Genomic DNA, 71,848 nt, shown 5'->3' on the forward strand with positions numbered 1-71,848 from the left:
TGGTCTGAAATGGCACCCTGTGCTGTGCACTAGTAGAGACATTATTACTTTGACTTCTCAGACCACAGGCATGTGCTCTTCATGTCCAGCCTGGTGAGGCTAACTTCCACTGATACAGAGCCATGGAATTGGGAAATGGTCACTTTAGGAACTGTTCAATGTAAAAATCAACCCTTTCTGTAAAATGGGCTCTTTAATTTTGAAGTGATTTTCCTGTGGTCTGTTTAGGACACGGTGGTGGCCCTCCAGGCCCTGGCTCTCTACTCCACCAGGGTGTTCAGTAGAGGAGGAGCCAGCACAGTGACAGTACAGTCTCCCAGTGGGCATCAGTACCTCTTCTATGTGAACCAAAACAACAAGCTTCTGTACCAGGAGAGGGCGCTGCAGGACACAGAAGGGAAGTACAGCATTGAAGTGAAGGGCAGCGCTTGTGCCTCAGTGCAGGTCAGTGAATACACATCTCTCCTCCCAGTCCTGTGGTGTAAGATGTGCTTTAATATACATTATTGGGAAGGTCAAACATATAATAAGCTTCTTCTGGCTTGATTTCTAGTTCATTAAATATTTATTGTTGCTTATAAAAGGTTTGTTTTTGGACAGGATGGTTTCCCTGACTTCCTCTTCTCTGTCCCAGGTGGCGCTCCACTACAACATCCCTACTCCTACCAAAAGCACAACGCTCAGTATCCAGGTGACTCCAGAGGTAGACTGCAACACCAAGTCTTTGCGACCCAGAGTCACGCTGAAACTCCAGTGTCAGTAAGAATGACGGACCTGTTTTGTATTCACAGCATTCTTTTAAATGTTGACACTTCAGTGTTATTTTGGAGCGTGTCTTACAGAATGGATTTGACCCAAATGAATTAGTTTCATTATACCGGTGTATGTTATTCACCTTCCAGTTGATACCTAGGCTTGGATAAGTAACAATAAGATGTATCTGGCAGCCTGGTCTTTATGGCTAAAATAATCCAAGTTGCGTGAAGTTGTTGTGCACTCTCCTCAAACAATAGCATGGTATTTTGTCACTGTAATAGCTACTGTAAATTGGACAGTGCAGTCAGATTAACAAGAATGTAAAGCTTTCTGCCCACATAAGACATGTCTGTCCTGGAAAGTTACTAACGTCATTCTAGTCACATTAGCAACAACCGTCCCAGTATAGGGACACCGATCCTGTAGAGGTTATGGCTAAAATAACCCAAGGATCCATTCATTTGATTATTACAAGCGCTTGTCAAAATCCAACTTTATCAATCATCTCTTTTGCTTTCACAGATATCATGGAAAGGAGCTGACCACCAATATGATTATAGTGGATTTGAAAATGCTCTCTGGGTTTTCCCCAGATCCAGACTCTTTGGGGAGGGTGAGTTTTTGTGACCTTTATCCATGGAGGTCTTGCCTCATCTGTGACCCTTTCTAACACTGACTGTTTTTGTCCATGCAATATGAATGACTTGTCTTCACAGCTGAGGGGTTCAAGTCAAGTGGATCGGGTTGATACCAAAGATGACCATGTGTTAACGTACTTGACAGAGGTGAGGTGAAAACCACCCATCAGTTTGAAATGGTCCACATAGCACTCTGCAATATAATGGGTGTCATTTAAAAATAATATACACAGCTCAAAAAAATAAAGGGAACACTTAAACAACACAATGTAACTCCAAGTCAATCACACTTCTGTGAAATCAAGCTGTCCACTTAGGAAGCAACACTGATTGACAATACATTTCACATGCTGTTGTGCAAATGGAATAGACAACAGGTGGAAATTATAGGCAATTAGCAAGACACCCCCAATAAAGGACTGGTTTTGCAGGTGGTGACCACAGACCACTTCTCAGTTCCTATGCTTCCTGGCTGATGTTTTGGTCACTTTTGAATGCTGGCGGTGCTTTCACTCTAGTGGTAGCATGAGACGGAGTCTACAACCCACACAAGTGGCTCAGGTAGTGCAGCTCATCCAGGTTGGCACATCAATGTGAGCTGTGGCAAGAAGGTTTGCTGTGTCTGTCAGCGTAGTGTCCAGAGCATGGAGGTGCTACCAGGAGACAGGCCAGTACATCATGAGACGTGGAGGAGGCTGTAGGAGGGCAACAGCCCAGCAGCAGGACTGCTACCTTCGCCTTTGTGCAAGGAGGAGCACTGCCAGACCTCTGCAAAATGACCTCCAGCAGGCCACAAATGTGCATGTCTGCTCAAACGGTCAGAAACAGACTCCATGAGGGCCCGACGTCCACAGGTGGGGGTTCTGCTTACAGCCCAACACCGTGCAGGACGTTTGGCATTTGCCAGAGAACACCAAGATTGGCAAATTCGCCACTGGCACCCTGTGCTCTTCACAGATGAAAGCAGGTTCACACTGAGCACATGTGACAGTCTGGAGACGCCGTGGAGAACGTTCTGCTGCCTGCAACATCCTCCAGCATGACCGGTTTGGCGGTGGGTCAGTCATGGTGTGGGGTGGCATTTCTTTGGGGGGCCGCACAGCCCTCCATGTGCTCGCCAGAGGTAGCCTGACTGCCATTAGGTACCGAGATGAGATCCTCAGACCCCTTGTGAGACCATATGCTGGTGCGGTTGGCCCTGGGTTCCTCCTAATGCAAGACAATGCTAGACCTCATGTGGCTGGAGTGTGTCAGCAGTTCCTGCAAGAGGAAGGCATTGATGCTATGGACTGGCCCGCCCGTTCCCCAGACCTGAATCCAATTGAGCACATATGGGACATGTCTCGCTCCATCCACCAACGCCACGTTGCACCACAGACTGTCCAGGAGCTGGCGGATGCTTTAGTCTGGGAGGAGATCCCTCAGGAGACCATCCGCCACCTCATCAGGAGCATGCCCAGGCGTTGTAGGGAGGTCATACAGGCACGTGGAGCCTCATTTTGACTTGTTTTAAGGACATTACATCAAAGTTGGATCAGCCTGTAGAGTAGTTTTCCACTTTTAATTTTGAGTGTGACTCCAAATCCAGACCTCCATGGGTTGATACATTTGATTACCATTGATAATTTTTGTGTGATTTTGTTGTCAGCACATTCAACTATGTAAAGTATTTAATAAGATTATTTCATTCATTCAGATCTAGGATGTTATTTTAATGTTCCCTTTATTTATTTGAGCAGTGTAATATATATTGATCTACTTGTGGTGACATGTCAGCAAAGCTGAAATGTAACTTCTGCTTAGATCATTTAATGACCAATATGTTTGTTTTTCTCCCAACAGTTAACATCACTATTTCCTTTCACCATCACCCTGGACATCATACAGGAGCTCCCAGTACAGAATCTAAAGCCAGCGGTGGTCAAGATCTACGACTACTACCAGCCAAGCAAGTTGATTTACTAACCCGCCCAAAACCTCCTTTTCCATGGTTTAACTAACATTTTTGGTCAACTTGTGTTCATTTACTGAGACTAACATGTACTATGGTTACAGGTGACCAGGCTGAGACAGAATATGTCTTCCCTTGCAAGTAGGAGTTCCAAGCTGGTGAGCTATTTTAAATCTAGAATTATTGGTGATGAATAATTGTTTTCTAGCTGATCTTAAACTATACATGTAGTATAAATGATTTGGGAGCCTATATTATTTAATCTAATTGCTGGTCTGTTACATTTAATTTATTTGCTCTTCTGCAGATGTAAGATGACATTGAGGTCACACCTGCAACCCTTCAGACCTCTTTCAAGTGCTGAAGTAAATGAAACTGGAAATAAAGTTGTTCATTATAACCCTTTTCTGGAGTGTTTGTTTTAAAGATTGTCACACTGATAAGCAGTGAGTGCTGAGGTGAATATTGTAAGGCAGTGGTTCTACTACTGGAGGGAACCTGGCCTTGCCACAGGGGGTACTGGGAACTCATGGACAGAGTAGAATGTCATTGGGGACAGTTAACAAACTATACCTCCAGAGCTGCTGTTAAGCAGGGATGCCAGCTCTACAAAGGTGGAAATGTTATCGCTCAATTTTGTACACAGCTTTGGTTTCTCACTTTCTGTTCTGCAGTCTGTCATGGACCCCCTGTAGGTTCTTTTATTCCTCATCAGGGAATGGGCTCAGAACATTTTACCACTAAATTATATAAACAAGTCTTCCAAAGGGATGAGTCCTGTCTGTAATCTCCATTAGATGATCTCCTAATGGTGTGGACACCACAGGAAAGATGTGGTGGTACATACCTCACAAATCAATTAGATGAACAGAACCATCGACATGACAGACGCACACAACGGGTACTATAGAGCCCTGTTGACGACACGACTCACTAAACTATATGAAAGTAATGTATGCAAACATACTGGGATTATGAACAAGAGTGTGCTGTGAAAACACTACCTTTTGAAAAGCAGTGAGACTCATACAGTGAGACCAGTACAATGCCAGATGTTCAGAGAAGATGTAACAAGCCCTCTTGATTGGATAGTGCTCAGGAATTCTTAAACTATAGTGACCCAAAATATCAACGCAACATGTAAAGTGTTGGTTTCATGAGCTAAAATAAAAGCTCCCAGAAATGTTCCATAAACAAAGCTTCTCTCATTTTGTGCACATTTGTTTACACCCCTGTTGGTGAGCATTTCTCCTTTGCCAAGATTAGCTACCTCACAGGTGGGGCATATCAAGAAGCTGATTAAAGAGAATGATCATTACAGGTACACCATGTGCTTGGGGCAATAAGGCCACTCTAAAATGTGCAGTTTTGTCACGCAACACAATGTCTCAAGTTTTCAGGGAGCGTGCAATTGTCATGCTGACTGCAGGAATGTCCACACGAGCTGTTGCCAGAATTGAATGTTCATTTCTCTACCATAAGCTGTGTCTAACGTCATTTTAGAGAATTTGCCAGTACGGCCAACCGGCCTCGACCACAGACCACGTGTAACCACGCCAGCCCAGGAACTCCACATCCGGTGGCTTCACCTGTGGGATTGTCTGAGACCAGCCACCCGAACAGCTGATGAAACTGGAGTATTTCTGTCTGTAGTAAAGGCTTTTTGTGGGGGAAAAAGTATTTCTGATTGGCTGGGCCTATGCCTACCCATGGCTGCGTCCCTGCCCAGTCATGTGAAATCCATAGATAAGGGCCTAATTTATTTCAACTGACTGGTTTCCTTATTTGAAGTGTGAAATCGTTTATATTTTTGATCAGTATATTAAAGATCAATGGATACATATCACACCCACTTCAGTGGTCACTTATGGGTAGAATGATAAAGTGCATTCTATCCAAAAGCGCAAACTCTGATTAGAACTGCGACAATCAGTTGACCACTGGATCCAACAAACCACCCTGTAGTCTCCTGGGGGTACTCAATCACGTGGCGATGAGTCCCAGGGGTGTCGTACACTCCCATTGTTAATCCCAAATGGACCTCTGGCCCCTACACATCCTAGGCATTCTGGTTGATCTGAAAGGATTACATCAGTGGTGTTGTCAGGTCGCTATTTGGTTTGGGAACAAAACATTTAAATGCAGATTATTGTATAGGACAATATACAAACGTGTTTGAGAACATTTGAAAAATACTATTTTATTTAGTACATTTATTGGTTTCTTTTCATTTTGATAAGATATGTAAAAATGTATCGATTATGGTTATTTTGGGGTGGGGTCGTAAGAAATTCTGGCAAAATAAATGGGGTCCACAGAAATTGTCTGAAAAAATTGTGTCCCCGCTAAGAAAGTTTGAATGCCATATTTCTTGGACCAGTCATTTCAAATCAGTCAAGGGAAGTGACAAGTGCACACTTTGGGAGGAAGGAGAGAGAATTGGGACAAGGTCTCTATAGGGATGCCATCCCCTTCTGTCGTATCATGTAGAGAATGTTTTGGACTTCCTTTTTCTGGGCAGCAGAGGAGGGGAGATGGGGGTAGCCAGAGGTTCCTCTTTGACCAGTGTGGCTGAGGAGGAGGGGGCTGATAACCCCAAACCAAAAGAACCAGGCTCCAGCTTCATCCTGGAGGGGAGCGAGGTGACCCAGCTTTAGGCCTCTTGGCTGGGGAGGCTTGGTGGGCGGAGGGGCAGCTGTGCTGGTTCAGACACACAGAGCAGAGAGGATTGACAGGTAGACACACCTGTTGACCAAACCCCACCAGTAACCAGTTGATCTCACTCCATAGATCCCTGTGAGAGAGGAAGATCATTACCATCCCCGTCTTCATCAAAATCATCATGTCAGACAGAAATCACAAGGCCAAATGTTTTCCTTTCCTGCTGCAGGGGATCTGATTGGTCAGTGACTGGTTAACGAGTGACCTGATAGGTCAGAGGGACAGGAAGTGGTGTTGTCACCTTGGTAACCAGTCTTCCAGGGCCTTGTGTGTCTCCTCTGGGTTCTTGATCCCACCTCTCATCCATCCCAGCCTGTTGGAGATACGGTGGACGTGTGTGTCCACGCCTACGAGAGGCGGCATGGATCTTTCATTTAACCTAGACTTTGATCTGAAGCCAATCTTGTGATTCTTGTGATTTTGTTTGTTTGTGGGCCTATGTAGCCAAATTGTATCTATGATCGTATGTTATCCATTCATGCACAACCAATGACATCAAGCCGGCACCCGGCCGTGATTACAGACACCTATGTGTCCTTCCAAACTATATAAACGAGTGACCCGCGGTGTTTGTCATCATACCCTGATGAAGACAGCTTGTCTGTCCAAATGATGGTTATTAAATTATTACATCTGAGCTCCTAGAGTGTGAGGCTCTCCTTTTTCAAGTGTCCTAGAAACGCTCTGGAGCATCACCGACGTCTGCTTCAGGATCTTCACCTTGGTCTGGAGGAGGGGGGTAGGGGAGAAGGCATGTCAAGGAACTTCACCTTGGTCTGGAGGAGGGGGGTAGGGGAGAAGGCATGTCAAGGAACTTCACCTTGGTCTGGAGGAGGGGGGATGGGGAGAAGGCATGTCAAGGAACTTCACCTTGGTCTGGAGGAGGGGGGATGGGGAGAAGGCATGTCAAGGAACTTCACCTTGGTCTGGAGGAGGGGGGTAGGGGAGAAGGCATGTCAAGGAACTTCACCTTGGTCTGGAGGAGGGGGGTAGGGGAGAAGGCATGTCAAGGAACTTCACCTTGGTCTGGAGGAGGGGGGTAGGGGAGGAGGCATGTCAAGGAACTTCACCTTGGTCTGGAGGAGGGGGGTAGGGGAGAAGGCATGTCAAGGAACTTCACCTTGGTCTGGAGGAGGGGGGTAGGGGAGAAGGCATGTCAAGGAACTTCACCTTGGTCTGGAGGAGGGGGGATGGGGAGAAGGCATGTCAAGGAACTTCACCTTGGTCTGGAGGAGGGGGGTAGGGGAGAAGGCATGTCAAGGAACTTCACCTTGGTCTGGAGGAGGGGGGTAGGGGAGAAGGCATGTCAAGGAACTTCACCTTGGTCTGGAGGAGGGGGGTAGGGGAGAAGGCATGTCAAGGAACTTCACCTTGGTCTGGAGGAGGGGGGTAGGGGAGAAGGCATGTCAAGGAACTTCACCTTGGTCTGGAGGAGGGGGGATGGGGAGAAGGCATGTCAAGGAACTTCACCTTGGTCTGGAGGAGGGGGGTAGGGGAGAAGGCATGTCAAGGAACTTCACCTTGGTCTGGAGGAGGGGGGTAGGGGAGAAGGCATGTCAAGGAACTTCACCTTGGTCTGGAGGAGGGGGGTAGGGGAGAAGGCATGTCAAGGAACTTCACCTTGGTCTGGAGGAGGGGGGATGGGGAGAAGGCATGTCAAGGAACTTCACCTTGGTCTGGAGGAGGGGGGTAGGGGAGAAGGCATGTCAAGGAACTTCACCTTGGTCTGGAGGAGGGGGGTAGGGGAGAAGGCATGTCAAGGAACTTCACCTTGGTCTGGAGGAGGGGGGTAGGGGAGAAGGCATGTCAAGGAACCTTGGTCTTCAAAGGAAGACATGGTGCAGTAAGAGTGTCTGTGCCTTCAGAAAGTTTTCACACCCGTTGACTTTTTCCACATGTTGTGTTACAGCCTGAATTTAAAATGGATTAAATTGAGTAGTTATTTTTATCACTGGCTAGAATTGTTATTTATTTATAAAAAGCTGAAATGTCTTGTCAATAAGTCCTCTGTAGCTCAGCTGGTAGAGCACAGCGCTTGTAACGCCAAGGTAGTGGGTTCGATCCCCGGGACCACCCATACACAAAAATGTATGCACGCACGACTGTAAGTCGCTTTGGATAAAAGCGTCTGCTAAATGGCATATTATATTATTATTATATTTTATTATAAGTATTCAACCTCTTTGTTATAGCAAGCCTAAATTAGTTCAGGAGTAAAAATGTGCTTAACAAGGTCTTCCATCTTTTTAGGTAGAAAACGTGAAGACTGGCTATGGTCATCAGCGAGGAGCTGAGAGATAAATGATATGGATTTCATGTCTCATTGACAATTCTAGCAAGCACTGGTTATGCAACAAACCTACTGAACCACTTAATAATAATAATATGCCATTTAGCAGACGCTTTTATCCAAAGCGACTTACAGTCATGCGTGCATACATTTTTTGTGTATGGGTGGTCCCGGGGATCGAACCCACTACCTTGGCGTTACAAGCGCCGTGCTCTACCAGCTGAGCTACAGAGGACCACACTCCTCACAAGCTACAAGTGCTGATGCACTACAACCTCTGGAGCAACACTCAATCCACTCCTGAGATGGAGACTTATCCCGTCCACCCATTCATTTAATTCTGACAGGTATCACGAGATTATTTATTTGAAGAGACATTTTGAAGTACACACATTGTAGTTGACTTATAGAAAATCAGTACTTGATTTAACAGAAGGCTTTTCTGGTGAAGGTTAAATAGCTGGAGTAAAATGTAACAGTCCTATAGTATTTCTTACAGTATACTGCATGTAGAGCTATAGAATGTCTTTGAAAAAGCTGTGCATAAGGTTAAGGCATATTGTCTTGCAAAATGTCAAGTATTTTTAAGGCTCATGATTATATATACCCGTCCGGCTCAGTTGGTAGAGCATTGCACTTGCAACGCCAGGGATGTGGATTCGATTCCCATGGGGGACCAGTACAAATGAAAATGTATGCACTCGCTACTGTAAGTCGCTCTGGATAAGAGCGTCTGCTAAATGACTAAAATGTAAATGTAATAAGTTGCACTACCTCATCTCTGTACCCCACAATTATCTGTAAGGTCCTCAGTCGAGCAGTGAATTTCAAACACAGATTCAACCACAAAAACTAGGGAGGTTTTCCAATGCCTCACAAAGAAGGGCAGATGAGTACAGTGGGGGAAAAAAGTATTTATCAGCCACCAATTGTGCAAGTTCTTCCACTTAAATTGATGAGAGAGGCCTGTAATTTTCATCATAGGTACACGTCAACTATGACAGACAAATTGAGAAAAAGAAATCCAGAAAATCACATTGTAGGATTTTTTATGAATTTATTTGCAAATTATGGTGGAAAATAAGTATTTGGTCACCTACAAACAAGCAAGATTTCTGGCTCTCACAGACCTGTAACTTCTTCTTTAAGAGGCTCCTCTGTCCTCCACTCGTTACCTGTATTAATGGCACCTGTTTGAACTTGTTATCAGTATAAAAGACACCTGTCCACAACCTCAAACAGTCACACTCCAAACTCCACTATGGCCAAGACCAAAGAGCTGTCAAAGGACACCAGAAACAAAATTGTAGACCTGCACCAGGCTGGGAAGACTGAATCTGCAATAGGTAAGCAGCTTGGTTTGAAGAAATCAACTGTGGAAGCAATTATTAGGAAATGGAAGACATACAAGACCACTGATAATCTCCCTCGATCTGGGGCTCCACGCAAGATCTCACCCCGTGGGGTCAAAATGATCTCAAGAACGGTGAGCAAAAATCCCAGAACCACACGGGGGGACCTAGTGAATGACCTGCAGCGAGCTGGGACCAAAGTAACAAAGCCTACCATCAGTAACACACTACGCCGCCAGGGACTCAAATCCTGCAGTGCCAGACGTGTCCCCCTGCTTAAGCCAGTACATGTCCAGGCCTGTCTGAAGTTTGCTAGAGTGCATTTGGATGATCCAGAAGAGGATTGGGAGAATGTCAGATGGTCAGATGAAACCAAAATAGAACTTTTTGGTAAAAACTCAACTTGTCGTGTTTGGAGGACAAAGAATGCTGAGTTGCATCCAAAGAACACCATACCTACTGTGAAGCATGGGGGTGGAAACATCATGCTTTGGGGCTGTTTTTCTGCAAAGGGACCAGGACGACTGATCCGTGTAAAGGAAAGAATGAATGGGGCCATGTATCGTGAGATTTTGAGTGAAAACCTCCTTCCATCAGCAAGGGCATTGAAGATGAAACGTGGCTGGGTCTTTCAGCATGACAATGATCCCAAACACACCGCCCGGCAAACGAAGGAGTGGCTTCGTAAGAAGCATTTCAAGGTCCTGGAGTGGCCTAGCCAGTCTCCAGATCTCAACCCCATAGAACATCTTTGGAGGGAGTTGAAAGTCCGTGTTGCCCAGCGACAGCCCCAAAACATCACTGCTCTAGAGGAGATCTGCATGGAGGAATGGGCCAAAATACCAGCAACAGTGTGTGAAAACCTTGTGAAGACTTACAGAAAACGTTTGACCTGTGTCATTGCCAACAAAGGGTATATAACAAAGTATTGACAAACTTTTGTTATTGACCAAATACTTATTTTCCACCATAATTTGCAAATAAATTCATTAAAAATCCTACAATGTGATTTTCTTGATATTTTTCTTTCTAATTTTGTCTGTCATAGTTGACGTGTACCTTTGATGAAAATTACAGGCCTCTCTCATCTTTTTAAGTGGGAGAACTTGCACAATTGGTGGCTGACTAAATACATATTTTCCCCACTGTAGGTAGATGGGTAAAAATAAAAAACAGACACTGAATATCCCTTTCAACATGGTGAAGTTATTCATTGCACTTTGGATGGTGTGTTAATACACCCAGTCACTACAAAGATACAGGCGTCCTTCCCAACTCAGTTGCCGGAGAGGAAGGAAACTGCTCAGGGATTTTACCATGAGGCCAATGGTGACTTTAAAATAGCTACAGTGTTTAATGGCGTGATGGGAGGGGATTAAATTATCTGGCCCACGTTACCCCGGTGGGAGGAGTTTGCCGTGGCTGAAAAGTGGCCGGGATGCCTCTGGGGCATGAGCCAGGTACGCCTTTAAAAGCAGATGAAATTGACTCAAAACAAAGTGATCTTGGTCAAGCATGCAGAGTAATGATTTAGGATTCTGAGTTTTCATATGCATAGGCCTAAGTGTTTGGTCTTGATAAAATCCCCATATGTGCTTCAGCTGCCTTCCAAGTGTTTGAAAATTCAAACATTTTATGGGAAAACATGTTGTAGGCCTATGTTCATGAAATATGCACCATGCTGCCTTGTTGACAATATGATCCGGCATTTGAAATGTGCGTTCAGTCTAATCGAACTCCCTGAATATCCAGCAGGTGCGAGCGTTTAGTAATTAGAAAAAAGTCCGGAACTAAGGATATTTATAGGGACGTGACCGACAGTCTGTACTTCCTTTCTACTGAGTCCACAAACAATCCGCGGTGGTGAGTATGCCTAGGCCACGGGTGTTATGTGAATTTGTTGCGCAATTTTATACCTATAACAACAGGTCGGCGATTAACTTTTAAAAAGTTAGTGCCTAACATTTCTACTTGCATCTGGTCTTTTACAGGCTATACCAAATGCAATCCAAAAGGGTTTAGCAACAGAATTGCTTATGTATGTGCACGCTAGACAAACATCTGCAATCTGTGTTTGGCGCCCAGTTTCTAGACCGATATATAAGTAAAACAATAACCTAAATGCAATTGAGCCTTTTTTACCGACCTGTGTCTACAGCCTGGTCTCATGGACTAGATGTAACATAGTAAAAGTAAGTCCGGGACACTGTAGTGTAGTATGTTATGTTTGGTACTGTTACATAAGACCGACCGTTACTTAAGCCAAAACCAAAATAGTTAATGTTTGGGGTGGGCGTATAACGCTGACGACTTTAACATTTTGGGTAATAAGCAACTTCAACTACTTTCTACTTTGGACATACTTAGTTTCTTGTCTAACCTTAACCCCTAATGCTTAGCTAACATTATGTAGGCTATCTAGCTAACGTTGGCCACAACAAATTGGAATTTGTAAGATGTTCATTAGGCAAGTTTGTAACATATCGTACGAAATGGATGACTGACATCCACAAATGTAATACATACCATACGAAATGTAACATTTACTTAATGGAGTGTCTTGGGTTTACATACAGAATAATATGAAATGCTCTGACACCAGGTTGGTGCCCGTTTGGGGATGCTTCTGCCTGTATATCAGTGGATGGACAGTTCTGATAAGGATGTTTTGCATCCCCCAGGAAATAATTTCAGATGTTATTGTTAAGTACCACCTCCCCCGGTAGATGTTTATTTTATTAGCTAACCAATTTCCTAACCTTAACCTAATTCTCTTTACCTTATAGTTAAAGTCAATTGACAATCTGTATCCCAGCTAGACAACCTCTAGGCAGTGCAGTAGGGAGGTCTTCCCAGGAGGAATACAGAGTCATAACTGACTTGGTTTATTTTTCTCCTTTAGTCATGGTTCTTCCTGGGCTTCAGGTTTGGAGATGGATACTCTTTGCCTGCATTCACTGGATTTGTGTCTGTCAAGAAACTGCAGGACCGTAAGTAAATCTGCAGTCACTGAAGTTAGAAATTAGTTATCACACTTAAGTCTCTCGTCTTGGTTTAACGCTCTCTCTGTCGGAGCAGATTTAGAGCAATTTTTCGTTGACCTTTTCTGCAGATCTTTATCTCCACAGTATTTTTCACCTAGGTTTGTGTTTAGAGGTATCATCTCATTAGGTAGTGATTTTCCTGTGTTCTCTGTAGGGTTTATATGGTAGCCATTCCTGCAGTGATCCAGGCAGGCTCAGAGGCCAAGCTTTGTGCCAACCTTCTGCAGCCCAACGAGACCCTGGTCATGACCATATCTCTGATGGCCGACGGGCAGAACAAAATACTTCTCCACAAGAGTTCTGACCAAGAGTTTCATCGCTGCTTCCAGTTTCAGGTCAGCCCAGCACTGGTGGACATCCACAACCATTCCAATAAGAGTGGACTGGACTTCTCAGCTTTGAATCTCTTAGTGTCATGGTGCAATGCCAGCTTATTTTATGGGAAATATCAATGTGGTGGCCTACCAGAACCTTTCTGGGATTCAGGCTCAAATTTGTACCAGGTTTTGATTGAATGCTACTATATACTATCTAGACAATTGATATATGACACTTCTCCAAAGCAACTTCCAATAAGGGGAGTGCATAATGTGATCCCTGCAGGAGTTAAACGCTCTACCTTGAAGTTGCTAGTGGCACGCTCTTACCAACTGGGCCACACGGCACCACATCTTAATGTCCTATGTTGTTGGTCCATTAGTTCACCAGTGTTGCGCTCTTCCTCCCTGACAGGCCCCTCATGTGAAGAGTGACAAAGTGCAAAACTTCAAGGTGGAGGTTCGAGGTGACACGTTTCTATCAACAGAGGAGAGGAAGGTCATGATCAAACCCTACAGCCCCATGACATTCATCCAAACGGACAAACCAATCTATAACCCAGGACAAACAGGTGATGTTAGAGCCAGTACACCTTTAGTCTGGTTTGAAGTGATTGGAAGGTATTGGGAACTTCAGAAGATCATCAGGCAATAGTTGTATGATCTTCTGTGTAGAAAAGAACACATCATTGTTAATGATCTTCCCCCAGTCGGATTTGGTGCCTGGTCCTGTCCACTCTGTTCTAACAAGTCATGCGTGGCTTATGAACATTGGAGAGGGAAACGGACGCCTGAAAAGCTTCATTCAGGAATGGGGTGCAGATACAGGAAAAAACCCACTGTGGGGTCACTCAGGATATGTACACTGGAACGGAGTTTGAACCGACATGCCACATGTTACGAGATGTTCCTCTCATGGACATAATTGGATAGTGTAAATATATTCAGAACTCGCAGTGCAGTTTTCCTTCATCTGCAATTGATTGAATTGGGGCCTTAGTATCAACAGTGTAAAATATTATCCAGAGTAGCTGTGACAAGTTCTGCTTACTTCACCAGTTTCCCTGTTTTTCCAGAAATGCCGTGTGAAAGATTCCTGGAATCAGGATGGGAATCCTCCAACCAGGATTTCTGGAAACCTTGGAATTTTCAGTTGTCCGACATGATGCTTCTAAAATTCTCATTTTCTTGTCATCTGCTTTTTACAGTGCATTTTAGAGTCGTCACCTTGGATACCAATTTTAGCCCTGTCAATCAGCTGGTGAGTGTTGCAAATGTAATATTGAAAACAGTCCTTCAGATCGGTGTCTACTATTTCAAACCAAAATACGGATACAGAAGTATCACAACTGTGATGGGCATAGCAATCAAGTATTATGTAACACAAGGTACAGCAATCAACCAGTCAGGACATGGGGTTTCCATTCATATAGGTCAGATTGGAATGTATGGGATCATCTTTTCCTGAGACTGAATTCATGTACTAAATTGACATTAGTCCCACTAAGCCAATCACCTGTCTAGTTCCTATAGTTGTAGACCGTTATGCTCCTGATGTTTTGGAGTTATTCATGAACCCATCTCTTGTCTTTGCCCTTCACAGTACAACATTGTGGAACTTGAGGTAAGACCCTTACAAGTCTAACTTTATGATGACTGCCACTGTAAATACTGCAACATTAGGACTCCACCCGCTAGCTAGGGCGTCATTAATTTCCACCTACTGTAGAGGTTAGCTAAATACTTCCAATCAGCTTTGTGTGTTCTGGGCCCCCTTCAGTAGGCTAATGTTGCAGATGGAAATGTAATGAAAAGAGCTGACTCTTGTATACTGTTATCTTGTTCTATGAACCAACAGGATGTTAATCAGAACAGGATTGGACAGTGGCTCAACACTACATCCAGTGGCAACATTTTGCAGCTTTCTCACCCCCTGAACTCTGAAGCACCTGTAGGATCCTATGCCATTGTGGTGTGGATTGGTCAAGACAAAATATACCAGAACTTCAAGGTAGAAAAGTATGGTAGGTTGAGCTTTTTTCTTTTACCTGTCATGCTAGGTAATGTTATGGCTCTGGCAGTTGAATCAATGCATCACAATCCTGGAACATTCTAGAGTTGACTGCTGTTTTTTATCTGTAGTCCTGCCAAAGTTTGAGATCAAAATGAACCTCACCGACGAGATCAGCATTGTTCAACAAGAGTATGAAGTGGAAGTGTGTGCCAAGTGAGTAAACGCTAACGGAGATTTCAATGCACTGTAGTTACAAGGTGATGTGTAACTCCACTAAATGTAATTATCTAATAATCGCATTACGCTAATGCAGACCTGGGTTCTAATAAGTAATTTTAATACTTTGAAATGTGAAAGATTTTAAGTATTTGGTTATTCTTTCTTTGAAAATACAAGTATTTGAAGGTATTTGGATAAACACTTGGAAAGTATTGGCATGTATTTGAAAATAATATTATATTAATAATGATTTAAAATACAAAATACTTCAATATGCATGTAAGCTACTTGAACCCAGGTCTTCACTAATGACACATGCTAATTGAAGACCTACAATGCTACTGCTCAATGTCCTGAACTGCTGCTATTAATCCCTGACACTTCAAACGTTTGCTACAGTGGCATTTACATGAACAGCTGGTTCTGTATTCATAAAGCATCTCAGATTAGGATTGCTGCTCTAGGATCCGGTCCCCCCCATGACATGTGACCTTGTTCATTATGATCCAAAAGTTCAAACTGATCCCTTTCTGAGAGTCTTTATGAATGTGGGTCCAGATTTGTTGAACACTTGACTTAAGCCTACAGGTATGCACAAACCTTTGTCTCGTATTAGGTTTTTAATATGGTGATTGTCGACGTAGGAAATTGTTTGATTCTTTTGTCTTATGAATTGAAATCAGGTACACGTATGGACAGCCTGTACCTGGTAAAGCAGGGTTAAAGTTGTGCCGACTCTTGGGGGACAATGTAGTAATACCGATAACAATTGATGAGAAACATCCACAAGGAGTTCCTGATTACACACCTCCCTGCCACAAAGAGTCAATAGAGGTCTGGATGCTTTCATAAAACCATCATTAGTAGGACTGTTTATACCAACATATTACATTTGAATTTATTTAACTTGGTTCTTAATGTTTGATTGAATTAATTTAAATCTGTTCTCAGTGTGTTTGGTTCTGCTTGCTTTTCCCAGATGGACCCAACTGGCTGTGCTTCCTATGTCTTCAACATGGCAATTTTCACAAAGAATTTAGGAGAGAAATTGCTGGGAGACGTGTTTAGTTTCCATGCAGAAGTACAGGAGGAGGGGACAGGTTAGTATTATCACAATCATTGGTAACATTGCTGTCAAATGATGTGTTTTATTGAGTAAATGACATGCAATAACTAGTGCATGTTTCATTAGATCAGGGTTTCCCAAACTCTGTCCTGGGGCCCACCCTGGGTGCACGTTTTGGTTTTTGCCCTAGCACTACACAGCTGACTCAAATAACCAACTCATCATGACGCTTTGATTATTTGAATCAGCTGTAGTGCTATGGCAAAAACCCTAAACCTGCACCCACGGGGGACCCGGGGACTGAGTTGGAGGAACTCTGCGTTAGATCATGAAGATTGGCAAGAATGAGCTGTTTGACCTTTGGTGCTACAGTGTTGTTTTATAGAATGCTGTTTTATTGTCGTCTGTTTATAATATCCTGCTGTACTGACATTCAGTTTCTGCGTTTTGAACTGCCATTGTGCATTGTGTTGGCTCTGGTAATTGTGAAATATACCATCCTATTTATTTTCCTTTGACAGGTATTACACGGTCAGAGGAAAAACGCATAGCGCTCTCCTATGTGATTGGGGAACTCTCATTTGTCGACACGCCCCAAATCTATGAGCATGGATCAATTATTGAGGGCAAGGTAAGTCCAAATACAGTGTTTCTGTTGCATTGTGGAGGCCATTTGTTCTTTGCCCTGCTTGCTGAACTACCAGTATGTGTTAGTTAATGACATGTAGCGTCACTTCATTCATACAACTCCCCCCTTTTTCCTCAGATATATGCTGTTCACTTCAACAACACCCATCTCTGACATGTTAGTCTACCTGTTGGAGGAGAAGGGCTGGTCCTCATATCTACAACTACAGAACCTAACCACGGACAGTCGTGGTATTGCCAGGTTCTCCCTAAACACAACCAGTATGCCCAAAGAGAATATTAACCTCATAGTAAGTATGATTCCTTCTAGGTTTTGACAGCCTCTTTATGCTCAAGACCAACTCAGCCCTTGATCCTACGCCACAGTTTCCCTAACTGTCCTGGGGACCCCAAGGGGTGCATGTTTTGAATTTTGCCATAGCACTACACGGCTGATTTCAAATAACGGACTCTTTATCAAGATTTGATTAATTTGAATTAGCTGTGTAGTGCTAGGGCAAAAAACGAAATGTGCACCGCTTGGGGTCCCCAGGACAGAGTTGGGGGAAATGCTACCCTAAGGCCTATCATGGTCTTGTGGGGATCTGAGAAGATTGAATTGGTAATATTAGCATGGTGGAACTTCCACCAAGCCTATCAGAGGGTAAGGTGGATCTGTTACCATATTGCTTACATCTGTCCTCCCCTCATATCACCACTGTATGTAGAACATAGGGTCTAGGGGTTGATTTAGGATTGGTCCTTTAGACTCCTCTTGTTCCTTTACAGGTAAGTGACACCCCACAAGTGGAGTACCGAGGATACAGGGTCCCCTATTTCAACAGAGGGCGTCACGTACTCTCACTGATCCAGCCCGCTGCCCCTGACCGTAAACCCTCCAGCTCCCTGGCTATTCAGAAGATGGAGAAACCACTGGCATGTGGGGAGGAAGGGTCAATCACCATCCACTATGCCATCGTAGGGGAGACCGTCCCAAAGGGCTCTGTGGATGTCCTCTACCTGGTGAGTAGAACCCAGGAACTAGTTGACAACTTCCAAACCCAGGGTGGCTCCCAAATGGAACCATATTTCCTAGTTGCACTACTTTTGACCAGGATCATTTCAGACATTGCCCAAGCCTCGCACTTTTCAAAAGGATGTTCCTATACAACACAAACTCCTAATCATCCAGCCTAAACCTTAGTATTAGCCACCTCGATAACATAAGCCACAGCAAATTGGACTTCGTAACATATCATACATCTCGTAACCTATACGAAATGGATGGACATCCACATAACATCATACTAATTGCTGTGTCCTGGATTTGTTTACCACGGCTACCCCTTGAGTCCAGGTTGCATCATGTCCTTTCTGAGTTGATGACAACTGTTTCCCCCTTTCTCTCCAGGCCTTATCCAGAGGGGTGATAGTTCAGCATGGACACAAGAACGTTACTGTGCAGCAGGACAGTCCTGGTGAGTGAGTTTCATTAAGTGATTCTGAACGTTCTGGAAGGCGCTTGATGGCAATGTGACCTGCTCTTGCGTTGCAGTAGCTGAGGGTGAAGTCACCTTGAAGTTGGCAGTGGTTCCAGAGATGGCGCCGGTGGTTCAGCTCCTGGTGTACAGTATGCTACCCAGTGAGACTGTCATCGCCCACAGCATGAACTTCCCCACTGAGAAATGCTTCAGGAACAAGGTGTGCACATCACAAACAGTTCTCATTTTTTGTTGGTTATGAAGTGTCAATTATTTCCATGCACATAGATACTGTATCATACCTGCAGTAAAAGTGTATAATGTGTATGCCAGGTGTTGGTGGAGTTCTCCCCCTCCAATGCGGTCCCAGGGGAGGAGAACACCCTGCATCTCTCTGCCCAGCCCGGTTCCCTCTGTGGCCTCAGCGCTGTGGACCAGAGTGTTGGCATCATGGAGCCAGGGAAGAGGCTGGATGCTGATAAGGTAACAGAGCTCACTGACGTGAACAACAGTCCTACCACCATACCGACTGTTTTGGTGGTGCTGGGAATACAACCAGCCTCAGGGGAAGAACCATTGACCACAGCAGACATGGAATGGGTCTGTTCACTGTTGGTCATTTGGTGTGCTTTTATCAAAGGTAATGGGACTTATTCTCTGGCTTGAGGCCCTCTTTCTATTGACTGGAAATCACCTCACTATTGTTACATAATGAGGTAATATTCTGGGTTGTGTTCATCAGGACAATTTTCTAGACGTTTGGCAATGGGAAACAAAATGGAGGTTCTTCTTAGTCCAAGTAGTCCCTCCCTGTTTCAGTCTGTTCTGTTTGGTCCCCAAGAACGTCATTTCACTCCTTCCCATATTGTCCCATTCCAGATATTTGATTTGTTACCAGTCAAGGAGACAACCTATATTCCCTACGAGCTTGAAGATTCAGTAGCATGTTTCCGTGTAAGACCAAGGAGATCCATAATGCCGTACCCAGATGGAAAGTCTGGGGAGACAAATGATCCTTATGCAGTTTTTCAGGTAAATACTTCTGCCCTGTTCTCAACTTTTGAAGCCTCTTTATTGCTCTGGGAAGAATCAGTCACCATACCGTTACGATGTGTTCAACTTACAGGTTACATTGCTAAAATAGCCTGAGGCTAGAACACATGTACAGTGACAAATACAACTTTTAAAATAATTTGATGTCATTTTCTAGGCACTGGGACTGAAGCTGGCGACTAATCTGGATATAAGAATACCTTCCTGCCTCAGTTACCAGGGGAACCAGTACTATCGCTCCTATGGTGAGATGTCCTAACCAACCCTTATTCTCATTGCTAGAAGTCTTCAATGAATCTTGGGAAATGGATTACTAACACAGCCTGGTTAAAGGGGTCAGAACGCTGCATGCGCTCACTGTTGAGCAAAGCATTCAGTCCATTTTAACTTGAGCATGATTTGTTAGTAGCTTACAGCTTTATGGCCAGGCCTGGATCAGCGGGTCCTGGACTTGAAATGGCTATAGCTGGTAGAGTTGCCACAACACCTCCGCCACCCATACAGACGGTCCGTACATTCTTCCCTGAGACATGGATTTGGGATCTTGTGGAAGTTGGGTAAGTGCTCTGCACAGTGAGGCTAGCCTTGGGTGAAAACCCTCTTAGCTAGATTAGGGACCTGAACCTCTTTAAACTGTAGTACAGAGTAGGCCAGGTTTCTCTTAGGAAAGAGCTCCTTTTACCTCAATGGGTCTCCCTGGTTAGATAAAGCTTAAATGCATTTGAAACAGTGTTCATATAATTGGTACAGTCCTACGCCGTTCTCTATTGGACACTTGGTGGCTTTCTGTTTAAACTCTAACCTCTGTATTCCAGGGAGTCTGGATCAGCAGACGTCCCCCTGACGGTCCCAGACACCATCACCACCTGGGAGACTGAGGTCTTCTGCCTGGCCCCCAGTGGCTTTGGTCTGGCTCCTCTGGTGGAGCTCACGGTCTTCCAGCCGTTTTTCCTGGAGCTCACCCTGCCCTACTCAGTCATCCGGGGAGAGCACTTTGAGCTGAAGGCCACTGTGTTCAACTACCTCTCCAAGTGCATCATGGTACAGCACTGCATCAGGATTGTATTTTGTTTTTGTCAGACCATGTTATCTTACAAAGTGTTCCTCTTCGGCAGGTTTCTGTGACTCCGGCTCTCTCCTCAGACTACACTCTCACACCCTTGAATGACGTCCACTACTCCTCATGCTTGTGTGCCAATGGACGAAAGACCTTCAGTTGGACAATGGCACCCTCTGTCCTGGGTAAGTCTCCCGTCAACCGTTCAAACAGCAGAATGGATGTCAACCTGAGTTGTGTACTGTCACTGTGTTGGATGTTGTGTAACCTGTGGTGTCTGCCAATGTGTGTAGGGGTTTTGAACGTGTCCGTTAGTGCAGCGGCTGTCCATTCCCACACTGCGTGTGACCATGAGATTGTGAACGTACCGGAGAGAGGACGCGTTGACACAGTCACACGGAGCCTGCTGGTGACGGTATGTAGTTTGCTGCTGGGAACTAACCGTTAGGTTGCACAGATTGTCTAGTGTAACTGCCTCTTAAAAGAATCCCTCTCCTGTCCTCCAGGCTGAGGGAACAGAGAAGACCGACACCTACAACTGGTTGCTGTGTCCAACTGGTCAGTAATGAATGAATGTTCACGGTGGTTCGACGTGCTCTTCGCCATTCATCTTATCATCTTTGTGTCCACAGGAGAAGCTCTGACAGAGGAGGTGGAACTGCAACTCCCCCAGAATGTGGTGGATGGATCTGATAGAATTTCCCTCACCGTTCTGGGTAAAATAAACTATGGTTTGTTTAGAGGTGTAGTGGTGGCAAGACAACCCTTCTGCGGTGATAATGCTGCTATTTGCTTAAGAGGACCGTCTTACAGAAGTCCCTTGTTTCTCTGTAGGGGACATCCTGGGTCGGGCCCTCAACAACCTGGATGGACTGTTGCAGATGCCGTATGGGTGTGGAGAGCAGAATATGGCCCTCCTCTCCCCCAATATCTACATCCTGGAGTACCTGAGGAACACAGGGCAGCTCACCCCAGCCATCCTAGACAAGGCCACCAAGTTCCTCACTAGTGGTAGGAGTGTCCCTTTGAATCTGGCTAATATTTATTATAGACAAACTTACTGAAACAGGGCTGGATTTGTCCAGTAAAAGGTTTCTCCAGTGTGCCCTAATGACTAGGACCCTGTTGTCATGTAAATGATGGAGCTACAGTACAGATGACATCACTGACCCAACACATGGAGGGACTTCCACATGGTTTCTCACTGAAATCATTTGATCGTAGAATATTGACACTCTGTCCCAAATGGCAGCCTATTGCTTACATAGTGCACTATTTTCCTGTCTCAAGTAGTTCACTATATAGGGCAGGACTCAACCCTGTTCCTGGAGAGATACTGTCCTGTAAGGCTTCACTCAACCCTACTCTAACTGACCTTTTTTAAATAATTAGCTGGTTGATGAGTTGAATGGGGTTAATTACAACTTGGGTTGGTGTGAACCTACAGGAGGGTATCTCTCCAGGAACAGGGTTGAAGAGCCCTGATATAGAGAGCCATTTGGGGCACAAACCCAGTGACTATAAAAACCCCTTGGTCACTGTTCACTCTAAAAACCCACCGACAGGTTACCAAAGGCAGCTGAACTACAAGAATGCTGACGGTGCATACAGCACCTTTGGACAAGGCTTGGGGAACACTTGGTGAGTACTTGGCTTGTAAACAACTGTCTGTTTCAATTAAGTAGTGGCCAATCAAATGGCATCGTCTCTGGCAGGGAGACCATGGCTATGTAATGTGAAGCTCTAAGTCACTTTTATGACCATCTTATGTGGATATTATGACTGCTTTTAAATCAAGTTCTTTCTTCAGGCTGACTGCTTTTGTCTTGAGATCCTTTGGCAAAGCACGGTCTTTCATCTATATTGACCCGGCAAAAATGGAGCAATCCAAGACTTGGTTGGAAAGTCAACAAGGCAAACATGGCTGTTTCAGAATTTTGGGGAAACTCTTTAACAACAGAATGAAGGTATTTATATTGCTAATAAACTGAACGATGTTAGACGTAGTCTGTTTCGGCAGACCAGTCATAAAGTTTGATTTCAACAATTGTATCAGGCTAGATACAGTTAGTATTTTGACATTGTTTTATAGGGTGGCGTGACGGATGAAGTCACACTGACTGCTTACGTCACTGCTTCAATGCTGGAGCTCGACATGTCAGTGTCGGTAAGTAACCTCACTCCATATAAACATTGATTCTCACTCCAGCAACATTGTTACAGGCTACTAATTTAGCTTCCTGTATGAAGTCTGTATACATCTTACAGATTATACAATGTAGTGAGTTACAGGGGAATTGTTATTTCTTTGAAAGTAGCCTATGAAATGACAAAGAATGGGCTGTACCATGAACACATCTGAATGGTATAGTTCTGCTACTATTGATATTAGACTCAATATGCTACTATGAAGTGTCTCAATGTGCTGCTGTTATTCTGTGCTCCAGGATCCTGTTGTGGACCGCAGCTTGTCTTGCCTGAAGAACTCGACCAGTGATTTGTCCAACACCTACACTACTGCTCTGCTGGCCTACACCTTCGCCCTGGCAGGGGACATGGAGACACGGGCCCAGCTTCTGCAGCACCTCAACACCATCTCATTACAAGAGGGTGAGCTATATCCTGGTCCAAGATCTGTTAGTGCTGCCTTGATTGAGCTTGCCTGGACAATGGATTACTCCTAAAAGTGCAAAACCTCGGCCCGTCTGGCACTCCAGATAGGCCCAATCAAACGGCCAGTAAAAGTGTTTTTAAGAACAAATACACTTTGAACTGACTGTCAGTTGTTTTGGGCATAAAATGAATTGGGGAGGTCAGAACTTTGTATTATGCTGAATAAGCAGTCCTTATTCTGACTTGTGCGCTCTCCTCGACCCTCAGGGGGTCTCCTGCACTGGTCCCAGTCCTCCTCAGAGACCTCACCATCCCTTGAGGTGGAGACCAGCGCCTACGTTCTACTGGCGTCCCTCAGTGCCTCTCCTCTGTCTACCTCTGACCTGGGCTACGCTTCCCGCATCGTCAGGTGGCTGGTGAGGCAGCAGAACGCCTACGGAGGCTTCTCCTCCACACAGGTAGACTTCCCAAACACATTGGTCTGAAATGGCACCCTGTGCTGTGCACTAGTAGAGACATTATTACTTTGACTTCTACCAGACCACAGGCATGTGCTCTTCATGTCCAGCCTGGTGAGGCTAACTTCCACTGATACAGAGCCATGGAATTGGGAAATGGTCACTTTAGGAACTGTTCAATGTAAAAATCAACCCTTTCTGTAAAATGGGCTCTTTAATTTTGAAGTGATTTTCCTGTGGTCTGTTTAGGACACGGTGGTGGCCCTCCAGGCCCTGGCTCTCTACTCCACCAGGGTGTTCAGTAGAGGAGGAGCCAGCACAGTGACAGTACAGTCTCCCAGTGGGCATCAGTACCTCTTCTATGTGAACCAAAACAACAAGCTTCTGTACCAGGAGAGGGCGCTGCAGGACACAGAAGGGAAGTACAGCATTGAAGTGAAGGGCAGCGCTTGTGCCTCAGTGCAGGTCAGTGAATACACATCTCTCCTCCCAGTCCTGTGGCGCAAGATGTGCTTTAATATACATTATTGGGAAGGTCAAACATATAAGAAGCTTCTTCTGGCTTGATTTCTAGTTCATTAAATATTTATTGTTGCTTATAAAAGGTTTGTTTTTGGACAGGATGGTTTCCCTGACTTCCTCTTCTCTGTCCCAGGTGGCGCTCCACTACAACATCCCTACTCCTACCAAAAGCACAACGCTCAGTATCCAGGTGACTCCAGAGGTAGACTGCAACACCAAGTCTTTGCGACCCAGAGTCACGCTGAAACTCCAGTGTCAGTAAGAATGAAGGACCTGTTTTGTCTTCACAGCATTCTTTTAAATGTTGACACTTCAGTGTTATTTTGGAGCGTGTCTTACAGAATGATTTGACCCAAATGAATTGTTATTGACCTTCCAGTTGATACCTAAGCTTGGATAAGTAACAATAAGATGATGTATCTGGCAGCCTGGTGTTTATGGCTAAAATAATCCAAGTTGCGTGAAGTTGTTGTGCACTCTCCTCAAACAATAGCATGGTATTTTGTCACTGTAATAGCTACTATAAATTGGACAGTGCAGTCAGATTAACAATAATTTAAAGCTTTCTGCCCAGATAAGACATGTCTGTCCTGGAAAGTTACTTACAACGTCATTCTAGTCACACTAGCAACAACCGTCCCAGTATAGGGACACCGATCCTGTAGAGGTTATGGCTAAAATAACCCATGGATCCATTCATTTGATTATTACAAGCGCTTGTCAAAATCCAACTTTATCAATAATCTCTTTGTTTTCACAGATATCATGGAAAGGAGCTGACCACCAATATGATTATAGTGGATTTGAAAATGCTCTCTGGGTTTTCCCCAGATCCAGACTCTTTGGGGAGGGTGAGTTTTTGTGTGACCTTTATCCATGGAGGTCTTGCCTCATCTGTGACCCTTTCTAACACTGACTGTTTTTGTCCATGCAATATGAATGGCTTGTCTTCACAGCTGAGGGGTTCAAGTCAAGTGGATCGGGTTGATACCAAAGATGACCATGTGTTAACGTACTTGACAGAGGTGAGGTGAAAACCACCCATCAGTTTGAAATGGTCCACATAGCACTCTGCAATATAATGGGTGTCATTTCAAAATAATATATATTGATGTACTGGTGACATGTCAGCAAAGCTGAACTGTAACTTCTGCTTAGATCATTTAATGACCAATATGTGTGTTTTTCTCCCAACAGTTAACATCACTATTTCCTTTGACCATCACCCTGGACATCATACAGGAGCTCCCAGTACAGAATCTAAAGCCAGCGGTGGTCAAGATCTACGACTACTACCAGCCAAGCAAGTTGATTTACTAACCCGCCCCAAAACCTCCTTTTCCATGGTTTAACATTTTTGGTCAACTTGTGTTCATTTACTGAGACTAACATGTCTTATGGTTACAGGTGACCAGGCTGAGACAGAATATGTCTTCCCTTGCAAGTAGGAGTTCCAAGCTGGTGAGCTATTTTAAATCTAGAATAATTGGTGATGAATAATTGTTTTCTAGCTGACCCATAAACTATACATGTAATATAAATGATTTGGGAGCCTATATTCTTTAATCTAATTGCTGGTCTGTTACATTTAATTTATTTGCTCTTCTGCAGATGTAAGATGACATTGAGGTCACACCTGCAACCCTTCAGACCTCTTTCAAGTGCTGAAGTAAATGATGAAACTGGAAATAAAGTTTTTCATTATAACCCTTTTCTGGAGTGTTTGTTTTAAAGATTGTCACACTGATAAGCAGTGAGTGCTGAGGTGAATATTGTAAGGCAGTGGTTCTACTACTGGAGGGAACCTGGCCTTGCCACAGGGTGTACTGGGAACTCATGGACAGAGCAGAATGTCATTGGGGTTCAGTTAACAAACTATACCTCCAGAGAGCTGCTGTTAAGCAGGGTTGCCAGCTCTACAAAGGTGTAAATGTTATCGCTCAATTTTGTACACAGCTTTGGTTTCGCTCTTTATGTTCTGCAGTCTGTCATGGACCCCTGTAGGTTCTTTTATTCCTCATCAGGGAATGGGCTCAGAACATTTTACCACTAAATTATATAAACAAATCTTCCAAAGGAATGAGTCCTGTCTTTAATCTCCATTAGATGATCTCCTAATGGTGTGGACACCACAGGAAAGATGTGGTCGTACATACCTCACAAATAAATTAGATGAACAGAACCATCGACATGAGACTCACACAACGGGTGTAGCCCTGTTGACGACACGACTCCCTAAACTATATGAAAGTAATGTATGCAAACATACTGGGATTATGAACAAGAGTGCTTTGAAAAGCAGTGAGACTCATGACCAGTACAATGCCAGATGTTCTGTTTTAGTTCAGAGAAGATGTAACAAGCCCTCTTGATTGGTCAGTGCTCAGGAATTCTTAAACTATAGTGACCCAAAATATCAACGCAACATTTAAAGTGTTGGTTTCATGAGCTGAAATTAAAGATCCCAGAAATGTTCCATAAACACACCTTGCTGCTCTCATTTTGTGCACATTTGTTTACACCCCTGTTAGTGAGCATTTCTCCTTTGCCTAGATGATCTACCTGACAGGTGGGGCATATCAAGAAGCTGATTAAAGAGAATGATCATTACAGGTACACCATGTGCTTGGGGCAATAAGGCCACTCTAAAATGTGCAGTTTTGTCACTCAACACAATGTCTCAAGTTTTCAGGGAGCGTGCAATTGTCATGCTGACTGCAGGAATGTCCACACGAGCTGTTGCCAGAATTGAATGTTCATTTCTCTACCATAAGCTGTGTCTAGTCATTTTAGAGAATTTGCCAGTACGGCCAACCGGCCTCAACCACGTGTAACCACGCCAGCCCAGGAACTCTACATCCGGTGGCTTCACCTGCAGGATTGACTGAGACCAGCCACCCGAACAGCTGATGAAACTGGAGTATTTCTGTCTGTAGTAATGGCTTTTTGTGGGGGAAAAGTATGTCTGATTGGCTGGGCCTATGCCCACCCATGGCTGCGTCCCTGCCCAGTCATGTGAAATCCATAGATAAGGGCCTAATTTATTTCAACTGACTGGTTTCCTTATTTGAACTGTAAAATCGTTGTTGCATTTATATTTTTGATCAGTATATTAAAGATCAATGGATACATATCACACCCACTTCAGTGGTCACTTATGGGTAGAATGATAAAGTGCATTCTATCCAACAGCTCAAACTCCGATTAGGACTGTGACAGTCAGTTGGATCCAGTAATGCAGTGGTCAACAAACCCCCCTGTAGTCTCCTGGGGGTACTCAATCACATGTGGCGCTGAGTCCCAGGGGTGTCGTACACTCCCATTGTTAATCCCAAATGGACCTCTGGCCCCTACACATCCTAGGCATTCTGGTTGATCTGAAAGGATTACATCAGTGGTGTTGTCAGGTCGCTATTTGGTTTGGGAACAAAACATTTAAGTGCCGATTATTGTATAGGACAATATACAAACGTGTTTGAGAACATTTGAAAAATACAATTTTATGGAGTACATTTATTGGTTTCTTTACAGTTTGAGAATATATGAAAATACAGTTGAAGTCTCCTGAGTGGCGCAGTGGTCTAAGGCACTGCATCGCAGTGCTAACTGTGCCACTAGAGATCCTGGTTTGAATCCAGGCTCTGTCGCAGCCGGCCGCGACCGGGAGACTCATGGGCGGCGCACAATTGGCCCAGCGTCGTCCAGGGTAGGGGAGGGAATGGCCGGCAGGGATGTAGCTCAGTTGATAGAGCATGACGTTTGCAACGCCAGGGTTGTGGGTTCGATTCCCACGGGGGGCCAGTATAAAAAAATATGTATTCACTAACTGTAAGTCGCTCTGGATAAGAGCGTCTGCTAAATGACTTAAATGTAAGTCGGAAGTTTACATACACTTAGTCATTAAAACTTGTTTTTCAACCACTCCACAAATTTCTTGTTAACAAACTATGGTTTTGGCAAGTCGGTTAGGACATCTACTTTGTGCATGACACAAGTAATTTTTCCAACAATTGTTTAGACAGATTATTTCACTTATAATTCACTGTATCACAATTCCAGTGGGTCAGAAGTTTACATACACTAAATTGACTGTGCAGCTTGAATAATTCCAGAAAATGACATCATGGCTTTGGAAGCTTCTGATAGGCTAATTGACATCATTTGAGTCAATTGGAGGTGTACCTGTGGCTGTATTTCAAGGCCTACCTTCAAACTCAGTGCCTCTTTGCTTGACATCATGGGAAAATCCAAAGAAATCAGCCAAGACCTCAGAAAAAATTTTTTTGACCTCCACAAGTCTGGTTCATCCTTGGGAGCAATTTCCAAACGCCTGAAGGTACCACGTTCATCTGTACAAACAATAGTACGCAAGTATAAACACCATGGGACCACGCAGCCGTCATACCGCTCAGGAAGGAGACGCGTTCTGTCTCCTAGAGATGAACGTACTTTGGTGCGAAAAGTGCAAATCAATCCCAGAACAACAGCAAAAGACCTTGTGAAGATGGTGGAGGAAACAGGTACAACAGTATCTATATCCACAGTAAAACAAGTTCTATATCGACATAACCTAACAGGCTGCTCAGCAAGGACGAAGCCACTGCTCCAAAACCGCCATAAAAAAGCCAGACTACGGTTTGCAACTGCACATGGGGACAAAGATCGTACTTTTTGGACTATTTAACGCTGGTCTGACCAATCGGAATCCACGCTTCAAGATTGTTTTGAACACGCGGACTGGGATATGTTCCGGGTAGCTTCCGAAAATAATTTAGACGAATACACTGAAACGGTGACTGAGTTTATCAGGAAGTGCATAGGTGATGTTGTGCCCACTGTGACTATTAAAACCTACCCTAACCAGAAACCGTGGATAGATGGCAGCATTCGTGCCAATCTGAAAGCGCGAACCACCGCATTCAACCATGGCAAGGTGACTGGGAATGTGGCTACTCACTCCACAAGGCAATTAAACTGGCAAAACATCAGTATAGAGACAAAGTGGAGTCGCAATTCAACGGCTCAGACACGAGACGTATGTGGCAGGGTCTACAGACAATCACGGACTTCAAAAGGAAAACCAGCCACGTCGCCGACACCTCGTTTCCAGACAAGCTAAACACCTTCTTCGCCCGCTTTGAGGATCACACAGTGCCACTGACGAGGCCCTCTACCAAGGACTGTGGCCTCTCCTTCTCCGTGGCCGACGTGATTAAGACGTTTATATTATATATTTTATATTTTAGTCATTTAGCAGACGCTCTTATCCAGAGCGACTTACAGGAGCAATTAGGGTTAAGTGCTTTACTTAAGGGCACATCGACAGATTTTTCACCTAGTCAGCTCGAGGATTAGAACCAGCGACCTTTCGGTTACTAGCACAACGCTCTTACCCACTAAGCTACCTGCCGCCCTAAGCAGCCGTTTAAGCATGTTAACCCCCGCAAGGCTGCCGGCCCAGACGGCATCCCTAGCCGCGTCCTCAGAGCATGCGCAGACCAGCTGGCTGGTGTGTTTATGGACATATTCAAACTCTCCCTTTCCCTGTCTGCTGTTCCCACATGCTTCCAGATGGCCACCATTGTTCCTGTACCCAAGAAAGCAAAGGTAACTGAACTAAATGACTATCGCCCTGTAGCACTCACCTCTGTCATCATGAAGTGCTTTGAGAGACTAGTCAAGGATCATATCACCTCTACCTTACCTGTCACCCTAGACCCACTTCAATTTGCTTACCGTCCCAATAGATCCACAGACGATGCAATCGCAATCACACTGTCCTATCCCATCTGGACAAGAGGAATACCTGTGTGAGAATGCTGTTCATTGACTATAGCTCAGCATTCAACACCATAGACCACTGCGTCTCCCGAGTGGCGCAGTGGTCTAAGGCACTGCTAGCTGTGCCACTAGAGATCCTGGTTCGAATCCAGGCTCTGTCGTAGCCGGCCGCGACCGGGAGACCCATGGGGCGGCGCACAATTGGCCCAGCGTCGTCCAGGGTAGGGGATGGAATGGCCGGCAGGGGATGTAGCTCAGTTGGTAGAGCATGGCGTTTGCAACGCCAGGGTTGTGGGTTCGATAAAATAATGTATGTGCTAACTGTAAGTCGCTCTGGATAAGAGCGTCTGCTAAATGACTAAAATGTAAATGTAATAGTACCCTCCAAGCTCATCATCAAGCTCGAGGCCCTGGGTCTGAACCCAACCCTGTGCAACTGGGTCCTATACTTCCTGACGGGCCGCACCCAGGTGGTGAAGGTAGGAAACAACATCTCCACTTTGCTGATCCTCAACACTGGGGCCCCACAAGGGTGCGTGCTCAGCCCCCTCCTATACTCCCTGTTCACCCATGACTGCGTGGCCAAGCACGCCTCCAACTCAATCATCAAGTTTGCAGACGACACAACAGTAGTAGGCTTAATTACCAACAATGACGAGACCGCCTACAGGGAGGAGGTGAGGGCTCTGGGAGTGTGGTGCCAGGAAAATAACCTCTCACTCAACGTCAACAAAACAAAAGAGATGATTGCGGACTTCAGGAAACAGCAGAGGGTGAACCCCCTATCCACATCAACGGGACCGCAGTGGAGAAGGTGGAAAGCTTTTATCACCACCTGGTACGGCAACTGCACCGCCCGCAACCGCAGGGCTCTCCAGAGGGTGGTGCAGTCTGCCGAAACGCATTATCTGGGGCAAACTACCCGCCCTCCAAGACACCTACAGCACCCGATGTGACAGGAAGGCCAAAAAGATAATCAAGGACATCAACCACCCGAGCCACTGCCTGTTCACCCCGCTATCATCCAGAAGGCGAGGTCAGTACAGGTGCATCAATGCTGGGACTGAGAGAATGAAAAACAGCTTCTATCTCAAGGCCATCAGACTGTTAAATAGCCATCAGTAGCACATTAGAGGCTGCTGCTGCCTATTGAAATCACTGGCCACTTTAAGAAATGGAACACTAGTCACTTTTTAATAATGTTTACAGTCACTTTAATAATGTTTACATATATTGCACTACTCATCTCATATGTATATACTGCATTCTATTCTATAATATTCTACTGTATCTTAGTCCATGCCACTCTGTCATTGCTTGTCCATATATGTATATTTTCTTAAATTCCATTCCTTACTAGTTTTGTGTGTATAAGTATATGTTGTGAATTGTTAAATATTACTTGTTAGATATTACTGCACTGTCGGAGCTAGAAGCACAAGCATTTCGCTACACCCGCTATAACATCTGCTAAACACGTGTATGTGACATACGATTTGATTTGATTTGAAGATCATACTTTTTGGAGAAATGTCCTCTGGTCTGATTAAACAAAAATAGAACTGTTTGGCCATAATGACCATCGTTGTGTTTGGAGGAAAAAGGGGGATGCTCGCAAGCTGAAGAACACCATCCCAACCGTGAAGCACGGGGGTGGCAGCATCATGCTGTTGGGGTGCTTTGCTTCAGAAGGGACTGGTGCACTTCACAAAATAGATGGCATCATGAGGAAGGAAGATGATGTGGATATATTGAAGCAACATCTCAAGACATCAGTCAGGAAGTTAAAGCTTGGTCGCAAATGGGTGTTGTGGCAAAATGGCTTAAGGACAACGAAGTCAAGGTATTGGAGTGGCCATCACAAAGCCCTGACCTCAATCCTATAGAAAATGTGTGGGCCGAACTGAAAAAGCGTGTGCGAGCAAGGAGGCCTACAAACCTGACTCAGTTACACCAGCTCCGTCAGGAGGAATGGAAGCTTGTGGAAGGCTACCCAAAACGTTTGACCCAAGTTAAACAATTGAAAGGCAATGCTACCAAACACTAATTGAGTGTATGTAAACTTCTGACCCACTGGGAATTTGAAATCAAAAGAAATCAAACCTGAAATAAATCATTCTCTCTATTATTAACTGACCTAAGACAGGGAATTTTTACTAGGATTAAATTTCAGGAATTGTGAAAAACTGAGTTGAAATGTATTTGGCTAAGGTGTATGTAAACCTCCGACTTCAACTGTATAATGAATTGGTTAATAGTTAATGTAAAAATCAAAATGTACCGATTAAGGTTATTTTGGGGTGGGGTCGTGAGAAATTCTGGCAAAATAAATGGGGTCCACAGAAATTCTGTCTGAAAGAATGGTGTCCCCGCTAAAAAAGTTTGAATACCACTGGGCTAGTGGGAGTTACCAACATATTTCTTGGACCAGTCATTTCAAATCAGTCAAGGGAAGTGACAAGTGTACACTTTGGGAGGAAGAAGAGAGAATTGGGACAGTATCTCTATAGGGATGCCATCCCCTTCTGTCGTATCATGTAGAGAATGTTTTGGACTTCCTTTTTCTGGGCAGCAGAGGAGGGGAGAGGGGGGTAGCCAGAGGTTCCTCTTTGACCAGTGTGGCTGAGGAGGGGGCTGATAACCCCAAACCAAAAGAACCAGGCTCCAGCTTGACCCTGGAGGGGAGCGAGGTGACCCAGCTTTAGGCCTCTTGGCTGGGGAGGCTTGGTGGGCGGAGGGGCAGCTGTGCTGGTTCAGACACACAGAGCAGAGAGGATTGACAGGTAGACACAACTGTTGACCAAACCCCACCAGCAAACAGTTGATCTCACTCCATAGAGAGAGGAAGATCATCATCAATCAACATCACCATCCCAGTCTTCACCAAATGTTTTCCTTTCCTGCTGTAAAGGTTCTGATTGGTCAGTGACTGGTTAACGAGTGACCTTATAGGTCAGAGGGACAGGAAGTGGTGTTGTCACTGATGGTTATTAAATTATTACATCTGAGCTCCTAGAGTGTGAGGCTCTCCTTTTTCAAGTGTCCTAGAAACCCTCTGGAGCATCACTGACGTCTGCTTCAGGAACTTCACCTTGGTCTGGAGGAGGGGGTAGGGGAGAAGGCATGTCAAGGAACTTCACCTTGGTCTGGAGGAGGGGGTAGGGGAGAAGGCATGTCAAGGAACTTCACCTTGGTCTGGAGGAGGGGGTAGGGGAGAAGGCATGTCAAGGAACTTCACCTTGGTCTGGAGGAGGGGGTAGGGGAGAAGGCATGTCAAGGAACTTCACCTTGGTCTGGAGGAGGGGGGTAGGGGAGAAGGCATGTCAAGGAACTTCACCTTGGTCTGGAGGAGGGGGGTAGGGGAGAAGGCATGTCAAGGAACTTCACCTTGGTCTGGAGGAGGGGGGGTAGGGGAGAAGGCATGTCAAGGAACTTCACCTTGGTCTGGAGGAGGGGGGTAGGGGAGAAGGCATGTCAAGGAACTTCACCTTGGTCTGGAGGAGGGGGGTAGGGGAGAAGGCATGTCAAGGAACTTCACCTTGGTCTGGAGGAGGGGGGTAGGGGAGAAGGCATGTCAAGGAACTTCACCTTGGTCTGGAGGAGGGGGTAGGGGAGAAGGCATGTCAAGGAACTTCACCTTGGTCTGGAGGAGGGGGTAGGGGAGAAGGCATGTCAAGGAACTTCACCTTGGTCTGGAGGAGGGGGGTAGGGGAGAAGGCATGTCAAGGAACTTCACCTTGGTCTGGAGGAGGGGGGGTAGGGGAGAAGGCATGTCAAGGAACTTCACCTTGGTCTGGAGGAGGGGGGTAGGGGAGAAGGCATGTCAAGGAACTTCACCTTGGTCTGGAGGAGGGGGGTAGGGGAGAAGGCATGTCAAGGAACTTCACCTTGGTCTGGGGTAGGGGGTAGGGGAGAAGGCATGTCAAGGAACTTCACCTTGGTCTGGAGGAGGGGGGTAGGGGAGAAGGCATGTCAAGGAACTTCACCTTGGTCTGGGGTAGGGGGTAGGGGAGAAGGCATGTCAAGGAACTTCACCTTGGTCTGGAGGAGGGGGGTAGGGGAGAAGGCATGTCAAGGAACTTCACCTTGGTCTGGAGGAGGGGGGTAGGGGAGAAGGCATGTCAAGGAACTTCACCTTGGTCTGGAGGAGGGGGGTAGGGGAGAAGGCATGTCAAGGAACTTCACCTTGGTCTGGAGGAGGGGGGTAGGGGAGAAGGCATGTCAAGGAACTTCACCTTGGTCTGGAGGAGGGGGGTAGGTTGTGTTAGATTAATTTGGATTTTAAGAATAATGACTAAAGAATTTAACCCCAAACACAGTATAAATGTTAGAATTATCATGTAGTGTCAACCCACTAACAGAAGGGGCGTTACTAACCATTCAAGGGGGAAGGCGGGAACTGTTTAAGAAAGGTGGGAGGAGCATAGTGCCTTTGTTTGTCAAGGGGTATAAAAACAGTATGTTTGTGTCTTTGGCCCGAGAGCTCTCGCCATGAATAAAAATACAGATAAGACTTGTGAGTTGTGGACCTTGAATCATTGATGATTAAAACCAGAGCCTTACAACCTCTGGTAATGATTCAAGCTTAGGGTGAATTAGAGATGAAAATTCACATGACAGTTTGGTCCTTCGAGCCGGATCTTAATACATCTTTATCGTTCTAGAGACACCGAAATCCGTGCAAGGCCGGGTGATCACATCCGTGGAAAATTGTCCTGGCCTTCCACGTTAAGGTTAATAAACAGGCCGGTGATTACTCTTTATGAACGATAAAGACGTTAACAAGTTTGAAAAAGCATTTTAATCCAGACTGCAAGGAAAAGGTCAGTAATTTTTATTCATGAATTTTGGTAAAATGAGTTGAACTTATTTACCAAAGAAGGTAATAATTATTACGACAGGGAGGGTCCACAATTGATCCTAGAGGTAAACAGCTATTACAAAAAAAAACTAGTCCGAAATGACATGGTAGTGAATTGCAATCACAAATGTAAACTAAGTTAATATTGTCATTGTACGAATTGCAATGTTCAGTATAAACAGGGAAATAATTATCATCGTATGATAGGGCTGTGTCGGGAGTTCATATATGCGACTGGGCATTTGCTAGAACTGTGCAAACAAGTTTGACGGATGATAAGGTCGTATGTGTGTGAGACTTAATCCCTCGGAGACGTGATCATTATTTCAGGGGTGGAGGAAAAAAAATAAGTCGTGTGGAAAAAATTGGGTAATTTACTCTTTTCCTGAAACCGGAGTTTTAAATAGAAACTCTGGGTTAGGGGTTAAATACCTTTAAAGGGTTAATTACAAAAGCACGAGGCGCACTAAGAGATTAGCTCCTACGAAAATAATTCGGGAGGGAATTATTTAAAAAACAAAAAGGGGGGGAGGGATTTCTTATTGTTCCACGATGGGAAAGACATCTTCTAAACAAGTCCGAGAATTAACGGGAGATGAAATATATATGTTAGGGAGGAATCGGAGAAATATGTTTTATGGGTCCATTTGGGAGAAGAGGTATGAATTTATTGGGCATCTCGAAGTAAAAAAGTTAGTGGGCAGATGCATATAAAATTAGATGAAAAAAAAAGCGAAAGGAGGGGCTGAAGACAGGGAGTGTTTTTTTAAGCCCGAACGTGCTTTAACGGGAACAAAGGAATATTTAACCATCATGACTGCAGGGGAAAAGGAATAGGACAGTCAATTTTTTTGGTTCAACGGGTAAAATGTTTGAAAAAATGATTCGTGTCAATTAAGAATTGGCTAAAAACACCACAAAGTGATTATTTGAGAGGTACCTATATAAATCCAACGATGTGGTCCTCTGTAGCTCAGCTGGTAGAGCACGGCGCTTGTAACGCCAAGGTAGTGGGTTCGATCCCCGGGACCACTAATAAAAAAAATAAAAAAATGTATGCACGCATGACTGTAAGTCGCTTTGGACGGAAGCGTCTGCTAAATGACATATTATTATGCGTGTGTATGCGCTTTCGCACTCAAACGTAGACGTACGTTATGAGAGAATATTTGCGTTTTTGGTCAGTTGGCAGACGCTCTAATCCGGAGCAACTTGAAGAGCCAATAGATGTTTGCATGGAACTATTCTGTTGTGTTGGGCATTTGAATGGCAGAATATGAAATATGTGTGTATGAGGAAATTCAACGGCGGGTATGAATGATAACCGGATACTACTTAGTATTTGGTTGGTTAAATGCTAAATAAAAGATTTGAGGCGTGGTTATGGGGGAACTAGGAAGACGCACTTATTCAAAAAGGAATGGGTGGAGAGAGAGTTTTTTTACGTGTATTAAAAGTTGCATTAGATAGCTTTAGTAATATTCTAGATATGTCTATGAAAATATGTTATAAGTACTAATGACATTATTTCCTAAGAAGGAAAATGTAGGGAAGTTTCCCGCGCCTCCTCCATAATGTAGGAAGGAGCAGGAGAGGGGGGGAGTGAGAGACAGGACATCGTTCAAATGGTAGGGATATCATTAAGTGTATGCTGATAAATAATATCAAGCGTTTGTTTTATTGATTGGGGCCGAATCAGAGAAAACTGTTAAAGATATTGAATAGCGAACTGAAAATGAAAGGCATAAAATACAGAATAATTGGACGATTTTAAAACGATAATTTATTTTGGTTAGGAAGCAAGTGGCATTGGCTGTTGTGCTGGGGGAATAGCGCCAGCCTGTGGTGGGTTCTGGATTTGTTATAAATAACTTTATATTTTAAACTAAAATGAATAGACTACAATTGGAACATCAGAAAAAGGACAATATAATTCGTAATAGTTATTATAATTATTATTGATAGTTATTGCAGTTATTATTATCCTGAGTGGCGCAGTGGTCTAAGGCACTGCATCGCAGGGCTAACTGTGCCACTAGAGATCCTGGTTCGGAACCAGGTTCTGTCGCAGCCGACAGCGACCGGGAGACTCATGGGCGGTGCATAATTGGCCCAGCGTCGTCCAGGGTAGGGGGGAAAATGGCCGGCAAGGATGGAGCTCAGTTGATAGATCATGGTGTTTGCAACGCCAGGGTTATGGGTTCGATTCCCACGGGGGGGAGGCCAGTAAAAAAAAATAAAGATAAAAATAATACAAATGTATTCACTAGGTTGCTCTGGATAGGAGCGTCTGCTGGGTGACTAGAATGTAAATGTATTATCATTGATTCAGTAATGATAGGAGGGAAGTAGCGATAAAGTAGAGGGTTGAGTTGAGGACAAGGAGAATGATTTGTGGCTCTGGTTGGCGGGAAAAAGGAGAGGCAGAGACATACTTAGAGAGACAGAGGAAGTTAGAGAGGGAGAGAATAAAAGGCTGAGAGACAGAGATAACAGTTTCTGGAGCTTGAAAAGCAGAGACTAACAGAGTAAGAAAAGGAACAGACAAGAGCAGAGTATTTAATGGCCACTAGGGGAAATAGCTGGGATCGGTAGAACTCCAGGATAGACAAGGACAGCAGATGTAGGACTAATTAAGGGGGTAGCTCCAGTACAAGTGATTCCTCGATTCGATAATAGACCATACCAAAAGCAATATACTATGGAACCAGAAGCAATAAAAGGGATAACACCTACATTTGAGCATTTATTTAAGGGAGAGGTGATAATTCCTGGAGATGAGGTACAATGAAACTCTCCAATTTTTCCTGTTAGAAAGGAGGCACCTAGCGCCGACTGGAGGATGGTCATGGACTTGCAGGGGGTTAATAGAAATATCATTGCTGAAATACATTGCTGAACCAATTGAAACCAGAGAACTCCTATTTTACAGTGATAGATTTAGCTAATGCTTTCTTTAGTATCCAAGTTCATCCGGATAGTCAGGGGTGGTTTGGCTTTACTTTTCAGGGAAGGAAATGGACTTAGGCTAGGATGCCTCAAGGCTACTCGGAAAGTCTTACAATCTTAGACCAGGCTATAACTAGGAATTTGGGAAAGTTTGAACATAGGGAAGGACGCAAATGTTAGTTTATGTAGATGATATTCTATTGGCTAATCCCATCCAGGAAGGATGTAAGAGGGATACAATCCAATTGTTAACTTTCCTGGCAGAACAGGGACACAAAGTGAGCAAAAAGAAACTTCAACTTTGGTAGAGGTCATTTACCTAGGACACTATAACACAGGAGGGGCGAATGTTAAACTCATCCAGGAAAACTGCTATATTTGAAGCGCCAAAACCGTTAAAACAAAAAACAAATGATGAGCTTATTAATAATGATAAAGTGCTGTAAAGTTTGCGTACTCCATTATGTACTGCATACGGGTAAATTAAGTGATCTTATCTATGAGAAGGCAATGGTAGCCCATGGTAAAGTAATTTGGAACTCTAAGGAGGCATACATACATCAGGGATGTTATCCAAATGGTAGAGAGTAACGAGGGATATGACATTGGTAGTGATTTAGAGATGATGAAGTTTTTTTGGTGGGCTATTAGATATAACTGGGTTAATCATGAACATAGAGATTTTTATTCTTTGTTGCTAGACAGAAGACTTAGGTGACTTAAAAAATAGACTTGTCATGTCCAACAATCAGTCTTCAGGTCAAGCCCGGGAGAGCCGGGGTAGAACAGAGGTTGAACTAAACATAAGTGTTTTTACAAGATAAGAGATTGTTTAATTGGATTACTAATTGATTCTGAACTGAATGAAAGTCGAATTTAGCCGCCATAAAGACAAATTAAGTGGGAGGAGCAATAAAGAAGCAAAAAAGAATATCAAAAATGAAAGGCATGGCAATTGGTTGATAAATAACCTAAGGGAATGTTTAGGAAGGTGGAAAAAATTGACACATAAGCAGAACTATGTGTCAAGAGGGGGGAAGAGGCTAATTGTATTAGATAATATACGAAGGAGAGGACAAAATACTTTAAAAAAAAACATTTTTTAGATAGTCTAAAAAGAGAATGCAGTCAGAAATTGTTACATTAATCTGAACATGTGTGAAGATAGTTTATTAACCACACCCGTATGTCAGAGGTTTTGTGCCCCACAGGTGAACTAAAGGAGAAGGTGACCCACTATCTAACCAGGTGACTGGTGAGCATCCAGTCACTAGAAGGAAAACTGGAAGCAGGCCTGTTGGGAAGGGCCCTATCAGGTTATGTTGGTAACCACCTTGGCCATTAGAATAGCAGAGAGAGGAACCTGGGTCCATGTTACCCACTGCAAGAAGGTAGGACCACATACAAGCACCGCTTAGCACATGCAGAGTTGACGAGCGGAACTGCGCCACAGGGTGCGGGGGTCATCTCTGTCAACGAAGATCTCCTACCCAGACCTATCATCACTGTAGTGTGTTCCTAGGGTGTGAGTATGGGGTGGTACCGAGCAGAAGGACTCAAGACAGGAGAGGGTTGTTTTTTTTTGAGAATATGGGTGACCCTGAGCTGCATCATAGTCTCGGCAATAGTCGTGGTAGGTCAAAATCCACCACCACCTCGCACCAATTACGCTATGGCCTTACCATTATTAAGAAATAAAGGGAAAGCGACCCGACATACTGACCATCAAGGGCGAGTGATCTACAAAATAGGAGTCAGAGAAGGGTGGGGCGTAAGATTCAAAATTATAATTAGGGATCTTATCAGAGCGGATAAGCAAGCAACATGGGATTATAAGATCCCGTTGTATTTATGTTCAGCCCCCTCAGCGGATTGTTCCTGGGCTCAGGTATTTAGACATACTGGGGGAAGGAGATATGAGACGGGGGGGGGCTGGACGTCCAGATGGAGGATAAGAAGGTATAACGACATCCCCACGGAGATGGTAGTAACGATAGTAAAGGTCACTAAAGAGGACATGAAAATAACTTACTGGGCTTGCGCGGACGTATACGGACGGGATACTTGTCTAAGATTATATTTAATGGAGTCAAAAGAGATAGAGGGAGCAGGTACTGGCATTAATCCATTAATGACAATAGACCGAGTAAATCAGTCAAGGGATGACGGAGTCAATTTGACTAACCCGTCCACAATGAAAGATTTTCTCCTCCAGGAATGGAACAATGGGGAAGTGGAGGGGGTCCCTGATGAGAATCTCTGGTTAAAGTGGATGAAATACACCGCTAGGGCCTTGGGGGAGACCAATTGTTATGCATGCTCCATTGGGCGACCGACAATGTTGACCGCCCCAATGCCAAAGGCAATGTTTCACTGTGTATTATACCTGTGGTCCAATCAAAAAGAGCCAAATTGCACAGGGATTGGGCTGGCAAAATTGACATACTGGGCCAGCCCACCTAGATTCACTTTAACTCCTGGCGAATACCAGTGTTACATACATAGAAATGGCACCCGTAACTTGGGTGATTTTGATGGCTGTAAGGAGATAATTAATGTGACTGATTTAGATAAGGAAGGGAGGAAAAAAAATTAGGAGCCTAACCATCCCTCTGACTGATGTGTGGTGGGCATGCACTAACAAAGGGAGCATTCGGCAGACATTACCAGAGGGATGGGTGGGTACTTGTGCACCAGTATTGTTGGTCCAACCTGTAAGAATTGGTCATCAAAGACCAGTGACAGGAAGAATAATTAGGAGAAAAAGAAATATAAATCAGGAAGGAAATAGCCCAATTTGGATAGATGGTATAGGCATCCCCAGGGGTGTTCCAGACGAATACAAAGCTATGAATCAAATATGGGAGAGTTTTACTACAACATTTTTCTGGTGGGTGACAATAAACAAAAATATGGATTGGATAAATTATATCTATTACGACCAACAACGATTTATTGACCAGACTAGAGATGCAGTAAAGGGGATCTCTGAGCGATTATCCGCCATCCCGCTCATAACTTAGTAGAGGTTGGTTCTAGATCAGGCAGAAAGGGCCGGTGTCTATAGAAAGATAAGCCATTGTTGCATATTTATCCCTAACAACACCACAATGGATGGGACAGTCACCAGAGCTCTTACAGAATTAACTGCACTAAGTGAAGGATGAACTGAACTCAGAAGTTAGTACATTGTGGATAGATGGTTTGATGAAATATTTGGTAAATGGAAAACCCTAGCAGCCACCATTTTAGGAGCGGTCAGTGTTTGTATGGGTATTCTTGTATTATGTGGTTGTTGTCTTGTTCCCTGTGTCCGAGGATTGGTGAGTCAGGCGTTGGTGAAATGCAGTATCTAAACAATGATGAGAGATGGACTGACTCCAGACTCTGACCAGGGGAATGTGAAAAACGATCCTCCAGGCTTGGTGGATGACGAGGATTTGGACCCTGAAAGACCGCAATTGGATGAAATGTTTATTAGTTCTGATGTGATCTCTGAGATTAATCATGCTTGTAAAATACATTTATCCTGAATGTGGGAATATTTAGTCAAAGGGGTGGATTGTTAGATTAATTTGGATTTTAAGAATAATGACTAAAGAATTTCACCCCAAACACAGTATAAATGTTAGAATTATCATGTAGTGTCAACCCACTAACAGAAGGGGCGTTACTAACCATTCAAGGGGGAAGGCGGGAACTGTTTAAGAAAGGTGGGAGGAGCATAGTGCCTTTGTTTGTCAAGGGGTATAAAAACAGTATGTTTGTGTCTTTGGCCCGAGAGCTCTCGCCATGAATAAAAATACAGATAAGACTTGTGAGTTGTGGACCTTGAATCATTGATGATTAAAACCAGAGCCTTACAACCTCTGGTAATGATTCAAGCTTAGGGTGAATTAGAGATGAAAATTCACATGATAGTTGAGAAGGCATGTCAAGGTTTTTTTCATACTCATGTTCAAAGGAAGACATGGTGCAGTAAGAGTGTCTGTGCCTTCAGAAAGTTTTCACACCCGTTGACTTTTTCCACATGTTGTGTTACAGCCTGAATTTAAAATGGATTAAATAGAGTAGTTTTTTTAATCACTGGCTAGAATTGTTATTTATTTATAAAAAGCTGAAATGTCTTGTCAATAAGTATTCAACCTCTTTGTTATGGCAAGCCTAAATTAGTTCAGGAGTAAAAATGTGCTTAACAAGGTCTTCCATCTTTTTAGGTAGAAAACGTGAAGACTGGCTATGGTCATCAGCGAGGAGCTGAGAGATAAATGATATGGATTTCATGTCTCATTGACAATTCTAGCAAGCACTGGTTATGCAACAAACCCACTGAACCACTTCCTCACAAGCTACAAGTGCTGATGCACTACAACCTCTGGAGCAACACTCAATCCACTCCTGAGATGGAGACTTATCCCGTCCACCCATTCATTTAATTCTGACAGGTATCACGAGATTATTTATTTGAAGAGACATTGTGAAGTACACACATTGTAGTTGACTTATAGAAAATCAGTACTTGATTTAACAGAAGGCTATTCTGGTGATGGTTAAATAGCTGGAGTAAAATGTAACAGTCCTATAGTATTTCTTACAGTATACTGCATGTAGAGCTATAGAATGTTTTTGAAAAAGCTGTGCATAAGGTTAAGGCATATTGGCTTGCAAAATGTCAAGTATTTTTAAGGCTCATGATTATATATACCCGTCCGGCTCAGTTGGTAGAGCATTGCACTTGCAATGCCAGGGATGTGGATTCGATTCCCATGGGGGACCAGTACAAATGAAAATGTATGCACTTGCTACTGTAAGTCGCTCTGGATAAGAGCGTCTGCTAAATGACTAAAATGTAAATGTAAGAAGTTGCACTACCTCATCTCTGTACCCCACAATTATCTGTAAGGTCCTCAGTCGAGCAGTGAATTTCAAACACAGATTCAAACACAAAAACTAGGGAGGTTTTCCAATGCCTCACAAAGAAGGGCAGATGAGTAGGTAGATGGGTAAAAATAAAAAAGCAGACACTGAATATCCCTTTCAACATGGTGAAGTTATTCATTGCACTTTGGATGATGTGTTAATACACCCATTCACTACAAAGACACAGGCGTCCTTCCCAACTCAGTTGCCGGAGAGGAAGGAAACTGCTCAGGGATTTTACCATGAGGCCAATGGTGACTTTAAAATCGCTACAGAGTTTAATGGCGTGATGGGAGGGTATTAAATTATCTTGCCCACATTACCCCGGTGGGAGGAGTTTGCCTTGGCTGAAAAGTGGCCGGGATGCCTCTGGGGCATGAGCCAGGTACCCCTTTAAAAGCAGATGAAATTGACTCAAAACAAAGTGATCTTGGTCAAGCATGCAGAGTAATGATTTAGGATTCTGAGTTTTCATATGCATAGGCCTAAGTGTTTGGTCTTGATAAAATCACCATATGTGCTTCAGCTGCCTTCCAAGTGTTTGAAAATTCAAACATTTTATGGAAAAACATGCTGTAGGCCTATGTTCATGAAATATGCACCATGCTGCCTTGTTGACAATATGATCCGGCATTTGAAATGGGCGTTCAGTCTAATCTAACTCCCTGAATATCCAGCAGGTGCGAGCGTTTAGTAATTAGAAAAAAGTCCGGAACTAAGGATATTTATAGGGACGTGACCGACAGTCTGTACTTCCTTTCTACTGAGTCCACAAACAATCCGCGGTGGTGAGTATGCCTAGGCCACGGGTGTTATGGCAATTTGTTGCCCAATCTTATACCTATAACAACAGGTCGGCGATTAACTTTTAAGAAGTTAGTGCCTAACATTTCTACTTGCATCTGGTCTTTTACAGGCTATACCAAATGCAATCCAAAAGGGTTTAGCAACAGAATTGCTTATGTATGTGCACGCTAGACAAACATCTGCAATCTGTGTTTGGCGCCCAGTTTCTAGACCGATATATAAGTAAAACAATAACCTAAATGCAATTGAGCCTTTTTTACCGACCTGTGTCTACAGCCTGGTCTCATGGACTAGATGTAACATAGTAAATGTAAGTCCGGGACATTGAAATGTAGTATGTTATGTTTGGTACTGTTACATAAGACCGACCGTTACTTAAGCCAAAACCAAAATAGTTAATGTTTGGGGTGGGTGTATAACGCTGACGACTTTAACATTTTGGTTAATAAGCAACTTCAACTACTACTACTGTTTAGCTACTTTGGACATGCTTAGCTTCTTGTCTAACCTTAACCCCTAATGCTTAGCTAACATTATCTAGCTGACGTTGGCCACAACAAATTGGAATTTGTAAGATGTTGTACATTAGGCAAGTTTGTAACATATCGTACGACTTGTAATTTGTGACATACCATACGAAATGGATGACTGACATCCACAAATGTAATACATACCATACGAAATGTAACATACTTAATGGAGAGTCTCGGGTTTACATACAGAATAATACAAAAGGCTCTGAGACCAGGTTGGTGCCTGTTTGGGGATGCTTCTGCCTGTATATCAGTGGATGGACAGTTCTGATAAGGAATGGATGGTTTGCATCCCCCAGGAAATAATTTCAGATGTTAAGTACCACCTCCCCTGGTAGATTTTTATTTTATTAGCTAACCAATTTCCTAACCTTAACCTAATTCTCTTTACCTTATAGTTAAAGTCAATTGACAATCTGTATCCCAGCTAGACAACCTCTAGGCAGTGCAGTAGGGAGGTCTTCCCAGTAGGAATACAGAGTCATAACTGACTTGGTTTATTTGTCTTCTTTAGTCATGGTTCTTCCTGGGCTTCAGGTTTGGAGATGGATACTCTTTGCCTGCATTCACTGGATTTGTGTCTGTCAAGAAACTGCAGGACCGTAAGTAAATCTGCAGTCACAGAAGTTAGAAATTAGTTATCACACTTAAGTCTCTCGTCTTGGTTTAACACTCTCTCTCTGTTGGAGCAGATTTAGAGCAATTTTTCGTTGACCTTTTCTGCAGATCTTTATCTCCACAGTATTTTTCACCTAGGTTTGTGTTTAGAGGTATCATCTCATTAGGTACTGATTTTCCTGTGTTCTCTGTAGGGTTTATATGGTAGCCATTCCTGCAGTGATCCAGGCAGGCTCAGAGGCCAAGCTTTGTGCCAGCCTTCTGCAGCCCAACGAGACCCTGGTCATGACCATATCTCTGATGGTCGACGGGCAGAACAAAATACTTCTCCACAAGAGTTCTGACCAAGAGTTTCATCGCTGCTTCCAGTTTCAGGTCAGCCCAGCACTGGTGGACATCCACAACCATTCCAATAAGAGTGGACTGGACTTCTCAGCTTTGAATCTCTTAGTTTCTTGGTGCAACGCCAGCTTATTTTATGGGAAATATCAATGTGGTGGCCTACCAGAACTTTTCTGGGATTCAGGCTCAAATTTGTACCAGGTTTTGATTGAATGCTACTATATACTATCTAGACAATTGATATATGACACTTCTCCAAAGCAACTTCCAATAAGGGGAGTGCATAATGTGATCCCTGCAGGAGCTAAACGCTCTACCTTGAAGTTGCTAGTGGCACTCTCTTACCAACTGGGCCACATGGCACCACATCTTAATGTCCTATGTTGTTGGTCCATTAGTTCACCAGTGTTGCGCTCTTCCTCCCTGACAGGCCCCTCATGTGAAGAGTGACAAAGTGCAAAACTTCAAGGTGGAGGTTCGAGGTGACACGTTTCTATCAACAGAGGAGAGGAAGGTCATGATCAAACCCTACCGCCCCATGACATTCATCCAAACGGACAAACCAATCTACAACCCAGGACAAACAGGTGATGTTAGAGCCAGTACACCTTTAGTCTGGTTGCTAAGAAACAGGACAATTAGGTGATTGGAGTTCCAAAACATTTTGGGCCCCAGACCCCATTTTGATATCAACTTTCCATGACCCCACCATGTTCCCTTTCTTTATTTGGGGCTATGACAGTATATTACAATCTGAAGGAAGTATGGTTTGAAGTGATTGGAAGGTATTGGGAACTTCAGAAGATCATCAGGCAATAGTTGTATGATCTTCTGTGTAGAAAAGAACACATCATTGTTAATGATCTTCCCCCAGTCTGATTTGGGGCCTGGTCCTGTCCACTCTGTTCTAACAAGTCATGCGTGGCTTATGAACATTGGAGAGGGAAACGGACGCCTGAAAAGCTTCATTCAGGAATGGGGTGCAGATACAGGAAAAAACCCACTGTGGGGTCACTCAGGATATGTACACTGGAACGGAGTTTGAACCGACATGCCACATGTTACGAGATGTTCCTCTCATGGACATAATTGGATAGTGTAAATATATTCAGAACTCGCAGTGCAGTTTTCCTTCATCTGCAATTGATTGAATTGGGGCCTTAGTACCAACAGTGTAAAATATTATCCAGAGTAGCTGTGACAAGTTCTGCTTACTTCACCAGTTTCCCTGGTTTTCCAGAAATGCCGGGTGAAAGATTCCTGGAATCAGGATGGGAATCCTCCAACCAGGATTTCTGGAAACCTTGGAATTTTCAGTTGTCCGACATGATGCTTCTAAAATTCTCATTTTCTTGTCTTCGGCTTTTTACAGTGCATTTTAGAGTCGTCACCTTGGATACCAATTTTAGCCCTGTCAATCAGCTGGTGAGTGTTGCAAATGTAATATTGAAAACAGTCCTTCAGATCGGTGTCTACTATTTCAAACCAAAATACGGATACAGAAGTATCACAACTGATGGGCATAGCAATCAAGTATTATGTAACACAAGGTACAGCAATCAACCAGTCAGGACATGGGGTTTCCATTCATATAGGTCAGATTGGAATGTATGGGATCATCTTTTCCTGAGACTGAATTCATGTACTAAATTGACATTAGTCCCACTAAGCCAATCACCTGTCTAGTTCCTATAGTTGTAGACCGTTATGCTCCTCTGATGTTTTGGAGTTATTCATGAACCATGAACCATCTCTTGTCTTTGCCCTTCACAGTACAACATTGTGGAACTTGAGGTAAGACCCTTACAAGTCTAACTTTATGATGACTGTCACTGTAAATACTGCAACATTAGGACTCCACCCGCTAGCTAGGGCGTCATTAATTTCCACCTACTGTAGAAGTTAGCTAAATACTTCCAATCAGCTTTGTGTGTGTTCTGGGCCCCCTTCAGTAGGCCAATGTTGCAGATGGAAATGTCATGAAAAGAGCTGACTCCTGTATACTGTTATCTTGTTCTATGAACCAACAGGATGTAAATCAGAACAGGATTGGACAGTGGCTCAACACTACATCCAGTGGCAACATTTTGCAGCTTTCTCACCCCCTGAACTCTGAAGCACCTGTAGGATCCTATGCCATTGTAGTGTGGATTGGTCAAGACAAAATATACCAGAACTTCAAGGTAGAAAAGTATGGTAGGTTGAGCTTTTTTCTTTTACCTGTCATGCTAGGTAATGTTATGGCTCTGGCAGTTGAATCAATGCATCACAATCCTGGAACATTCTAGAGTTGACTGCTGTTCTTTTATCTGTAGTTCTGCCAAAGTTTGAGATCAAAATGAACCTCACCGACGAGATCAGCATTGTTCAAGAAGAGTATGAAGTGGAAGTGTGTGCCAAGTGAGTAAACGCTAACGGAGATTTCAATGCACTGTAGTTACAAGGTGATGTGTAACTCCACTAAATGGAATGATCTAATAATCGCATTGTGCTAATGCAGACCTGGGTTCTAATAAGTAATTGTAATACTTTGAAATGTGAAAGATTTTAAGTATTTGGTTATTCTTTCTTTGAAAATAAAAGTAATTGAAGGTATTTGGATAAACACTTGGAAAGTATTGGCATGTATTTGAAAATAATATTATATTAATAATGATTTAAAATACAAATACTTCAATATGCATGTAAGCTACTTGAACCCAGGTCTTCACTAATGACACATGCTAATTGAAGACCTACAATGCTACTGCTCAATGTCCTGAACTGCTGCTATTAATCCCTGACACTTCAAACGTTTGCTACAGTGGCATTTACATGAACAGCTGGTTCTGTATTCATAACGCATCCCAGATTGGGATTGCTGCTCTAGGATCCGGTCCCCCCCATGACATGTGACCTTGTTCATTATGATCCTAAAGTTCAAACTGATCCCTTTCTGAGAGTCTTTATGAATGTGGGTCCAGATTTGTTGAACACTTGACTTAAGCCTACAGGTATGCACAAACCTTTGTCTCGTATTCGGTTTTTAATATGGTGATTGTCGACGTAGGAAATTGTTTGATTATTTTGTCCTATGAATTGAAATCAGGTACACGTATGGACAGCCTGTACCTGGTAAAGCAGGGTTAAAGTTGTGCCGACTCTTGGGGGACAATGTAGTGATACCGATAACAATTGATGAGAAACATCCACAAGGAGTTCCTGATTACACACCTCCCTGCCACAAAGAGTCAATAGAGGTCTGTATGCTGTCATAAAACGATCATTAGTAGGACTGTTTATACCAACATATTACATTTGAATTTATTTAACTTGGATCTTAATGTTTGATTGAATTAATTTAAATCTGTTCTCAGTGTGTTTGGTTCTGCTTGCTGTTCCCAGATGGACCTAACTGGCTGTGCGTCCTATGTCTTCAACATGGCAATTTTCACAAAGAATTTAGGAGAGAAATTGCTGGGAGACGTGTTTAGTTTCCATGCAGAAGTACAGGAGGAGGGGACAGGTTAGTATTATCACAATCATTGGTAACATTGCTGTCAAATGATGTGTTTTATTGAGTAAATGACATGAATTAACTAGTGCATGTTTCATTAGATCAGGGTTTCCCAAACTCTGTCCTGGGGCCCACCCTGGGTGCACGTTTTGGTTTTTGCCCTAGCACTACACAGCTGACTCAAATAACCAACTCATCATGACGCTTTGATTATTTGAATCAGCTGTAGTGCTATGGCAAAAAACCTAAACCTGCACCCACGGGGGACCCGGGACGGAGTTGGAGGAACTCTGCGTTAGATCATGAAGATTGGCAAGAATGAGCTGTTTGACCTTTGGTGCTACAGCGTTGTTTTATAGAATGCTGTTTTATTGTCGTCTGTTTATAATATCCTGCTGTACTGACATTCAGTTTCTGCGTTTTGAACTGCCATTGTGCATTGTGTTGGCTCTGGTAATTGTGAAATATACCATCCTATTATTTATTTTCCTTTGACAGGTATTACACGGTCAGAGGAAAAACGCATAGCGCTCTCCTATGTGATTGGAGAACTCTCATTTGTCGACACGCCCCAAATCTATGAGCATGGATCAATTATTGAGGGCAAGGTAAGTCCAAATACAGTGTTTCTGTTGCATTGTGGACGCCATTTGTTCTTTGCCCTGCTTGCTGAACTACCAGTATGTGTTAGTTAATGACATGTAGCGTCACTTCATTCATACAACTCTCCCCTTTTCCTCAGATATATGCTGTTCACTTCAACCACACACCCATCTCTGACATGTTAGTCTACCTGTTGGAGGAGAAGGGCTGGTCCTCATATCTACAACTACAGAACCTAACCACGGACAGTCGTGGTATTGCCAGGTTCTCCCTAAACACAACCAGTATGCCCAAAGAGAATATTAACCTCATAGTAAGTATGATTCCTTCTAGGTTTTGACAGCCTCTTTATGCTCAAGACCAACTCAGCCCTTGATCCTACGCCAGCGTTTACCTAACTGTCCTGGGGACCCCAAGGGGTGCATGTTTTGAATTTTGCCATAGCACTACACGGCTGATTTCAAATAACGGACTCTTTAACAAGATTTGATTAATTAGAATTAGCTGTGTAGTGCTAGGGCAAAAAACAAAATGTGCACCGCTTGGGGTCCCCAGGACAGAGTTGGGGGAAACGCTACCCTAAGGCCTATCATGGTCTTGTGGGGATCTGAGAAGATTGAATTGGTAATGTTAGCATGGTGGAACTTCCACCAAGCCTATCAGAGGGTAAGGTGGATCTGTTACCATATTGCTTACATCTGTCCTCCCCTCATATCACCACTGTATGTAGAACATCGGGTCTAGGGGTTGATTTAGGATTGGTCCTTTAGACTCCTCTTGTTCCTTTACAGGTAAGTGACACCCCACAAGTGGAGTACCGAGGATACAGGGTCCCCTATTTCAACAGAGGGCGTCACGTCCTCTCCCTGATCCAGCCCGCTGCCCCTGACAGTAAACCCTCCAGCTCCCTGGCTATTCAGAAGATGGAGAAACCACTGGCATGTGGGGAGGAAGTGTCAATCACCATCCACTATGCCATCGTAGGGGAGACCGTCCCAAAGGGCTCTGTGGATGTCCTCTACCTGGTGAGTAGAACCCAGGAACTAGTTGACAACTTCCAAACCCAGGGTGGCTCCCAAATGGAACCATATTTCCTAGTTGCACTACTTTTGACCAGGATCATTTCAGACATTGCCCAAGCCTCGCACTTTTCAAAAGGATGTTCCTATACAACACAAACTCCTAATCATCCAGCCTAAACCTTAGTATTAGCCACCTCGATAACATAAGCCACACCAAATTGGACTTCGTAACATATCATACATCTCGTAACCTATACGAAATGGATGGACATCCACATAACATCATACTAATTGCTGTGTCCTGGATTTGTTTACCACGTCTACCCCTTGAGTCCAGGTTGCATCATCTCCTTTCTGAGTTGATGACCACTGTTTCCCCCTTTCTCTCCAGGCCTTATCCAGAGGGGTGATAGTTCAGCATGGACACAAGAACGTTACTGTGCAGCAGGACAGTCCTGGTGAGTGAGGTTCATTAAGTGATTCTGAACGTTCTGGAAGGCGCTTGATGGCAGTGTGACCTGCTCTTGCGTTGCAGTAGCTGAGGGTGAAGTCACCTTGAAGTTGGCAGTGGTTCCAGAGATGGCGCCGGTGGTTCAGCTCCTGGTGTACAGTATGCTACCCAGTGAGACTGTCATCGCCCACAGCATGAACTTCCCCACTGAGAAATGCTTCAGGAACAAGGTGTGCACAGCACAAACATTGTTCTCATTTTATGTTGGGTATGAAGTGTCAATTATTTCCATGCACATAGATACTGTATCATACCTGCAGTAAAAGTGTATAATGTGTATGCCAGGTGTTGGTGGAGTTCTCCCCCTCCAATGCGGTCCCAGGGGAGGAGAACACCCTGCATCTCTCTGCCCAGCCCGGTTCCCTCTGTGGCCTCAGCGCTGTGGACCAGAGTGTTGGCATCATGGAGCCAGGGAAGAGGCTGGATGCTGATAAGGTAACAGAGCTCACTGACGTGAACAACAGTCCTACCACCATAGCGACTGTTTTGGTGGTGCTGGGAATACAACCAGCCTCAGGGGAAGAACCATTGACCACAGCAGACATGGAATGGGTCTGTTCACTGTTGGTCATTTGGTGTGCTTTTATCGAAGGTAATGGGACTCATTCTCTGGCTTGAGGCCCTCTTTCTATTGACTGGAAATCACCTCACTATTGTTACATAATGAGGTAATATTCTGGGTTGTGTTCATCAGGACAATTTTCTAGACGTTTGGCAATGGGAAACAAAATGGAGGTTCTTCTTAGTCAAGTAGTCCCTCCCTGTTTCAGTCTGTTCTGTTTGGTCCCCAAGAATGTCATTTCACTCCTTCCCATATTGTCCCATTCCAGATATTTGATTTGTTACCAGTCAAGGAGACAACCTATATTCCCTACGAGCTTGAAGATTCAGTAGCATGTTTCCGTGTAAGACCAAGGAGATCCATAATGCCTTACCCAGATGGAACGTCTGCGGAGACAAATGATCCTTATGCAGTTTTTCAGGTAAATACTTCTGCCCTGTTCTCAACTTTTGAAGCCTCTTTATTGCTCTGGGAAGAATCAGCCACCATACCGTTACGATGTGTTCAACTTACAGGTTACATTGCTAAAATAGCCTGAGGCTAAAACACATGTACAGTGACAAATACAACTTTTTAAATAATTTGATGGCATTTTCTAGGCACTGGGACTGAAGCTGGCGACTAATCTGGATATAAGAATACCTTCCTGCCTCAGTTACCAGGGGAACCAGTACTATCGCTCCTATGGTGAGATGTCCTAACCAACCCTTATTCTCATTGCTAGAAGTCTTCAATGAATCATGGGAAATGGATTACTTTTGTTCTAACACAGCCTGGTTAAAGTGGTCAGAACGCTGCATGCGCTCACTGTTGAGCAAAGCATTCAGTCCATTTTAACTTGAGAATAATGTGCATGATTTGTGTTAGTAGCTTACAGACTTATGGCCGGGCCTGGATCAGCGGGTCCTAAACTTGAAATGGCTACAGCTGGTGGAGTTGCCCCAACACCTCCGCCACCCATACAGACGGTCCGTACATTCTTCCCTGAGACATGGATTTGGGATCTTGTGGAAGTTGGGTAAGTGCTCTGCACAGTGAGGCTAGCCTTGGGTGAAAACCCTCTTAGCTAGATTAGGAACCTGAACCTCTTTAAACTGTAGTACAGAGTAGGCCAGGTTTCTCTTAGGAAAGAGCTCCTTTTACCTCAATGGGTCTCCCTGGTTAGATAAAGCTTAAATGCATTCGAAACGGTGTTCAAATAATTGGTACAGTCCTACTCCACTCTCTGTTGGTGACTTTCTGTTTAAACTCTAACCTCTGTATTCCAGGGAGTCTGGATCAGCAGACGTCCCCCTGACAGTCCCAGACACCATCACCACCTGGGAGACTGAGGTCTTCTGCCTGGCCCCCAGTGGCTTTGGTCTGGCTCCTCTGGTGGAGCTGACGGTCTTCCAGCCGTTTTTCCTGGAGCTCACCCTGCCCTACTCAGTCATCCGGGGAGAGCACTTTGAGCTGAAGGCCACTGTGTTCAACTACCTCTCCAAGTGCGTCATGGTACGGCACTGCACCAGGATCGTATTTTGTTTTTGTCAGACCATGTTATCTTACAAAGTGTTCCTCTTCGGCAGGTTTCTGTGACTCCGGCTCTCTCCTCAGACTACACTCTCACACCCTTGAATGACGTCCACTACTCCTCATGCTTGTGTGCCAATGGACGAAAGACCTTCAGTTGGACAATGGCACCCTCTGTCCTGGGTAAGTCTCCAGTCAACTGTTCAAACAGCAGAATGGATGTCAACCTGAGTTGTGTACTGTCACTGTGTTGGATGTTGTGTAACCTGTGTCTGCCAATGTGTGTAGGGGTTTTGAACGTGTCCGTTAGTGCAGCGGCTGTCCATTCCCACACTGCGTGTGACCATGAGATTGTGAACGTACCGGAGAGAGGACGCGTTGACACAGTCACACGGAGCCTGCTGGTGACGGTATGTAGTTTGCTGCTGGGAACTAACTGTTAGGTTGCACAGATTGTCTAGTGTAACTGCCTCTGAAAAGAATCCCTCTCCTGTCCTCCAGGCTGAGGGAACAGAGAAGACCGACACCTACAACTGGTTGCTGTGTCCAACTGGTCAGTAATGAATGAATGTTCACGGTTGTTCGACGTGCTCTTCGCCATTCATCTTATCATCTTTGTGTCCACAGGAGAAGCTCTGACAGAGGAGGTGGAACTGCAACTCCCCCAGAATGTGGTGGATGGATCTGATAGAATTTCCCTCACCGTTCTGGGTAAAATAAACTATGGTTTGTTTAGAGGTGTAGTGGTGGGAAGACAACCCTTCTGCGGTGATAATGCTGCTGTTTGCTGAAGAGGACCGTCTTACAGAAGTCCCTTGTTTCTCTGTAGGGGACATCCTGGGTCGGGCCCTCAACAACCTGGATGGACTGTTGCAGATGCCGTATGGGTGTGGAGAGCAGAATATGGCCCTCCTCTCCCCCAATATCTACATCCTGGAGTACCTGAGGAACACAGGGCAGCTCACCCCAGCCATCCTAGACAAGGCCACCAAGTTCCTCACTAGTGGTAGGAGTGTCCCTTTGAATCTGGCTAATATTTATTATAGACAAACTTACTGAAACAGGGCTGGATTTGTCCAGTAAGAGGTTTCTCCAGTGTGCCCTAATGACTAGGACCCTGTTGTCATGTAAATGATGGAGCTACAGTACAGATGACATCACTGACCCAACACATGGAGGGACTTCCACATGGTTTCTCACTGAAATCATTTGATCGTAGAATATTGACACTCTGTCCCAAATGGCAGCCTATTGCTTACATAGTGCACTATTTTCCTGTCTCAAGTAGTTCACTATATAGGGCAGGACTCAACCCTGTTCCTGGAGAGATACTGTCCTGTAAGGCTTCCCTCAACCCTACTCTAACTGACCTTTTTTAAATAATTAGCTGGTTGATGAGTTGAATGGGGTTAATTACAACTTGGGTTGGAGTGAAAACCTACAGGAGGGTATCTCTCTAGGAACAGGGTTGAAGAGCCCTGATATGGAGAGCCATTTGGGGCACAAACCCAGTGACTATAAAAACCACTTGGTCACTGTTCACTCTAAAAACCCACCGACAGGTTACCAAAGGCAGCTGAACTACAAGACTGCTGACGGTGCATACAGCACGTTTGGACAAGGCTTGGGGAATACTTGGTGAGTACTTGGCTTGTAAACAACTGTCTGTTTCAATGAAGTAGTGGCCAATCAAATGGCATCGTCTCTGGCAGGGAGACCATGGCTATGTAATGTGAAGCTCTAAGTCACTTTTATGACCATCTTATGTGGATATTATGACTGCTTTTAAATCAAGTTCTTTCTTCAGGCTGACTGCTTTTGTCTTGAGATCCTTTGGCAAAGCACGGTCTTTCATCTATATTGACCCGGCAAAAATGGAGCAATCCAAGACTTGGTTGGAAAGTCAACAAGGCAAACATGGCTGTTTCAGAATTTTGGGGAAACTCTTTAACAACAGAATGAAGGTATTTATATTGCTAATAAACTGAACGATGTTAGACGTAGTCTGTTTCGGCAGACCAGTCATAAAGTTTGATTTCAACAATTGTATCAGGCTAGATACAGTTAGTATTTTGACATTGTTTTATAGGGTGGCGTGACGGATGAAGTCACACTGACTGCTTACGTCACTGCTTCAATGCTGGAGCTCGACATGTCAGTGTCGGTAAGTAACCTCACTCCATATAAACATTGATTCTCACTCCAGCAACATTGTTACAGGCTACTAATTTAGCTTCCTGTATGAAGTCTGTATACATCTTACAGATTATACAATGTAGTGAGTTACAGGGGAATTGTTATTTCTTTGAAAGTAGCCTATGAAATGACAAAGAATGGGCTGTACCATGAACACATCTGAATGGTATAGTTCTGCTACTATTGATATTAGACTCAATATGCTACTATGAAGTGTCTCAATGTGCTGCTGTTATTCTGTGCTCCAGCATCCTGTTGTGGACCGCAGCTTGTCTTGCCTGAAGAACTCGACCAGTGATTTGTCCAACACCTACACTACTGCTCTGCTGGCCTACACCTTCGCCCTGGCAGGGGACATGGAGACACGGGCCCAGCTTCTGCAGCACCTCAACACCATCTCATTACAAGAGGGTGAGCTATATCCTGGTCCAAGATCTGTTAGTGCTGCCTTGATTGAGCTTGCCTGGACAATGGATTACTCCTAAAAGTGCAAACCCTCGGCCCGTCTAGCACTCCAGATAGGCCCAATCAAACGGCCAGTAAAAGTGTTTTTAAGAACAAAAATACACTTTGAACTGACTGTCAGTTGTTTTGGGCATAAAATGAATTGGGGAGGTCAGAACTTTGTATTATGCTGAATAAGCAGTCCTTATTCTGACTTGTGCGCTCTCCTCGGCCCTCAGGGGGTCTCCTGCACTGGTCCCAGTCCTCCTCAGAGACCTCACCATCCCTTGAGGTGGAGACCAGCGCCTACGTTCTACTGGCGTCCCTCAGTGCCTCTCCTCTGTCTACCTCTGACCTGGGCTACGCTTCCCGCATCGTCAGGTGGCTGGTGAGGCAGCAGAACGCCTACGGAGGCTTCTCCTCCACACAGGTAGACTTCCCAAACACATTGGTCTGAAATGGCACCCTGTGCTGTGCACTAGTAGAGACATTATTACTTTGACTTCTATCAGACCACAGGCATGTGCTCTTCATGTCCAGCCTGGTGAGGCTAACTTCCACTGATACAGAGCCATGGAATTGGGAAATGGTCACTTTAGGAACTGTTCAATGTAAAAATCAACCCTTTCTGTAAAATGGGCTCTTTAATTTTGAAGTGATTTTTCCCTGTGGTCTGTTTAGGACACGGTGGTGGCCCTCCAGGCCCTGGCTCTCTACTCCACCAGGGTGTTCAGTAGAGGAGGAGCCAGCACAGTGACAGTACAGTCTCCCAGTGGGCATCAGTACCTCTTCTATGTGAACCAAAACAACAAGCTTCTGTACCAGGAGAGGGCGCTGCAGGACACAGAAGGGAAGTACAGCATTGAAGTGAAGGGCAGCGCTTGTGCCTCAGTGCAGGTCAGTGAATACACATCTCTCCTCCCAGTCCTGTGGCGGAAGATGTGCTTTAATATACATTATTGGGAAGGTCAAACCTATAAGAAGCTTCTTCTGGCTTGATTTTTAGTTCATTAAATATGTGTTTATTCTAGCTTATAAAATGTTTGTTTTTGGACAGGATGGTTTCCCTGACTTCCTCTTCTCTGTCCCAGGTGGCGCTCCACTACAACATCCCTACTCCTACCAAAAGCACAACGCTCAGTATCCAGGTGACTCCAGAGGTAGACTGCAACAGCAAGTCTTTGCGACCCAGAGTCACGCTGAAACTCCAGTCTCAGTAAGAATGAAGGACCCGTTTTGTCTTCACAGCATTCTTTTAAATGTTGACAGTTCAGTGTTATTTTGGAGCGTGTCTTACAGAATGGATTTGACCCAAATGAATTGTTATTGACCTTCCAATCCAACTTTATCAATAATCTCTTTGTTTTCACAGATATCATGGAAAGGAGCTGACCACCAATATGATTATAGTGGATTTGAAAATGCTCTCTGGGTTTTCCCCAGATCCAGACTCTTTGGGGAGGGTGAGTTTTTGTGACCTTTATCCATGGAGGTCTTGCCTCATCTGTGACCCTTTCTAACACGGACTGTTTTTGTCCATGCAATATGAATGGCTTGTCTTCACAGCTGAGGGGTTCAAGTCAAGTGGATCGTGTTGATACCAAAGATGACCATGTGTTAACGTACTTGACAGAGGTGAGGTGAAAACCACCCATCAGTTTGAAATGGTCCACATAGCACTCTGCAATAATATAATGGGTGTTATTTCAAAATAATATATATAGATGTACTTGTGGTGACATGTCAGCAAAGCTGAAATGTAACTTCTGCTTAGATCATTTAATGACCAATATGTTTGTTTTTCTCCCAACAGTTAACATCACTATTTCCTTTTACCATCACCCTGGACATCATACAGGAGCTCCCAGTACAGAATCTAAAGCCAGCGGTGGTCAAGATCTACGACTACTACCAGCCAAGCAAGTTGATTTACTAACCCGCCCCAAAACCTCCTTTTCCATGGTTTAACTAACATTTTTGGTCAACTTGTGTTCATTTACTGAGACTAACATGTACTATGGTTACAGGTGACCAGGCTGAGACAGAATATGTCTTCCCTTGCAAGTAGGAGTTCCAAGCTGGTGAGCTGTTTTAAATCTAGAATAATTGGTGATGAATAATTTTCTAGCTGACTCAACTATACATGTAGTATAAATGATTTGGGAGCCTGTATTCTTTAATCTAATTGCTGGTCTGTTACATTTAATTTATTTGCTCTTCTGCAGATGTAAGATGACATTGAGGTCACACCTGCAACCCTTCAGACCTCTTTCAAGTGCTGAAGTAAATAAATGATGTAACTGGAAATAAAGTTTTTCATTATAACCCTTTTCTGGAGTGTTTGTTTTAAAGATTGTCACACTGATAAGCAGTGAGTGCTGAGGTGAATATTGTAAGGCAGTGGTTCTACTACTGGAGGGAACCTGGCCTTGCCACAGGGGGTACTGGGAACTCATGGACAGAGCAGAATGTCATTGGGGACAGTTAACAAACTATACCTCCAGAGAGCTGCTGTTAAGCAGGGTTGCCAGCTCTACAAAGGTGTAAATGTTATTGCTCAATTTTGTACACAGCTTTGGTTTCTCACTTTCTGTTCTGCAGTCTGTCATGGACCCCTGTAGTTGTGAAGGTTCTTTTATTCCTCATCAGGGAATGGGCTCGGAAACATTATACCACAATTATATGAACAAATCTTACAAGGGAATGAGTCCTGTCTATAATCTCCATTACGATAGCCTAATGGTGTGGACACCACAGGAAAGGTGTGGTCGTACATACCTCACAAATCAATTAGATGAACAGAACCATCGACATGACAGACGCGCACAACGGGTACTATAGAGCCCTGTTGACGACACGACTCACTAAACTATATGAAAGTAATGTATGCAAACATACTGGGATTATGAACAAGAGTGTGCTGTGAAAACCTTTGAAAAGCAGTGAGACTCATGACCAGTACAATGCCAGATGTTCAGAGAAGATGTGAAAACCTTTGAAAAGCAGTGAGACTGCCAGATGTTCTGTTTTAGTTCAGAGAAGATGTATCAAGCCCTCTTTATTGGACATTGCTTTGGAATTCATAAACTATAGTGACCCAAAATATAAACGCAACATGTAAAGTGTTGGTCCCATGTTTCATGAGCTAAAATAAAAGCTCCCAGAAATGTTCCATAAACAAAGCTTCTCTTATTTTGTGCACATTTGTTTACACCCCTGTTGGTGAGCATTTCTCCTTTGCCAAGATGATCTACCTGACAGGTGGGGCATATCAAGAAGCTGATTAAAGAGAATGATCATTACAGGTACACCATGTGCTTGGGGCAATAAGGCCACTCTAAAATGTGCAGTTTTGTCACGCAACACAATGTCAAGTTTTCAGGGAGCGCGCAATTGTCATGCTGACTGCAGGAATGTCCACCAGAATTGAATGTTCATTTCTCTACCATAAGCTGCGTCTAACGTCATTTTAGAGAATTTGCCAACCGGCCTCAACCGCAGACCACGTGTAACCACGCCAGCCCAGGAACTCCACCTGCGGGATCGTCTGAGACCAGCCACCTGTACAACTGATGAGACTGGAGTATTTCTGTCTGTAATAAAGGCTTTTTGTGGGGAAAAACTCATTCTGATTGGCTGGGCCTGGCTCCCCAGTGGGTGGGCCTATGCCCTCCCAGGCCCACCCATGGCTGCGTCCCTACCCAGTCGTGAAAACCATAAATATGTTCCTAAAAAGTAAAATCATTGTTGCGTTTTATATTTTGGAGTATATTAAAGATCAATGGATACATATCACACCCAATTCAGTGGTCACTTATGGGTAGAATGATATCAAGTGCATTCTATCCAACAGCTCAAACTCCGATTAGGACTGCGACAGTCAGTTGGATCCAGTTATGCAGTGGTCAACAAACCCCCCTGTAGTCTCCTGGGGGATACTCAATCACATGTGGTGTCGTACACTCCCATTGTTAATCCCAAATGGACCTCTGGCCCCTACACATCCTAGGCATTCTGGTTGATCTGAAAGGATTACATCAGTGGTGTTGTCAGGTCGCTATTTGGTTTGGGAACAAAACATTTCAGTGCCGATTATTGTATAGGACAATATACAAACGTATTTGAAAAATACCATTTTATGGAGTACATTTATTGGTTTCTTTACAGTTTGAGAATATATGAAAATACAGTTGAAGTCGGAAGTTTACATACACTTAGGTTGGAGTCATTAAAACTCGTTTCTCAACCACTCCACACATTTCTTGTTAACAAACTATGGTTTTGGCAAGTCGGTTAGGACATCAACTTTGTGCATGACACAAGTAATTTTTCCAACAATTGTTTACAGACAGATTATTTCACTTATAACTCACTGTATCACAATTCCAGTGGGTCAGAAGTTTACATACACTAAGTTGACTGTACCTTTAAACAGCTTGAAAAATCCCAGAAAATGATGTCATGGCTTTAGAAGCTTCTGATAGGCTAATTGACATCATTTGAGTCAATTGGAGGTGTACCTGTGGATTATTTCAAGGCCTACCTTCAAACTCAGTGCCTCTTTGCTTGACATCATGGGGAAATCAGCCAAGACCTCAGAAAAAAAAAAAATGGTAGACCACAAGTCTGGTTCATCCTTGGGAGCAATTTCCAAACGCCTGAAGGTACCACGTTCATCTGTACAAACAATAGTACGAAAGTATAAACACCATGGGACCACGCAGCCATCATACCGCTCAGGGAGGAGACGCGTTCTGTCTCCTAGAGATGAACGTACTTTGGTGCGAAAAGTGCAAATCAATCCCAGAACAACAGCAAAGGACCTTGTGAAGATGCTGGAGGAAACAGGTACAAAAGTATCTATGTCCACAGTAAAACGAGTCCTATATCGACAGAACCTGAAAGGCCGCTCAGCAAGGAAGAAGCCACTGCTCCAAAACCGCCATAAAAAAGCCAGACTACGGTTTGCAACTGCACATGGGGACAAAGATCGTACTTTTTGGACTATTCAACGCTGGTCTGTCCAATCGGAATCCACGCTTCAAGATTGTTTTGATCACGCGGACTGGGATATGTTCCGGGTAACTTCCGAAAATAATTTAGACGAATACACTGAAACGGTGACTGAGTTTATCAGGAAGTGTATAGGTCATGTTGTTCCCACTGTGACTATTAAAACCTACCCTAACCAGAAACCGTGGATAGATGGCAGCATTCGTGCCAATCTGAAAGCGCAAACCACCGCATTCAACCATGGCAATGTGACTGGGAATATGACAGAATACAAACAGTGTAGCTACTCACTCCGCAAGGCAATGAAACTGGCAAAATATCAGTATAGACAAAGTGGAGTCGCAATTCAACGGCTCAGACACAAGACGTATGTGGCAGGGTCTACAGACAATCACAGACTACAAAAGTAAAACCAGCCACGTCGCTTCCAAACAAGCTAAACACCTTCTTCGCCCGCTTTGAGGATAACACAGTGCTACTGACGAGGCCCACTACCAATGACTGTGGCCTCTCCTTCTCCGTGGCCGACGTGATTAAGACGTTTAAGCATGTTAACACCCGCAAGGCTGCAGGCCCAGACGGCATCCCTAGCCGCGTCCTCAGAGCATGCGCAGACCAGTCTGCTGTTCCCACATGCTTCAAGATGGCCACCACTGTTCCTGTACCCAAGAAAGCAAAGGTAACTGAACTAAATGACTATCACCCTGTAGCACTCACCTCTGTCATCATGAAGTGCTTTGAGAGACTAGTCAAGGATCATATCACCTCTACCTTACCTGTCACCCTAGACCCACTTCAATTTGCTTACCGCCCCAATAGATTCACAGACGATGCAATCGCAATCACACTGCACACTGCCCTATCCCATCTGGACAAGAGGAATACCTATGTGAGAATGCTGTTCATTGACTATAGCTCAGCATTCAACACCATAGTACCCTCCAAGCTCATCATCAAGCTCGAGGCCCTGGGTCTGAACCCCGCCCTGTGCAACTGGGTCCCGCCCCCAGGTGGTGAAGGTAGGAAACAACATCTCCACTTCGCTGATCCTCAACACTGGGGCCCCACAAGGGTGCGTGCTCAGCTCCCTCCTGTACTCCCTGTTCACACATGTCTGCGTGGCCAAGCACGCCTCCAACTCAATCATCAAGTTTGCAGACGACACAACAGTAGTAGGCTTGATTACCAACAATGACGAGACCGCCTACAGGGAGGAGGTGAGGGCTCTGGGAGAGTGGTGCCAGGAAAATAACCTCTCACTCAACGTCAAAAAACAAAGGAGATGATCGCGGACTTCATGAAACAGCAGTGGGTGCACCCCCCCTATCCACATCGACGGGACCGCAGTGGAGAAGGTGGAAAGCTTCAAGTTCCATGGCGTACACATCACCGACAAACTGAAATGGTCCACCCACGCAGACAGTGTGGTGAAGAAGGCGCAACAGAGCCTCTTCAACCTCAGGAGGCTGAAGGAATTAGGCTTGGCACCTAAAACCCTCACATACTTTTACAGATGCACAATTGAGAGCATCCTGTCGGGCTGTATCACCACCTGGTACGGCAACTGCACCGCCCTCAACCGCAGGGCTCTCCAGAGGGTGGTGCGGTCTGCCAAACGCATTATCGGGAGCAAACTACCCGCCCTCCAAGATACATACCCGATGTCACAGGAAGGCCAAAAAGATCCTCAAGGACATCAACCACCCGAGCCACTGCCTGTTCACCCCGCTATCATCCAGAAGGCGACGTCAGTACAGGTGCATCAAAGCTGGGACTGAGAGAATGAAAAACAGCTTCTATCTCAAGGCCATCAGACTGTTAAATAGCCATCACTGGCACATTAGAGGCTGCTGCTGCCTATTGAAATCACTGGCCACTTTAAGAAATGGAACACTAGTCACTTTTTAATAATGTTTACAGTCACTTTAATAATGTTTACATATCTTGCACTACTCATCTCATATGTATATACTGCATTCTATTCTATAATATTCTACTGTATCTTAGTCCATGCCGCTCTGTAATTGCTTGTCCATATATGTATATTTTCTTAAATTCCATTCCTTACTAGTTTTGTGTGTATTAGGTATATGTTGTGAAATGTTAGATATTACTTGTTAGATATTACTGCACTGTCGGAGCTAGAAGTACAAGCATTTCACTACACCCGCTATAACATCTGCTAAACACGTGTATGTGACAAATACAATTTGATTTGAAGATCGTACGTTTTGGAGAAATTTCCTGTCGTCTGATGAAACAAAAATAGAACTGTTTGGCCATAATGACCATCGTTATGTTTGGAGGAAAAAGGGGGATGCTCGCAAGCCGAAGAACACCATCCCAACCGTGAATCACGGGGGTGGCAGCATCATGCTGTGGGGGTGCTTTGCTGCAGGAGGGACTGGTGCACTTCACAAAATAGATGGCATCATGAGGAAGGAAAATGATGTGGATATATTGAAGCAACATCTCAAGACATCAGTCAGGAAGTTAAAGCTTGGTCGCAAATGGGTCTTCCAAATGGACAATGACCCCAAGCATACTTCCAAAGTTGTGGCAATATGGCTTAAGGACAACGAAGTCAAGGTATTGGAGTGGCCATCGCAAAGCCCTGACCTCAATCCTATAGAAAATGTGTGGGCCCAACTGAAAAAGCATGTACGAGCAAGGAGGCCTACAAACCTGACTCAGTTACACCAGTTCCGTCACGAGGAATGGGCCAAAATTCACCCAACTTATTGTGAGAAGCTTGTGGAAGGCTACCCGAAACGTTTGACCCAAGTTAAACAATTGAAAGGCAATGCTACCAAATACTAATTGAATGTATGTAAACGTCTGACCCACTGGGAATGTGATGAAAGAAATAAAAGCTGAAATAAATCATTCTCTACTATTATTCTGACATTTCACATTCTTAAAATAAAGTGGTGATCCTAACTGACCTAAGACAGGGAATTTTTACTTGGATTAAATATCAGGAATTGTGAAACTGAGTTTCAATGTATTTGGCTAAGGTGTATGACAACCTCTGACTTCAACTGTATAATGAATTGGTTAATAGTTCATGTAAAAATCAAAATGTACCTGTTGTGTCTGAAACCATGTTGCTAATCATGCTGTGGAGGACAAGGAGATCCGCTGACACTGTACTTTGATTATAAAGGTTTATTCATAACAAAGGATTTCAGTGTCGATTTACAGATACCTGCAGGCATCTGGAGAACAGCGACCCAAAAGAATAAGTTGTTCTGTCCGTCCTTTGTCTTCACCAAGTATATATCCTATGTAATCTGATATGGGTGTTTCCCCTACAGACCAATCCCAGGAGGTCACCTAACAGACTTCCTCTGCTTTAGGGTGCCCCTCTAAAACTGCTCCCCAGATGTCTCCCTGGGCTACATCAACATTCTCTAAGCTACCATTTGCAAACATTAACAAAGTCATAAATTCCTCAGATACTACATACCGATTAAGGTTATTTTGGGGTGGGGTCGCGAGAAATTCTGGCAAAATAAATGGGATTCACAGAAATTCTGTCTGAAAAAATGGTGTCCCCGCTAAAAAAGTTTGAATACCACTGGGCTAGTGGGAGTTACCAACATATTTCTTGGACCAGTCATTTCAAATCAGTCAAGGGAAGTGACAAGTGTACACTTTGGGAGGAAGGAGAGAGAATTGGGACAGTATCTCTATAGGGATGCCATCCCCTTCTGTCGTATCATGTAGAGAATGTTTTGGACTTCCTTTTTCTGGGCAGCTGAGGAGGGGAGAGGGGGGTAGCCAGAGGTTCCTCTTTGACCAGTGTGGCTGAGGAGGGGGCTGATAACCCCAAACCAAAAGAACCAGGCTCCAGCTTGACCCTGGAGGGGAGCGAGATGACCCAGCTTTAGGCCTCTTGGCTGGGGAGGCTTGGTGGGCGGAGGGGCAGTTGTGCTGGTTCAGACACACAGAGCAGAGAGGATTGACAGGTAGACACACCTGTTGACCAAACCCCACCAGCAAACAGTTGATCTCACTCCATAGATCCCCGTGAGAGAGGAAGATCATCATCGATCAACATCACCATCCCAGTCTTCACCAAATGTTTTCCTTTCCTGCTGTAAAGGATCTGATTGGTCAGTGACTGGTTAACGAGTGACCTGATAGGTCAGAGGGACAGGAAGTGGTGTTGTCACCTTGGTAACCAGTCTTCCAGGGCCTTGCGTGTCTCCTCTGGGTTCTTGATCCCACCTCTCATCCATCCCAGCCTGTTGGAGATACGGTGGACGTGTGTGTCCACGCCTACGAGAGGCGGCATGGATCTTTCATTTAACCTAGACTTTGATCTGAAGCCAATCTTGTGATTCTTGTGATTTTGTTTGTTTGTGGGCCTATGTAGCCAAATTGTATCTATGATCGTATGTTATCCATTCATGCAGCATCACCGACGTCTGCTTCAGGATCTTCACCTTGGTCTGGAGGAGGGGGTAGGGGAGAAGGCATGTCAAGGAACTTCACCTTGGCCTGGAGGAGGGGGGTAGGGGAGAAGGCATGTCAAGGAACTTCACCTTGGTCTGGAGGAGTGGGGTAGGGGAGAAGGCATGTCAAGGAACTTCACCTTGGTCTGGAGGAGTGGGGTAGGGGAGAAGGCATGTCAAGGAACTTCACCTTGGTCTGGAGGAGGGGGGTAGGGGAGAAGGCATGTCAAGGTTTTTTTCATACTCATGTTCAAAGGAAGACATGGTGCAGTAAGAGTGTGTGTGCCTTCAGAAAGTTTTCACACCCGTTGACTTTTTCCACATGTTGTGTTACAGCCTGAATTTAAAATGGATTAAATTGAGTTTTTTTTTTAATCACTGGGTAGAATTTGTATTTATTTATAAAAAGCTGAAATGTCTTGTCAATAAGTATTCAACCTCTTTGTTATAGCAAGCCTAAATTAGTTCAGGAGTAAAAATGTGCTTAACAAGGTCTTCCATCTTTTTAGGTAGAAAACGTGAAGACTGGCTATGGTCATCAGCGAGGAGCTGAGAGATAAATGATATGGATTTCATGTCTCATTGACAATTCTAGCAAGCACTGGTTATGCAACAAACCCACTGAACCACTTCTTCACAAGCTACAAGTGCTGATGCACTACAACCTCTGGAGCAACACTCAATCCACTCCTGAGATGGAGACTTATCCCGTCCACCCATTCATTTAATTCTGACAGGTATCACGAGATTATTTATTTGAAGAGACATTTTGAAGTACACACATTGTAGTTGACTTATAGAAAATCAGTACTTGATTTAACAGAAGGCTTTTCTGGTGAAGGTTAAATAGCTGAGGTAAAATGTAACAGTCCTATAGTATTTCTTACAGTATACTGCATGTAGAGCTATAGAATGTCTTTGAAAAAGCTGTGCATGAGGTTAAGGCATATTGTCTTGCAAAATGTAAAGTATTTTTAAGGCTCATGATTATATATACCCGTCCGGCTCAGTTGGTAGAGCATTGCACTTGCAACGCCAGGGTTGTGGATTCGATTCCCATGGGGGACCAGTACGAATGAAAATGTATGCACTCGCTACTGTAAGTGGCTCTGGATAAGAGCGTCTGCTAAATGACTAAAATGTAAATGTAAATGTAATAAGTTGCACTACCTCATCTCTGTACCCCACAATTATCTGTAAGGTCCTCAGTCGAGCAGTGAATTTCAAACACAGATTTAACCACAAAAACTAGGGAGGTTTTCCAATGCCTCACAAAGAAGGGCAGATGAGTAGGTAGATGTGTAAAAATAAAAAAGCAGACACTGAATATCCCTTTCAACATGGTGAAGTTATTCATTGCACTTTGGATGGTGTGTTAATACACCCAGTCACTACAAAGATACAGGCAAACATTTTATTGAAAAGCATGTTGTTGTTCTTGAAATATGCACCATGCTGCATTGTTGACAATATGATCCGGCATTTGAAATGGGCGTTCAGTCTAATCGAACTCCCTGAATATCCAGCAGGTGCGAGCGTTTAGTAATTATAAAAAAGTCCGGAACTAAGGATATTTATAGGGACGTGACCGACAGTCCATATTTCCGTTCTACTGAGTCCACAAACAATCCGCGGTGGTGAGTATGCCTAGGCCACGGGTGTTATGGCAATTTGTTGCGCAATCTTATACCTATAACAACAGGTCGGCGATTAAGTTTTAAAAAGTTAGTGCCTAACATTTCTACTTGCATCTGGTCTTTTACAGGCTATACCAAATGCAATCCAAAAGGGTTTAGCAACAGAATTGCTTATGTATGTGCACGCTAGACAAACATCTGCAATCTGTGTTTGGCGCCCAGTTTCTAGACCGATATATAAGTAAAACAATAACCTAAATGCAGTTGAGCCTTTTTACCGACCTGTCTACAGCCTGGTCTCATGGACTAGATGTAACATAGTAAATGTAAATCCGGGACACTGTACTGTTAAATAAGACCGACCATTACTTAAGCCAAAATAGTTAATGCTTGGGGTGGGCGTATAACGCTGACGAATTTAACATTTTGGGTAATAAGCAACTTCAACTACTTACTACTGTTTAGCTACTTTGGACATACTTCGCTTCTTGTCTAACCTTAACCCCTAATGTTTAGCTAACATTATGTAGCGAACGTTGGCCTCAACAAATTGGAATTTGTAAGATGTTGTACATTAGGCAAGTTTGTAACATATCGTACAACTTGTAATTTGTAACATACCATACGAAATGGATGACTGACATCCACAAATGTAATACATACCATACGAAATGTAACATTTACTTAATGGAGAGTCTTGGGTTTACATACAGAATAATACGAAATGCTCTGAGACCAGGTTGGTGCCCGTTTGGGGATGCTTCTGCCTGTATATCAGTGGATGGACAGTTCTGATAAGGAATGGATGGTTTGCATCCCCCAGGAAATAATTTCAGATGTTGTTAAGTACCACCTCCCCCGGTAGATTTTTATTTTATTAGCTAACCAATTTCCTAACCTTAACCTAATTCTCTTTACCTTATAGTTAAAGTCAATTGACAATCTGTATCCCAGCTAGACAACCTCTAGGCAGTAGAGAGGTCTTCCCAGGAGGAATACAGAGTCATAACTGACTTGGTTTATTTTTCTCCTTTAGTCATGGTTCTTCCTGTGCTTCAGGTTTGGAGATGGATACTCTTTGCCTGCATTCACTGGATTTGTGTCTGTCAAGAAACTGCAGGACCGTAAGTAAATCTGCAGTCACAGAAGTTAGAATTTAGTCATCACACTTAAGTCTCTCGTCTTGGTTTAACACTCTCTCTGTCGGAGCAGATTTAGAGCAATTTTTCGTTGACCTTTTCTGCAGATCTTTATCTCCACAGTATTTTTCACCTAGGTTTGTGTTTAGAGGTATCATCTCATTAGGTACTGATTTTCCTGTGTTCTCTGTAGGGTTTATATGGTAGCCATTCCTGCAGTGATCCAGGCAGGCTCAGAGGCCAAGCTTTGTGCCAGCCTTCTGCAGCCCAACGAGACCCTGGTCATGACCATATCTCTGATGGCCGACGGGCAGAACAAAATACTTCTCCACAAGAGTTCTGACCAAGAGTTTCATCGCTGCTTCCAGTTTCAGGTCAGCCCAGCACTGGTGGACATCCACAACCATTCCAATAAGAGTGGACTGGACTTCTCAGCTTTGAATCTCTTAGTTTCTTGGTGCAACGCCAGCTTATTTTATGGGAAATATCAATGTGGTGGCCTACCAGAACTTTTCTGGGATTCAGGCTCAAATTTGTACCAGGTTTTGATTGAATGCTACTATATACTATCTAGACAATTGATATATGACACTTCTCCAAAGCAACTTCCAATAAGGGGAGTGCATAATGTGATCCCTGCAGGAGTTAAACGCTCTACCTTGAAGTTGCTAGTGGCACTCTCTTACCAACTGGGCCACACGGCACCACATCTTAATGTCCTACGTTGTTGGTCCATTAGTTCACCAGTGTTGCGCTCTTCCTCCCTGGCAGGCCCCTCATGTGAAGAGTGACAAAGTGCAAAACTTCAAGGTGGAGGTTCGAGGTGACACGTTTCTATCAACAGAGGAGAGGAAGGTCATGATCAAACCCTACCGCCCCATGACATTCATCCAAACGGACAAACCAATCTATAACCCAGGACAAACAGGTGATGTTAGAGCCAGTACACCTTTAGTATGGTTTGAAGTGATTGGAAGGTATTGAGAACTTCAGAAGATAATCAGGCAATAGTTGTATGATCTTCTGTGTAGAAAAGAACACATCATTGTTAATGATCTTCCCCCAGTCTGATTTGGTGCCTGGTCCTGTCCACTCTGTTCTAACAAGTCATGCGTGGCTTATGAACATTGGAGAGGGAAACGGACGCCTGAAAAACTTCATTCAGGAATGGGGTGCAGATACAGGAAAAAACCCACTGTGGGGTCACTCAGGATATGTACACTGGAACGGAGTTTGAACCGACATGCCACATGTTACGAGATGTTCCTCTCATGGACATAATTGGATAGTGTAAATATATTAAGAACTCGCAGTGCAGTTTTCCTTCATCTGCAATTGATTGAATTGGGGCCTTAGTACCAACAGTGTAAAATATTATCCAGAGTAGCTGTGACAAGTTCTGCTTACTTCACCAGTTTCCCTGGTTTTCCAGAAATGCCGGGTGAAAGATTCCTGGAATCAGGATGGGAATCCTCCAACCAGGATTTCTGGAAACCTTGGAATTTTCAGTTGTCCGACATGATGCTTCTAAAATTCTCATTTTCTTGTCATCGGCTTTTTACAGTGCATTTTAGAGTCGTCACCTTGGATACCAATTTTAGCCCTGTCAATCAGCTGGTGAGTGTTGCAAATGTAATATTGAAAACAGTCCTTCAGATCGGTGTCTACTATTTCAAACCAAAATACGGATACAGAAGTATCACAACTGTGATGGGCATAGCAATCAAGTATTATGTAACACAAGGTACAGCAATCAGTCAGGACATGGGGTTTCCATTCATATAGGTCAGATTGGAATGTATGGGATCATCTTTTCCTGAGACTGAATTAATGTACTAAATTGACATTAGTCCCACTAAGCCAATCACCTGTCTAGTTCCTATAGTTGTAGACCGTTATGCTCCTCTGATGTTTTGGAGTTATTCATGAACCATGAACCCATCTCTTGTCTTTGCCCTTCACAGTACAACATTGTGGAACTTGAGGTAAGACCCTTCCAAGTCTAACTTTATGATAACTGTCACTGTAAATACTGCAACATTAGGACTCCACCCGCTAGCTAGGTCGTCATTAATTTCCACCTACTGTAGAGGTTAGCTAAATACTTCCAATCAGCTTTGTGTGTGTTCTGGGCCCCCTTCAGTAGGCCAATGTTGCAGATAGAAATGTCATGAAAAGAGCTGACTCCTGTATACTGTTATCTTGTTCTATGAACCAACAGGATGTTAATCAGAACAGGATTGGACAGTGGCTCAATACTACATCCAGTGGCAACATTTTGCAGCTTTCTCACCCCCTGAACTCTGAAGCACCTGTAGGATCCTATGCCATTGTAGTGTGGATTGGTCAAGACAAAATATACCAGAACTTCAAGGTAGAAAAGTATGGTAGGTTGAGCTTTTTTCTTTTACCTGTCATGCTAGGTAATGTTATGGCTCTGGCAGTTGAATCAATGCATCACAATCCTGGAACATTCTAGAGTTGACTGCTGTTCTTTTATCTGTAGTTCTGCCAAAGTTTGAGATCAAAATGAACCTCACCGACGAGATCAGCATTGTTCAAGAAGAGTATGATGTGGAAGTGTGTGCCAAGTGAGTAAACGCTAACGGAGATTTCAATGCACTGCAGTTACAAGGTGATGTGTAACTCCACTAAATGGAATGATCTAATAATCGCATTACGCTAATGCAGACCTGGGTTCTAATAAGTAATTTTAATAGTTTGAAATGTGAAAGATTTTAAGTATTTGGTTATTCTTTCTTTGAAAATACAAGTAATTGAAGGTATTTGGATAAACACTTGGAAAGTATTGGCATGTATTTGAAAATAATATTATATTAATAATGATTTAAAATACAAATACTTCAATATGCATGTAAGCTACTTGAACCCAGGTCTTCACTAATGACACATGCTAATTGAAGACCTACAATGCTACTGCTCAATGTCCTGAACTGCTGCTATTAATCCCTGACACTTCAAACGTTTGCTACAGTGGCATTTACATGAACAGCTGGTTCTGTATTCATAAAGCATCTCCGATTGGGATTGCTGCTCTAGGATCCGGTCCCCCCCCATGACATGTGACCTTGTTCATTATGATCCTAAAGTTCAAACTGATCCCTTTCTGAGAGACTTTCTGAATGTGGGTCCAGATTCATTGGCCATGTTGAACACTTGACTTAAGCCTACAGGTTTGCACAAACCTTTGTCTCGTATTAGGTTTTTAAGATGGTGATTGTCGACGTAGGAAATTGTTTGATTCTTTTGTCTTATGAATTGAAATCAGGTACACGTATGGACAGCCTGTACCTGGTAAAGCAGGGTTAAAGTTGTGCCGACTCTTGGGGGACAATGTAGTAATACCGATAACAATTGATGAGAAACATCCACAAGGAGTTCCTGATTACACACCCCCCTGCCACAAAGAGTCAATAGAGGTCTGTATGCTTTCATAAAACGATCATTAGTAGGACTGTTTATACCAACATATTACATTTGAATTTATTTAACTTGGTTCTTAATGTTTGATTGAATTAATTTAAATCTGTTCTCAGTGTGTTTGGTTCTGCTTGCTTTCCCCAGCTGGACCCAACTGGCTGTGCTTCCTGTGTCTTCAACATGGCAATTTTCACAAAGAATTTAGGAGAGAAATTGCTGGGAGACGTGTTTAGTTTCCATGCAGAAGTACAGGAGGAGGGGACAGGTTAGTATTATCACAATCATTGGTAACATTGCTGTCAAATGATGTGTTTTATTGAGTAAATGACATGAAATAACTAGTGCATGTTTCATTAGATAAGGGTTTCCCAAACTCTGTCCTGGGGCCCACCCTGGGTGCACGTTTTGGTTTTTGCCCTAGCACTACACAGCTGACTCAAATAACCAACTCATCATGACGCTTTGATTATTTGAATCAGCTGTAGTGCTATGGCAAAAAACCTAAACCTGCACCCACGGGGGACCCGGGACGGAGTTGGAGGAACTCTGCGTTAGATCATGAAGATTGGCAAGAATGAGCTGTTTGACCTTTGGTGCTACAGCGTTGTTTTATAGAATGCTGTTTTATTGTCGTCTGTTTATAATATCCTGCTGTACTGACATTCAGTTTCTGCATGTTGAACTGCCATTGTGCATTGTGTTGGCTCTGGTAATTGTGAAATATACCATCCTATTATTTTCCTTTGACAGGTATTACACGGTCAGAGGAAAAACGCATAGCGCTCTCCTATGTGATTGGGGAACTCTCATTTGTCGACACGC

At 43.9% G+C, this 71,848-nt stretch overlaps 3 protein-coding genes and 1 pseudogene across 4 annotated transcripts in view; all 4 read left to right on the forward strand.

Annotated features, from left to right (window-relative positions):
* The window catches only part of LOC311115105 (alpha-2-macroglobulin-like), a 15,417-nt pseudogene extending 11,927 nt beyond the window's left edge, over positions 1-3,490 (forward strand). The window contains exons 30-35 of the transcript in view: positions 229-444; positions 635-759; positions 1,279-1,369; positions 1,473-1,541; positions 3,237-3,342; positions 3,450-3,490. The product of the transcript in view is annotated as an alpha-2-macroglobulin-like (transcript). The remainder of the gene's footprint in view (positions 1-228; positions 445-634; positions 760-1,278; positions 1,370-1,472; positions 1,542-3,236; positions 3,343-3,449) is intronic.
* A 9,122-nt stretch (positions 3,491-12,612) lies between these two features.
* On the forward strand, positions 12,613-25,867 carry LOC311115096 (alpha-2-macroglobulin-like; the record flags this gene model as incomplete). Its single annotated transcript, XM_084190304.1, is given in 37 exon segments — positions 12,613-12,698; positions 12,907-13,087; positions 13,485-13,641; positions 14,278-14,330; positions 14,673-14,693; positions 14,928-15,093; positions 15,212-15,296; positions 15,986-16,136; positions 16,282-16,402; positions 16,890-16,999; positions 17,135-17,157; positions 17,159-17,306; positions 17,785-18,018; positions 18,407-18,473; positions 18,551-18,696; positions 18,810-18,959; positions 19,356-19,508; positions 19,687-19,774; positions 19,936-20,086; positions 20,345-20,570; positions 20,645-20,771; positions 20,880-21,001; positions 21,093-21,144; positions 21,219-21,302; positions 21,421-21,597; positions 22,152-22,227; positions 22,397-22,553; positions 22,679-22,753; positions 23,034-23,196; positions 23,467-23,657; positions 23,907-24,122; positions 24,313-24,437; positions 24,940-25,030; positions 25,136-25,204; positions 25,377-25,482; positions 25,587-25,640; positions 25,791-25,867. Coding segments are annotated over 36 exon segments (4,389 nt in total). The 3' UTR covers positions 25,628-25,640; positions 25,791-25,867.
* Positions 25,868-44,546: 18,679 nt separating this feature from the next.
* LOC311115090 (alpha-2-macroglobulin-like) lies at positions 44,547-57,404 on the forward strand (the record flags this gene model as incomplete). Its single annotated transcript, XM_084190299.1, has 35 exons — positions 44,547-44,632; positions 44,843-45,023; positions 45,421-45,577; positions 46,363-46,415; positions 46,764-46,784; positions 47,021-47,186; positions 47,306-47,390; positions 48,079-48,229; positions 48,375-48,495; positions 48,985-49,094; positions 49,229-49,402; positions 49,881-50,114; positions 50,503-50,569; positions 50,647-50,792; positions 50,908-51,057; positions 51,453-51,605; positions 51,784-51,871; positions 52,052-52,202; positions 52,453-52,678; positions 52,753-52,879; positions 52,985-53,106; positions 53,198-53,249; positions 53,324-53,407; positions 53,526-53,702; positions 54,259-54,334; positions 54,504-54,660; positions 54,786-54,860; positions 55,141-55,303; positions 55,576-55,766; positions 56,018-56,233; positions 56,428-56,552; positions 56,709-56,799; positions 56,903-56,971; positions 57,150-57,255; positions 57,364-57,404. 35 exons carry the CDS (start codon positions 44,547-44,549, stop codon positions 57,402-57,404), a joined length of 4,392 nt encoding a protein of 1,463 aa, XP_084046425.1.
* Positions 57,405-67,484: 10,080 nt separating this feature from the next.
* LOC311115107 (alpha-2-macroglobulin-like) overlaps positions 67,485-71,848 on the forward strand; it is a gene marked incomplete at its 5' end in the record, with an annotated part of 13,309 nt that continues 8,945 nt past the window's right edge. Inside the window, 10 exons of the mRNA XM_084190312.1 lie at positions 67,485-67,570; positions 67,779-67,959; positions 68,357-68,513; positions 69,150-69,202; positions 69,550-69,570; positions 69,807-69,972; positions 70,092-70,176; positions 70,875-71,025; positions 71,171-71,291; positions 71,777-71,848. The exon at positions 71,777-71,848 is cut by the window's right edge and continues 38 nt beyond it. Coding sequence (XP_084046438.1) covers positions 67,485-67,570; positions 67,779-67,959; positions 68,357-68,513; positions 69,150-69,202; positions 69,550-69,570; positions 69,807-69,972; positions 70,092-70,176; positions 70,875-71,025; positions 71,171-71,291; positions 71,777-71,848 — 1,093 coding nt within the window. The remainder of the gene's footprint in view (positions 67,571-67,778; positions 67,960-68,356; positions 68,514-69,149; positions 69,203-69,549; positions 69,571-69,806; positions 69,973-70,091; positions 70,177-70,874; positions 71,026-71,170; positions 71,292-71,776) is intronic.

Source organism: Coregonus lavaretus (genome assembly GCF_964263955.1).
Source record: "Coregonus lavaretus genome assembly, contig: HAP1_SCAFFOLD_326, whole genome shotgun sequence".
NCBI classification, from domain to species: Eukaryota; Metazoa; Chordata; class Actinopteri; order Salmoniformes; family Salmonidae; genus Coregonus; species Coregonus lavaretus.